Source organism: Ahaetulla prasina, chromosome 6, assembly GCF_028640845.1.
Source record: "Ahaetulla prasina isolate Xishuangbanna chromosome 6, ASM2864084v1, whole genome shotgun sequence".
NCBI classification, from domain to species: domain Eukaryota; kingdom Metazoa; phylum Chordata; class Lepidosauria; order Squamata; family Colubridae; genus Ahaetulla; species Ahaetulla prasina.
In genome coordinates, this window is record NC_080544.1 from 88,520,907 (window position 1) to 88,592,995 (window position 72,089).

Here is a 72,089-nt window from a genome sequence, read left to right on the forward strand (position 1 = left end):
AAGCATGGAATAATGGCAATAAATTTTACTGTGTAGGGATAATTGCCTGCTGTACAACAAAAATATTTCTGATAGTTTAAGGCTGCCCTCTGCTGGATAGCATTCATTATTTAATGTTGAATCTGTCTTCACAAGAAGAAAAAGAAAAGAAGTACATTTTAAGGTGATGATCTTTGTGTTGGGTTGAGAAATCACAGTCAGTTTCTTAAGCAGGAGAATAACTGTTAGAACTCTTGCCACTGAACTCTACAGGAGCTTCTAACCTAACAGCAATTCATCTGGATTTTGACTTCCCTTTGATAGTTTGAAAATGTGCTCATTTCCCTTCCCAGATGGACATCAATAAATTAATTAAATTATACCCTAGAATGCCTGCAACTTTTAAGTGTAATAATAAAGTAGCAAGAGCGGAAAATATCTGAAACTCAGGACTGAAATATTGCATTGCTGGTGTTTGCTGATGTGTGGTTTTCTTCTTGAAGATGTTTGCATCACTTTTGAAAAAAACCCTTGCCAGCTAAACTGCAGAGATCAGTCCAGACACTTGCTAGGAGTCAACACTGACTCGAAAACACATACACACTACTGCCAAATGATGCGGGGAAGGTTACAAGTTTAAATGATTTTAAAAGGCACCAATGACATTAATGGAAGATCAGGCACTCAGAGGCTACTAGTCTTGATCTCTGTGAACTACCTCCATAATTATGAGTGACGTGCCTGGAATATCAGTGAAAAGCAGTGATCATCCTGAGCCGTGGTGACACAGTGGTTAGAATGCAATATTGCAGGCTACTTCTGCTGACTGCTGATTGCGCTTTGACAATTCGAATATCACCGGTTCAAGGTTGACTCAGTCTTCCATACTGATAAAATGAGGACCCAGATTGTTGGGGTTAATATGTTGACTCTGTAAACTGCTTAGAGAGGGCTGTAAAGCACTGTGAAGTGGTATACAAGTCTAAGTGCTATTGCTATTCCTGTCTTTGAGGTTCTTGTATGTTTGGCAGCTAGTTGGGTAACGAAGAAAGCTGGTGCTCTTTTTATTTTTAAAATAAAATTAGCCAAGTCAGAGAAAAGTTGGGGGTTAAATGAGTCCTTTTAAGTATATCCTTAGTTGTTGTATTCATGAATTCCAGTGAGCTTCAGCACATTCCTTTTTAACATACTGTTCCCTGCAAATGGAGTATCACAAAGGGAGTTTAGAAGTTTCTTGTGTGTGAAACTAATTTGTCTTTTTTACAAATGCAGCAAATTATTTTAAGTAGGGAGTGAAACCGAAAATGAAAGCTTCACTCTGGTCCAAATTAAGTAGAAGAAATTAGCATGCCCGCCACTCATTGGTCTACATATATATTCCCTTCATATCTGTTCGAATCCTATCTACTCCTTTCTACTATTTCTTATAATATTTTATTTACCTCCCCCCACTTTTCACTTTATTTCTAATTCTCTATCCCTACATTCCTCCTTTTCTCTAGCCATTTATAAAACATATTCCAGGTTTCATAGAATTCCGATTCATCTTTATCTTTGAGCTCCATTGTTAACCTGTCCATTTCTGCACAGGTCAATATTTTATTGATTATTTCTGCCTCCTGTGGGTTCTCTCTGCATTTCCAATTTTGTGTGAATATCAATCTTGCTGCCGTTAATATGTGTACCATAAGGTATATATTATGTATTAATACATAACCTACATGATCAAAAACTTAAAGATGCAATAAAGTTATTACAGAATCAATTTAATATGATAATGGCTGATCAAGTGGCAACAAATATACAATATGCCAAACATAATACTTTTTGTAATGCAAATAGACCTGGTAGATGGTTAGCATACACCTTAAGGAAAAGACAAAAACAACGTACTATAGAAAAAATAGAATATAAAGGCAAAGAGAGATATCAACAGGATAAAATTAAAAAAGCTTTTTTAGAATATTATACAAATTTATATCTTAAAGATAATATATTGAATAGGGATATTGATAATTATTTGAAGGAATATAAGGTTAAAAATTTAACTTTAGAACAAACGGATGAACTGAATCGGCCTATAACCTCTGAAGAAATTATTTTGGTAATTAAACAATTAAAATGGGAAAACTCCTGGTACGGATGGGCTCACAGTTAGTTATTATAGGAATTTACAGGATGAGATGTTAGGTCCACTTAAGGAATTATTTAATCAGATACAACTAGGAGAATTCCCCTCATGGAGAACCTCTTTTATTTCATTGATACCAAAGAGGAACAGGATTGTTCTAAACCTGGGAATTATAGGCCAATCTCACTTTTAAATAATGATTATAAGATTTTGTTAAAATAATAGCTAATAGATTAATGTTGATTCTGCAGCGAAGAATTCATAATGATCAATCTGGATTTATAAAAGGGAGACAGATGAGGAATAATGTTAGGCAGATTGTTAATTTACTGGAGTACTTAGAAAAGAAAAATTTTATTCCAGCAGCATTTATTTTTCTCGATGCAGAGAAAGCTTTTGATCGATTGCATTGGGATTTTTTATTTAAATTAATAGAAAAGATGCAATTTGGAGATGGTTTTTTAAGAATAATTAGGGCAATTTATGGAGAGCAAACAGCACAGATTATAATCAATGGTAGCTTAACAGAACCTTTTAAGATTGCGAAAGGAACAAGACAGGGATGTCCTTTATCACCATTATTGTTTATTTTAACTCTAGAACCATTATTGGATAAAATACGAGAAGTAAAGGAGATAGAGGGAATTAGAGTTAGACAACATGAATATAAGCTAAGAGCTTTTGCAGATGATTTGGTGATTACTTTAACAAACCCTATAAATTCTAGTAAATCTTTGTTGGAAATAATTGATCAATATGGGAAGGTTTCAGGGTTTAAGGTAAATCAGAAAAAGACAAAAGTGATAATAAAAAATATGGCCAGACAACAGAAAGAAAAACTAGAGGAAATAACAGGATTTGAAATTGTAAAGAAGGTTAAGTACTTAGGGGTTTATATTACATCGTCAAATGTGAAATTGTATAAGAATAACTATGAGGTTTTATGGCAAAAAGTTCAGAAGGAGTTGATTGTTTGGAAAAAATTGCAATTATCTTTGCTGGGGAGAATTGCTGCTATTAAAATGAATGTTTTACCTAGATTTTTATTCCTCTTTCAAATGATACCAATAATTAAGAAAGATAAGAATCTTGAGGAATGGCAGAAGGGAATTAATAAATTTATATGGGAAGGTAAAAAAGCTAGGGTTAAAATGAAAATAATTCAAGATTCTCGGGAAAGGGGAGGTTTAAAAATGCCCAATTTTAAATTATACTATGAAGCAGCTGCTCTCTCTGCAATAAGTGATTGGTTTAATTTAACAGAGGAAAGAATTTTGAATATAGAAGGTTATGACTTGCTATATGGATGGCATGCATATTTAATTTATGACAAAAAAGTGGATAAGGCCTTTAAAAATCATGTGCTAAGAACTGCCCCTCTGTGTTTGGAAAAATACTCTTATAAACTAAATTATAAGGTTCCTATATGGGCAAGTCCTAGACATACAGTAGAAAATATAAACATAGAACAGAATCAGGAAATGATTACATATAAAGATCTTTTGTATACTGAAAGAGGTAATTTGCAGTTAAAATCTCTGCAAGTATTAAGAGAGGAAGGGAAAAATTATACTTGGTTTCAATATGAGCAACTACGTGCTAGATGGAAGGAGATCAGAAAATTGGTATAGAGCAGAACGAGGGAAATTTGGTAAAGCAAATTAGAAATCAGTCTCAGGAGCATATAAAGAGATTGTATAATGTGTTACTTGAAATAGATTCTGAAAGGGACTTGGTAAAGGACTGTATGATAAAGTGGGCACAAAATTTTCAGGAGCCAATATTATTGGAAACGTGGGAAAAATTTGGGTTAGAAATGTTAAATTCACGCAGGCACAGAATCTGAGGAAAATTTTTATAAAATGTTTTATAGATGGCATCTAGATCCTAAAAATTATCGTATGTATCCAGAAATGCAAGCAAAATGTTGGAGATGTAATTGTGATGACGCTACATATTTTCACATTTGGTGGACTTGTAAGGACATAAAGGCCTTTTGGATAAAAATTTGGTGGATTTTACAAAATGTTTTGAAAAGAAGATAAAGTTCCTGCCAATTTTTTTGTTGGGAAAAATACTCTTATAAACTAAATTATAAGGTTCCTATATGGGCAAGTCCTAGACATACAATAGAAAATATAAACATAGAACAGAATCAGGAAATGATTACATATAAAGATCTTTTGTATACTGAAAGAGGTAATTTGCAGTTAAAATCTCTGCAAGTATTAAGAGAGGAAGGGAAAAATTATACTTGGTTTCAATATGAGCAACTACGTGCTAGATGGAAGGAGATCAGAAAATTGGTATAGAGCAGAACGAGGGAAATTTGGTAAAGCAAATTAGAAATCAGTCTCAGGAGCATATAAAGAGATTGTATAATGTGTTACTTGAAATAGATTCTGAAAGGGACTTGGTAAAGGACTGTATGATAAAGTGGGCACAAAATTTTCAGGAGCCAATATTATTGGAAACTTGGGAAAAATTTGGGTTAGAAATGTTAAATTCACAGGCACAGAATCTGAGGAAAATTTTTATAAAATGTTTTATAGATGGCATCTAGATCCTAAAAATTATCGTATGTATCCAGAAATGCAAGCAAAATGTTGGAGATGTAATTGTGATGACGCTACATATTTTCACATTTGGTGGACTTGTAAGGACATAAAGGCCTTTTGGATAAAAATTTGGTGGATTTTACAAAATGTTTTGAAAAGAAGATAAAGTTCCTGCCAATTTTTTTGTTGGGAATTATTACGGATTGTACAGTAATTGAGACTAAATTGATTTTAAATCTAATAACTGCAGCAAGATTACTAATAGGACAATATTGGAAGAAAAAGAAGTACCTACAATAGAAGAATGGATATTGAAAGTTGCCAATTTGGCTGAGATGGCGAAGATATCAGCCTTTTGAAAGACAATACGCAAGAAAGATACTTAAAGGAATGGAAAAATGGATTGACTATATTCAACGTAGATATCAGACTAAGAGTTATCAGACTGTTTTGAATGATTATGATGTATTATTTTGATTGTTTTGGGGAAGTTAGGAATTGATGATTGTAGGGTATAATTAAGTTGGGATGAAATTTTTAGCATATGTTTGTTTTATTTTAACTATACCTTGTGCCCGTTCCGGGAAGTCGGGGGGGGGGTTGTGAAGGGAGGGGAGAGGAGGGGGGGAAAGGGGGGAAAATTTTTGAAAACTTTTTGAATTTAAAAAAAAAAAAGGTATATTTCTTCTTTTTTGTAATTAATCCTTACTATACCCAGAAGGAAGAGTTCTGGCGTCATATCTATTGTCTGGTTTAACATTTCTTCTAGCCACTGCTTTATTTGGAGCCAAAAGTCCTTGGTTTTCGGGCATCCCCACCACATATGGCAGTAGGTGCCTAGTGTTGCTGTGCATTTCCAACATTTCGGTGAGCAATTTTTGCATATCTTGGCCAGTCTTGTGGATGGGAGATGCCAACTATAAAACATCTTGTATTGATTTTCTTTGTATGCTGTGGCTAGGGTAAGCTTTCTATTTCTCTCCCATAGTTTTTGCCAGCTATCTAGATCGATGCCATATCCAAAAGTCTTGCTCCAGGTGACAAGCTCCATGTTCATCATCAGGAGCACAACTCCCTCTATATAATAATTACGGTCAAAGTTTCTGAATGCTGATTGATGAAAAGCAATTTGTTTTTGGAGCCAGTCTGAATCTACTTCACCACATCCAGATTTAACAGCTTCCAAGAACAAGTTTCAAGCTTTCCTTTATGTTATAGGTGCACATTTGGAAATTATAATTTAAATAAAATGTAATACTTTACACCTGAGTGGAGAACTTTGTGATGATATTATCTCTCTGTGTATGTGTGTGCACTAAATCAGGCATCCGGTTGCTCACTGTGATAGGCAATTTCAAAACTTTTATTCCATCTTTTTATGGTTCATTATTCTTAAACAAATGTTAAGTCTGTGCACTCTATCAAAAAGGATAAGGCCTCAAATGGAGACAGTCTTCAGAGTGCTCTCCTCTTCAAATTAGAATATATGGCTGCCCAATTTCCAGTTCATTCAAGGATATGTTATGTAAAGAAATAATATGTAAGAGGAAATGAGTTTGATTTAATGCTGACAAGTACTGTTTTGAATGTTGTGATAATCACAGTCCTGTCATTTGAATGTCATGATTGGGAAAAAATGATTACTGTGATTGACTTTGGTTCCAAGGATTAATGAATGGAAATACAGAGAAAATAATTTCATCCTAGTTCTCTAAAACTCCTTGTTATCTGAACTCGTATATCCTTCCTATTTGTTTTCTCTGACTGTAGCCTTGTAGAAGGATAACTCCTCTGAATGGTATATTATCAGGTGATGTGGGCCAAGGAGGTAAATGAAATGTGGACTGTGTGATCTTTCTTAGTATGGTTAATTACACCAGGATGGACTGGGTAGATGAAAAAGTCATCAATATGTCTACATTAAATAAAATAATTCTAACATGGGAGACGATAGTATAGTTGCTTTATAAAAAGTTCCTTAGAAACCTGTGGATTGATGTAATCTACTTTGACATTAAACATATGTTTGCCCTAATGGACTTTTTTTCTCTTTAAAGAAAGGAGGAATTTAATAACCACATTAATCCACCTCAATCACTTTGTGACCAGTGTGGTATTCATCGGAATCAAATTTATCAGTTTGGGGTATAGAGGTATATTGATGCTGTTTTATCTGTACACTCAATTTGAAAGGTAGGATTGAGGAATATTGATGTTATCTCAAACATACCTTTAAGGGATCTTCTTCCATCAGAACTAGCACTGATGATGTTATCTAGTTTGGGTAATGAAACATCTGCAAGCTCAGAAACATTTGCAAGCTCAGAGAGTACCAAGGACCCCTCATTTCAACCCTGAGTTACAAATATTCTCCTTTTTTGATATCTGTAATTTTGCAGCAGGAAGCTCAACTCATTGAGTTTCTGTGTTTATGTCCCTCTTTTTTATTCCCCTGGACTTAGAACATACTGTGGAACATAGAATAATAGAGTTGGAGGGACCTTGAAGGTCTTCTAGATGTCTTCTTGGATGACAGGTATGATGAGATGCCAATGTAGGCTCCAAATCACCTTTTCCTATTTTGAATCCAGATTGCTGACTAGCTTTGAAACATATACAATGGTGTATATTTTTAATAATATTACTCCATGAAGACACAATAGATGGACTTTATTAAATATAGTGAAGAGGTGAACTTACTAAATATTCTGTGCTCAGTTCTCTTCTACTTTTTATCAGCTGTTTTACTGATAAATGCCAGTTGTTTTCAAACATATCATTTAAAATTGTTTAATGATAGGGGCAATTTGGCTGCTTCACATTTTGGAACTTAACCCTTTAAAAATTAAGTGTTTTTTTTTTCTAATAATGCCCTCTTATTCCAAATGATAGATGTTTGGAATAATCACCAAGGTGGACAGATAACATATCATTTCATATATACCAACAGATTATTAAGAACAAGGTTTTTTTTAATGAAGATACAATAAAGAACAAACTGAATGTCCTCTTCAACCTTTCTAAGAAATGTTAATTTATACCAGACTGTCTAACTCCTCCTGCTCACGTTTCTGATTGTGCAAAATATGTGCTTTTGTTTTCATTTTTAGTATTTAAGACAACTCAGCTTGCTTTTTTAGTGTCATGGATGCACTGGAAAAGTCTTTCCTGTATTTGAAGACTTTTTTCAGGTAAATCTTATTTCTGTATTTACTACATATGTTTCTTTCCCATTTTCATTGGAACTCAGCATTATGTTTCCATGGAAGAGAATTGCAGAATTAATTCAGAGGTCCATCTGTCTATTGTCTTTCCATGTCTAACATAGTTTCGAGAAAGTAACCAAGAGGGCAGAATGCAATTTTGTTTCCTGATGGTTTATTGATAATATCATGCACAGATTTGTTCTTTATACACTTTATAAATATTAGTAAGACCACTTGGACCACATCCAGTTTTGGCTTCCACAAAAAATGGCAGAAGATGTTGAGATGCTAGAAAGAGTGCAGAGAAGAGCAATAAAGATGATTAGGGGACTAGAGGCTAAAATATATGAAGAACAGTATCTAGTTTAATGAAATGAAGAACTAGGGATGATATGATAGCTGTGTTCCAATATCTAAAGGGCTGCCACAAAGAAGAGGGGTGTCAACCTATCTTCCAAAGCACCTGAAGACAGGACAAGAAGCAATGGATGGAAACTAATCAAGGATAGAACCAACCTAGAACTAAGAATAAATTTCCTTAGTTAGAACAATTAGAACAATTCATTGGTGGAAAAACTTGCTTCCAGAAGTTGTGGGTGCTCCAACAGTGCAGGTGTTTAAGAAGAGATTGGAAAACTATTTGTTTGAAATGCTATAGGGTTTCCTGCTTGAGCAGGTGGGCTGAATTAGAAGATCTCCAAGGTCCCTTCCAACTCTGTTATTTTATCATCAAGTTATTTAGAGTTCTGGATGATACTCAGCTGTTTACCTTCTTTCTACTTACTACTAGGAGAAGCTGTACAACTGCTTGACAGTTTCCTGGAAGCTATAATGAAATGGATGGCAGTCAGTAAATTGAAACTAAATCCACATAAGATAAAAGTACTATGGTAGGCAGTTGTCTGATTGGAGAATTGGGAAAATAGATAATGGACAATGTAACATTCCCATCAAAGAAGCAGATGTATAACTGGTGGTTTATCCTTTAGTCAAGTCTATAACTTGAGGTACAAATGAGCTCAGTGATGAGAAGCCCTATATCCACATTTGCTGGTGTGTCAGTTATGCATCTGCATACTGATATCATCTCGTTTCAGTAATTCATGTCAAATAAACTCTCAATTGAGTTCTTACAATGTACTTTAAATGGAGTTGTATTTTGGTTTAAAGTTGTGGTTTTTGTTACTTTTTACAATAATTTTGCTGTATAAATTAAACGTGAGCAGAGGGGTTCCGGTGGTATAAATAGAACTCTCTTGGGCCCAAAGCAAACCTCTCAATTGCCTCCTTTCTAATATTAGTTATCAAAAGTTGATGGCTGTATTTGAGAGAGCATACTTGTTCTGGTTTTGACCTCATATATACAAGTGATTCTTGGGGGCAGAAGGAGAGCAGAAGAGCAGCCTAGGATGGTCTTGAGTGGTGAAGCAGTGCCACTATGAGAGCTACTAAATCTGGCTTGCAAAAACATAATGATCAATAGATGTCTAGAAAGAGGGCTTCTTTGTATACCTGAAGGTATACAAAGATCTTCTGCCTATGGTTCTGTCCTATTCCCATGCCGTTCTGGCAATTGCCTAGGTTTCTCTATGGAAGTGTGGTTTCTTTGCAGCAAACCATGGCCAGAGTTGAGTTGTGAAGGCTTGGCTGGAGCGCCTGGCTGCCATCCCTCTCTTGACTGTGTGTGACTCACTGATCTTCATGGCAGACGGTAGCAGTTTCAGCTCTAAGCTTGACACATAATATATTTTCTATCAGGACTTTTGTTAGCCTGAGGCGACTGTGTTTCATACACTTCTATGAATCAGCGTTGCTCAAAATCCCTGGTTTTGTTCCTTTTGCAACTTGGTAAATTCATACATACAAACAACCTTCACCGCAGCTTTTCTATTTTTGCAATTTCAGGCATGCTGTTCTTTCCTTCTAATTCAAATTTTGCTGTCTATTGTCTCTTGGGGTCCTGTGAATATGACAGCCATCCTTAGCTTTTCTCCGTACCAGCTGTTCACAATGAAGTCACTCAGCAGCATGATTGAAACCGAAGTCCTTAAACAAGCCTTCACTGTTCCCTCTGGTCAGGACCCAGAGAGAAATGAAATTGAGCCAGTCACAGATGGTGGGAGTCAAGCAAGTTCCCAGATTGTCATAACATCACTGGCAACCCCTTCCTTTAACAGAGCGGATGGAGTGGTAAATAAGAACCTTCCAGAACCCAGCAGCCATGACTGCTGGATCCAAACAACAGATGGCTTTCAAGCTGTTCACAGCTGCAAACACGGGACAGGCCTTTCCTGGAAAAGGTGATTCTGGAGATGAGAACAGTGGTAGCACATGTTTGCCATTTGCTGGAACTAACAAAGGCATTACATTTGACGGCTACTTAGCTCCTGCCGTCTCACATACACCAAAGGGAAATGGCAGTGACCCAGAGAAGCACTGCTTTTGTAAAATTCCAGGAGCAGAAGGACAAAAGAGAGATCAAGGTTAAAAAAAAAAGAAAAAAGAAAGCAGGTAATTTTATCACTTAATGCCTTCAGGTTTTTGAAAACTTCTTTATTTTTAACGAAGACCATTCATTTATTTCCCTAATTAAAAACAACCGGATCAGTATCGTATTGAAAATCCTCCAAATCCAAATTCTCTGGGCAATGAAGTAAAAAGATATTCAGGAATAGTAAATGAACAAATTGTGTTCCTTGCAGTAGGCAAATCACCAGGGTTCAAAACTCAGAATGTCTGCTAATGTCTACTAATCTGCGGGTTGCCTTTATCCTTTGTGCCCAGCTCTTCGATCACATGTCTGACCCATAGCACTGTGGGATAATTCTCATAATCCGCTAGAGCTTTGGTTATACTGTATATTGTTTGCAGCTATATAAAAAGTCCAAACATTCTGTTTACCCCAGGATCTATCTGCAAACACAGCTTGATTTGGTTTGAAGTAACTGTAGTCCGAGGCAATTGAAAGTAAATACATTTTGAATGTATCCTGGGAAGCCATGGGATTACTTAGAAGTTTAGCAGGAATAAACTGAAAAGATAAGAATTTCCCCCCTAAAATGTACAGCTGTAATAATGTTGGATATTGAGGACAATTATGAGATCTAACAAAACTGGTCAGTTCTTTGAGTGAATTATTTAGGTTCACAATCTCAAACAGTCCCATAAATTCTCAAGATGGCCACACGAAATCCTGGGTAGAAATGTTTTTTAAAAATTGACAGAAACAATATGATAAATGAAATGAAAGCGTATCTCTCTCCCCAGGTTAAATTAAATTTGATTTTGAGTGGTCGGATCATCTACTGCTTGCTGATGTACATATATTGCTCTTGAAATTCAAAGAGTGAACTTTGTATGGTATTTAAAACTTTGCAATGAAATAAGATGAGATGACTTAAGTAAACTAGCTGGGCTGCATGTTCTTCCCTAAATTGAGGCTTTTCAGATGTCATGGATTTTACATTCAAAATTTCCAGTGATTATGGCCAACAGCTGGTACAAATTATCACATTGAATGGATTCTAACAAAGCAGTATTTTGATGTTTCCATAGGTTCAAAGGTAAAAGCATTCAACAGGGATAAAGTGAAGGGTATAGAGCCAAATAATCAATGCAGTCCAAATGCACAGCTGACTTCACATTATCCTCTTTTGCCAATTTATGTTCCACATTGCTAGCTGCTGTTGGCAGGAGATGGAGAAATACTGGAACATCATTAGAAAAATCTGCTGGGTACTGTGGAGTAATATTCCATATTATCATAACCATTATTTTGTTTCCTTCTGGAGTAAGAAGCGTTATGTACAGTGCAGGAAGAATGTAAAGAAAGGAAAGAAGATAAGGAAAAGGAAAGGAAGTATAATTAGTCTACTTTTGAGCCACACTTTTCATTATTTATTTCTTTACTTTTCTGTCCATTTTTGTTTCTACCACATAATGATTTAGAGATTGCCTTTGTACTTTAGGCTTCTCACCTTTTCCTTTTAAAAATCTTATTTCATCAATTCCATCCAACCGTGACATTTTTAAAAAACTTTTTTTTATCCTGCCTTTATTATTTTTATAAATAATTCAAGGCAGGGAACTCCTGGCTCTATTTTCCCCACAATAACTATCTTGTGAGTTGAGGGGAGAGGGAGAGCGAGAGAGACAGAGCAAGAGAGAGACACAGAGAGAGAGACAGAGAGAGCGAGAGAGCGAGCGAGCGAGTGGCCCCAAATCATCCACCCTTCTTTAATGACTAAGGGAGGATTAGAAATCATCATTTCTTGCTTTCTAGTCTGGTGCTTTAACGACTAGTTAATTCTCTATTTTCCTTCTCTTTCATCTAAGCTTATTAATGTTTCCATCATGGAAGCATCAATTTTGCATCCCTTGCATACATCAAGCCAATCAAAACTCATAAGCTTGGAAAGATTTGACCAGAGAACTTGTTTGGTCTTCCTGATACAGAATTTAGTAGACTTTTGAATATAAGGAAACCAACATCAGCTTTCTTCTAGATTGTATTAGACCTTGCTGTTTCCTTATTGTTTGCCATTGAATCTGTTTTTATAAATTAATGTCTCCGCCAAAATATTTTAGGAACGTCACCATTTTCATTATGGTCAAAAGGTTGAAATCATATATTCTCATGATTTCTGTGAACAGCTTTGCTCTTTGGTGCCATTATGCATATGGTAGGATTGGCCCTATCAACAGTGACATTTCTAATTAATTACCTCTGAGAAATTATGTTATTCCTTTCTCTCCAAAGATGAAAGTGATATATGCCACCCAGTCTGTACTACATACTGTATGTTAAAATAACCTGATGTACTCTCTTTATTTGATTTTTCCATCCTTGATTAAGGCATTTCTTTCAATCTCTTTGATAATGGATGAATGTGTTCTTCTCTTTGGTTCTAGATATGGCAAGACTAGATAGAAGAAAAGAAAAACTGCGACATTTGACAGGCATTGGACAAGAGCTAATGGCAGAAAGGGGGGATTCCATTTCCAAATTACTTAGTGGTCAGACAGAAGAACATGATTGGTCTAATAATTCTACTTGTCAAAGAGGTGAGAAAAGTGAAGTTGGGAATCGTGGCCTCAGAGGCTTTCGAGGGGAGAAAGAAGACAAAGGACAAAATGGTGAATTAGGTTCAAAAGGGACTTTGGACTAAAAGGGAATCCCAGAGAGAAAGGACAAAGAGGTCTTATGGGTAGAAAAGGAGCAAAAAGCTTAGCAGGGTCACCGGGATCTCAAGGGGCTCTTGGTCTCAAAGGAGATCCAGGAAGACAAGGAAAAATGGGTTCTTCTGGAATCCAAGGAATGCCTGGTCTTCAAGGTCAAAAAGGAGAGAAAGGGGAAAAGGGGAACTGCAAAGCAGTTGAACCCATTGCATTTTCAGCTGGCCTTCAGAAAAGGAGAAGTTTCCCACTGCCAGGATCTCCCGTGAGATTTGATAAGGTTTTTCTGAATGAAAACGATGGGTTTCCTGCAGAATCTGGCAGATTTATAGCCACCACTGGAGGTACCTATTATTTCAGTTATCACCTCAGCATTTGTAGCAAATCACTGAAAGCTGCACTTTTTCATAATGGCCAACAAATTCAGCAAGTGTCTGGTGTAAGACAGTCCCCACATGTCATTAGTCAGGTCTCTGGGTCAATGTTGGTTCAACTTTCTGAAGATGATGAAATTTGTCTTCGAATTTTGAATGCCTCTCAAAATGGCCTAGTGGCTGATAAAAGTATTGATTCAGTATTTTCAGGGTTTTTGCTATACCCTGATTAATAAAAGAAATGAAACATTAACATTAATGGAAATACAATATTATCACTTAAAGTTGGACACAACGTCAGTTTATTTAAATCAATAGACTTTGTGTCTCCAATTGCATTTATTCCTATTTACCATACTAATGGTATTTTCTCATTTTTCTCTATTGCCCATTTTCAAATGCATTGCTAAAATTGATTCTGCTAGTAGCAAGTTCTTATAATTAACCTAATAATTTTTTTAAAAAAAATCAAGCCTGACTTTGTGGATACTAGGAATAATTTCCCATATACTTGTCTCCAAACAATACAAAACTAGTTTGTCATTACTTTCCTCTGGGATTTTTTAAAAAAATTCTTAGTTTAGCTTACATAGTTGGTAGTTCCATACAAGTGCTAATCAGGCCGTTAATGCTGCTTTCAAGTTCATATATGATTGGCCACTGGCTACCACTAGAAACTCTAAAATAAAGTTACTGATACTGTACAGTACTGTTTTAGATTTCTAGTTCTTGAATGTTAAGGATAAATCCCTTAGTTTTTAATTGACAATAGCTTTATCGACATTTTAATGGACAATAGTTTAATAGCCTATAGTTTTCTGATTAGCCTGTAATCTCTATGCTTTGCAGATCAAGAAAAGAATCAATTAGTGGTCAGTGATTTAGACCAGAGCAAAAAAACCAAGGTTCAAATATCCACTTTTTCATATTATTCACCAGGCATCCTCAGTCTTGTTTCCATCTCTTAGCCTACTGTTTCTCACAAAAATGTTGTCAAATTGAAAGAGAAGAGCTAGGTATACCAGAACTACTATGGGGAAATGGTTATAATGTGTAAATAAAAAATGAAGATATTGATTTGATTAAGAGTTGAATATGATTAGATGTGATTTTGTTGAATAATTCTAGGAAACAATTTTTTTCCTTTATTAAAAAATCAAGCCTGACTTTGTGGATACTAGGAATAATTTCCCATATACTTGTCTCCAAACAATACAAAACTAGTTTGTCATTACTTTCCTCTGGGATTTTTTAAAAAAATTCTTAGTTTAGCTTACATAGTTGGTAGTTCCATACAAGTGCTAATCAGGCCCTTAATGCTGCTTTCAAGTTCATATATGATTGGCCATTGGCTACCAATAGAAACTCTAAAATAAAGTTACTGATACTGTACAGTACTGTTTTAGATTTCTAGTTCTTGAATGTTAAGGATAAATCCCTTAGTTTTTAATTGACAATAGCTTTATTGACATTTTAATGGACAATAGTTTAATAGCCTGTAGTTTTCTGATTAGCCTGTAATCTCTATGCTTTGCAGATCAAGAAAAGAATCAATTAGTGGTCAGTGATTTAGACCAGAGCAAAAAAACCAAGGTTCAAATATCCACTTTTCCATATTATTCACCAGGCATCCTCAGTCTTGTTTCCATCTCTTAGCTACTGTTTCTCACAAAAATGTTGTCAAATTGAAAGAGAAGAGCTAGGTATATCAGAACTACTATGGGGAAATGGTTATAATGTGTAAATAAAAAATGAAGATATTGATTTGATTAAGAGTTGAATATGATTAGATGTGATTTTGTTGAATAATTCTAGGAAACAGTTTTTTTCCTTTATTAAAAAAATCTAAAATATGACTTTTGATTCTAATACCTTTTGAATTGTAAGGGATTATGTAATGTAAGTTATCAACTTCTTCTGCGCATGCGCGTTATGGCGGCGCTCTGAGACTCCGGCGGAGACGGCGGCTAAGAGTCCTCAGGCCGCAATGCTGTTCTATGGGCTGCCAGGCTGCCTGGTCCTCGGCTCCGGGTATGCGATCCTTCCGGCAGCCGAGAGCGAGGTCTTTGGACCTCATTGAGCTCTCGGCTGCTGAGTACGGAGCCGAGGTCCTCTATAGCAGCGGACGGCGGCGGCCATGTTGGGGGGGGGCGCGAGAAGACGCCCAGCCTGACTCAGCTGTTTGTCGGCCGTTTCGGCCGACGATGTAATCAATCGGCTGGGGAGCGGCCCAGCCATCGACGGCGGTATGCTGGTATGCGGTATGCTGAGTCTTGGGTGTTGGACCGCAGGTAACATCGGTGGCTGGAGTGGGGCCTGCACGGGCATGATTATTGCCCCTCCCCCTACCCTTCTCTTCTCACTTCATGGCCCGGAACATGGCCTGGAATATTCTTCCCCCCCACTGCTGACTTTTACCATGGCCTGCCTAGAATGCCGTAATTTTATCTACGGCTTACATCTTAGGTCGTGTTTTCCATCGGCGACTGAGAGGTGGCTTGGCCTGGTTAGGTACAACAGCGGCACTGTGTTGGACGGCAATGACGGCACTGACGGTACTGGTGACATAATTTCGTCCTGATTAGCATGCCTCACGGGTTTGTCCCATGATGGTACGCTGCCGGGAACCCAAGGGATACTAGCCCGGCTACTGACTTTTCCATCTTTGTAGCCGAGGAAACAACCAAGGGGAGGCTATTATGCCAAGCCTTGGTTGTCTCTGGACCCATTTGGACTTTCTACGGACTATGATTAATATCTCTGCCCGAGTGGCCAGTAATATGCCTAACATCGGGTTTGACGATCTACAGGTACGACCAGAACATCTTCGCCGGTCAGGAATGGACATCTTGTCGCTGTTAATGGACTATTTCCCATGAGATACTCATTCGCCGAACTACGACAACTGCGAGGTTCCCCGCCTGCAGGAATGGCCCTCAAACTATCAAGGGCCTCCCTTAACGAAGGGTCTTGGGACCCAGAAAGGTGGCATGCGGCCAAGAAGAAGGTGTGGGTTTTTTTAATTGTTTTTTTAAATAGGGGCTTTTAAGGGGGGGGGAGGGATTTGGCGGGTGGGGGTCAGAACCCGCCGGGGAGGGATCCAGCCCCTGTGCTAGTTCGCGACACTATTCCATCTTGTCTGAAGGCAGGGGGGGGGGACGTTCCAGGTTTAGAGGGTTACTCAATCTGTACGGTAAGTGGGAGAGGCAGATATGGCGGGGGGGAGGGGCCGTATCGTGTTGAGGGAGCACGCGTTCGATGTTTGAGAGCGATCGCGTGCTCCGGCCCTCAGTCCCGACCCGTTCCCCGGGTGGCCATGATCCTCAGAGCTTGGACCTTCGGCTGATGTTATGTAATGCTCGGTCCGTGGTTAATAAGGCCCCCCTGATTTGTGATCTTATTCAGGGGGAGTCCGCGGACCTTATGGGTATTACGGAAACCTGGTTGGGCCCAGAGGGGGGGGTCCCCCTTGTCGAGATGTGCCCGCCAGGTTTCCGAGCATTCCATCAGCCGAGGGTCCAAGGTAGGGGTGGGGGGGTGGCGGTTGTCATTAGGGAGGATCTAGAGCCGAGGGAGACCACTGTTCCTCAGATTGCCGGCTGTGAATCCCTCTATGTGCGATGGGGCTATAGGAATCAGTTGGGCTTGGTGATCGCGTACCTGGCTCCTTGCTACGTGACCACAGCCCTGCCTGAGCTGTTGGAGGTACTCGCTGCTGTGGCGGTCGAAACCCCCAGACTTATAGTCATGGGGGATTTTAACCTGCCATCAGTTGGCTTGTCATCGACGGCAGCTCGGGAGTTCAGGCTTCCATGACGGCCTTGGACCTGATTCGAGTAAATGATGGCCCCTCGCACTGGGAGGCACGCTGGATCTGATTTATATCTCTGGGCAGTGGCTTAATGATCTGGTGTTAGATGACTTAGTAACAGAACCAATGTCATGGTCGGATCATTTTCTCCTTCGCCTAGACTTCCGAACCGCCATTCACCACCGCAGGGAGACGGAACCTATACGGTGGTTCCGTCCCAGGCGCCTGATGGGCCCCGAGAGGTTCCTGGCGGGGCTTGGGCCATTCCCTGAGGAACTGGCCCATGGCACGACTGAGGAACTGGTCACGGCCTGGGAACAGGCGCGGCGGGCCTTGGACCGTGTCGTGCCTTTGCGGCCTCTGACCCGGCGGAGATCTCGTCCGGCCCCCTGGTACTCCGAGGGGCTGAGGGAGATGAAACGCCAGAGAAGACGCCTGGAGAGCACCTGGAGGTCCAGTCGCTCCGAAGCTGATCGGACACTAGTTAGGTCCTATTCTAGGACCTACCTAGTGGCAATGAGGGAAGCGAGGCGTTTCTACGCCTCCACCCTCATTGCGTCGGCAGATAACCGCCCGGCCGCCCTGTTTCGGGTGACCCGCTCTCTCCTACATCAGGAGGTGCGGGATGACCCGTTGCAGGGACGAGCCGAGGAGTTTAGCGGTTATCTATCGATAAAATCGCTCAGCTGAGGGCGGTCTGGACCGAAATTGGGATGATCAAGCGAGGAGAGGAGGCACGTCTTGTTGAGTCCATTTGGGATGAGTTTGACCCTGTGGCTCCGAGGGCGTCGACAGGTTGTTGGGGGCTGCGGCACGACATGTTTACTGGACCCGTGCCCTTCCTGGCTGGTACTGGCCACTCAGGCGGTGACACGAGGCTGGCTCAGAGGATTATCAACGCTTCTTTATTGGAAGGGTTTTCCTGCCGCCTTGAAAGAGGCGGTGGTGAGACCCTCCTTAAGAAGCCCTCCTGGACCCAGCTATTTTGGGTAATTATCGTCCAGTCTCCAACCTTCGCTTTGTTGAGAAGGTTGTAGAGAGTGCCGTGGCGCGACAGCTACCCCAATACCTGGATGAAGATGTCTATCTAGATCCGTTCCAGTCCGGCTTCCGGCGGATACAGCACGGAGACAGCTTTGGTCGCATTGGTGGATGATCTCTGGAGGGCCAGGGACAGGGGTTATTCCTCTGCCCTGGTCTTATTAGACCTCTCGGCGTTCGATACCATCGACCATGGTATCTTGCTGCGCCGGCTGGGGGATTGGGAGTGGGAGGCACCGTATATCGGTGGTTCTCCTCCTATCTCTCCGACGGACGCAGACGGTGTTGACGGGGGCAGAGGTCGACCGCGAGGGGCCTCACTTGTGGGGTCCCGCGTCGATTCTCTCGCCCCTGTTGTTCAACATCTACATGAAGCCGTTGGGTGAGATCATCAGTGGTTTCGGGGTGAGATACCAGCAGTACGCTGATGATACTCAGCTGTACTTTTCCACCCCGGACCACCCCAATGAAGTTGTTGAAGTGCTGTCCCGGTGTTTGGAAGCCGTATGGGTCTGGATGGGGAGAAACAGGCTCAAGCTTAATCCCTCCAAGACGGAGTGGCTGTGGATGCCGGCATCCCGATTCAGTCAGCTGCAGCCGCAGCTGGCTGTCGGAGGCGAGTTATTGGCCCCAAAGGATAGGGTGCGCAACTTAGGCGTCCTCCTGGATGATCGGCTGTCGTTTGAAGATCATTTGACGGCCGTCTCCAGGAGGGCCTTCTACCAGGTTCGCCTGGTCCGGCAGTTGCGGCCCCTTCCTTGATCGGGACGCCTTATGCACAGTCACTCATGCCTCGTTACCTCTCGCTTGGATTACTGTAATGCTCTCTACATGGGGCTCCCCTTGAAGTGCACTCGGAGGCTTCAGTTTGTGCAGAATGCAGCTGCGGGTGTTAGAGGCACCTACCCGTAGCTCCCATGTAACACCGCTCCTGCGCAGACTGCACTGGCTGCCTGTGGCCTTTCGAGTGCACTTTAAGGTGTTGGTTACGACCTTTAAAGCGCTCCATGGCTTAGGACCTGGGTACTTACGGGACCGCCTGCTGCTACCACATGCCTCCCACCGACCCGTACGCTCCCATAGAGAGGGACTTCTCAGGGTGCCGTCCGCCAAACAATGTCGGCTGGCGGCCCCCCGGGGAAGGGGCTTCTCTGGGGGGGGTCCCCCTCTCTGGAGCAGGCTTCCCCCTGGTTTACGTCAAATTCCTGACCTTCGGACATTTCGTCGCGAACTGAAGACCCATCTTTTTATTCGCGCGGGGCTGGCTTAATTGGATTTTAAAAGGGAATTTTACCAATTTTAAATGGGATTTTAATTGATGATTTTTAATATCAGGCTAATTTTGAATAAGTTTTTTAGGGGTATTTAAATTGTGTATATTTGTATTGTTGTTTTTATTTTGCCTGTACACCGCCCTGAGTCCTTCGGGAGAAGGGCGGTATAAAAATCAAATTAAATAAATAAATAAATAAATAAAATCAAAAGACTGATTAAAGATAGTTATTAAAGTGTAGACACCAAGCTGGCATGAATAGCCAATACTCCAGAAGATAGGCTCAATATACAGAAGGATCTTGACAGACTTGAACATTGGGCGCTATCTAACAAAATGAAATTCAGCAGTGAAAAAAGTAAGGTTCTAGGCAAGAAAAACATAATGCACTGGTACAGTATATGTGGTACCTTGCTCAATAGTAGTAACTGTGAGAGGGATCTTGGAGTCCTAGTGGACAACCATTTAGATATGAGCCAGCAGTGTGCAGCAGCTGCCAAAAAAGCCAACACAGTTCTGGCCTGCCTAAACAGAGGGATAGAATCAAGATCACGTGAAGTGTTAATACCACTTTATAATGCCTTGGTAAGGCCACGCTTGGAATACTGCATTCAGTTTTGGTTGCCACAATGTAAAAAAGATGTTGAGACTCTTGAAAGAGTGCAGAGAAGAGCAACAAAGATGATTAGGGGACTGGAGGCTAAAACATATGAAGAACAGTTGCAGGAACTGGGTATGTCTAGTTTAATGAAAAGAAGGACTAGGGGAGGCATGATAGCAGTGTTCCAATATCTCAGTGATTGCCACAAAGAAGAGGGAGTCAAACTATTCTCCAAAGCACCTGAGGGTAGGACAAGAAGCAATGGGTGGAAACTAATCAAGCAGAGAAGCACTAAGGAGAAATTTCCTGACAGAACAATTAATCAGTGGAACAACTTGCCTTCAGAAGTTGTGAATGCTCCAACACTGAAAATTTTTAAGAAGATGTTGGATAACCATTTGTCTGAAGTGATGTTGGGTTTCCTGCCTAAGCAGGGGGTTGGACTAGAAGACCTCCAAGGTCTCTTCCAACTCTGTTATTCTATTTTAACACATATATAATGGATATAATAATAAATGCAAACAAACGTAACTATGTAAATGTGTTCCAATCAATTAAATTTGCTGAATTTAAGATATTGTGCTATCATTTTTACTTGATAGTACTTACTAAATAATTCTAGTAGACCAGATTAAGCATTAACTAATGGTGTGTATGAAGAGAGATAGAGTGACTAGACCACAGGAAATCACTGTCAGTTTATGGTGTATTAATCAGGCCCACTTTTCCTTGCTACAATACATGAAGAATGATGAGGAACTGGGAAGAGTACAGAGAAGAACAAAACAAATAATAATGAGGGGCTTGAAGGCTTAATCCTAAAAAGATCAGTTAACTGTTAAAAGAACTATACATATTTAGCTTAAAGAAGAGAAGGTGAAGAGGATGATAGTCTTTGAATACCTGAACAGCAGTCATAGAGGTATAGATTATTCTCCACAGTTCCTAAAGGTAGGACAAGCACCCATACTGGGTAGAAGTTTTACACATAGAGCAGGGGTCTCCAACTTTGGCAACTTGAAGACTTGTGGACTTCAACTCTCAGAATCCCTCAGCCAGCAAAGCTGGCTGAGGAATTCTGGGAGTTGAAGTCCACAAGTCTTCAAGTTGCCAAGGTTGGAGACCCCTGACATAGAGAAACTATTTGTCTGGGATGGTCTGAAGATTCATTTCCTAGGCGCGGGATTGGACTAGAAGTCTCTTCAAACCCCATGGTTCTGCAAAAGGTCATTAAACAAACAAATAAACCCCACCCTACGGTCTTATCCCTTTCTGCCTTCAAAACAAAAGCTTCCTTTTTTTTATTATTGAAAGAGTTTTAAAAAACAAAAACATTTTCCCCCCTTTTTTCCCCCCTCCCTCCCAAAAAACCCCCTTCCATCTTCCCGGGTCAATCACAAGGTATTGTTATACATAAACCAAACATAGAATAAAATTTTCCCTTCCAATCCAAATAATCACATCCAAAGCTTTTAATCTCCCAACCCCCTCCCCATTACATAAAATAACTTTCTAATTATTCAAAGGCAATCTGATATTTCTTAATCTGATATCTATTTTGTAGATAATCAATCCATTTTTTCCATTCAATTAAATATCTTTCCTGCGTATTGTCTTTTAAAAAAGCTGAGATTTTAGCCATCTCAGCCAAATTAATAACTTTCAGTATCCATTCTTCTATTGTAGGTATCTCTTCTTTCTTCCAGTATTGTCCAATCAACAGTCTTGCTGCTGTTATTAAATTCAGAATCAATTTAGTCTCAATCCCTGTACAATCCGTTTGTTCTGTTTCCCTTCTGAGCTGCTGATCCAATTCTACAGAGGAATTACTGAGTCTGTCATTTGCACCTCTATAACTGTCTGGTTCGGTTCTGCAACCCAACAAGAAAAACACAGACTTCAGAGGATAATTAGAACTGCAGAAAAAATAATTGCTACCAACTTGCCTTCCATTGAGGACCTGTATACTGCACGAATCAAGAAGAGGGCCGTGAAAATATTTGCAGATCCCTCGCATCCTGGACATAAACTGTTTCAACTCCTACCCTCAAAACGACGCTATAGAGCACTGCACACCAGAACAACTAGACACAAGAACAGTTTTTTCCCGAAGGCCATCACTCTGCTAAACAAATAATTCCCTCAACACTGTCAGACTATTTACTGAATCTGCACTACTATTAATCGTTTCATAGTTCCCATCACCAATCTCTTTCCACTTATGACTGTATGACTATAACTTGTTGCTGGCAATCCTTATGATTTATATTGATATATTGATCATCAATTGTGTTGTAAATGTTGTACCTTGATGAACGTATCTTTTCTTTTATCTACACTGAGAGCATATGCACCAAGACAAATTCCTTGTGTGTCCAATCACACTTGGCCAATAAAATTCTATTCTATTCTATTCTATTCCCCCAATACTCCCAGCAAAGAGTCAGTCAGAGGCCTCCTTTTCTGATTTATTTACATATATATAAATGTCCTGGCTACGTCTACCCACGGGCCTGCCAAGTTTCTGGAGATAACAAGGAAATTACAGATAAGGCCAGAATTACTCACGAATATATTCTTCTCTCCGTTGATACAGATTGCCCGCCCAAATTCATTACTTTGTCCAAGACAAAAAACCAGGAAGTCCCGCCTCCTATTTATAGTCTCTGCAGATGTCACTGCATGACAATTATGACTTGGCTTTGTCCCAACTCTTCCGCTGCTGCACGCGATCACGCCTACGTAACCTTGCATCACTCCAAAACTGTTCTTGGGGCGTTGCCAAATCAGAAGGAGGCTCCATGGAATCAGGCTTTGCCGGCCCCTCCTCCTCCCTTTGAGTGGGTGCCAGGGAGGGAAAGGGCTCAAGAGAAGCAGGGCTGGCCAGGTCTTCTCCCTCACTTTCTGAATCATCCGAGTCCAGGAGTCCGGGTCCAGGAACCTGGGTCACAACATAACATAACATAACATAACATCAGAGTTGGAAGGGACCTTGGAGGCCTTCTAGTCCAACCCCCTGCCCAGGCAGGAAACCCTATACCATCTCAGTCAGATGGTTATCCAACATTTTCTTAAAAATTTCCAGTGTTGGAGCATTCACAACTTCTGAAGGCAAGTCGTTCCACTTATTAATTGTTCTAACTGTCAGGAAATTTCTCCTTAGTTCTAAGTTGCTTCTTTCTTTGACCAGTTTCCACCCATTGCTTCTTGTTCTACCCTCAGGTGCTTTGGTGAACAGCCTGACTCCCTCTTCTTTGTGGCAGCCCCAAGATATTGGAACACAGCTATCATGTCTCCCCTAGTCCTTCTTTTGTTAAACTAGACATACCCAGTTCCTGCAACCGTTCTTCATATGTTTTATCCTCCAGTCCCTAATCATCTTTGTTGCTCTTCTCTGCACTCTTTCTAGAGTCTCAACATCTTTTTACATCGTGACCAAAACTGGATGCAATATTCCAAGTGTGGCCTTACCAAGGCATTATAAAGTGGCACTAACACTTCACGTGATCTTGATTCTATCCCTCTGTTTATGCAGCCCAGAACTGTGTTGGCTTTTTAACAGCTGCTGCACTGCTGGCTCATATCTAAATGGTTATCCACTAGGACTCCAAGATCCCTCTCACAGGTACTACTATTGAGCAAGGTACCACATATACGGTACTGGTGCATTTTGTTTTTGGCCTAAATGTAGAACCTTACTTTTTCACTGTTGAATTTCAGACATGATAGCCGTGTTCCAATATCTCAGTGATTGCCACAAAGAAGAGGGAGTCAAACTATTCTCCAAAGCACCTGAGGGTAGGACAAGAAGCAATGGGTGGAAACTAATCAAGCAGAGAAGCACTAAGGATAAATTTCCTGTCAGTTAGAACAATTAATCAGTGGAACAACTTGCCTTCAGAAGTTGTGAATGCTCCAACACTGGAAATTTTTAAGAAGATGTTGGATGACCATTTGTCTGAAGTGGTGTTGGTTTCCTGCCTAAACAGGGGGTTGGACTAGAAGACCTCCAAGGTCTCTTCCAACTCTGTTATTCTATTTTAACACATATATAATGGATATAATAATAAATCCAAATAAACGTAACTATGTAAATTTGTTCCAATCAATTAAATTTGCTGAATTTAAGATATTGTGCTATCATTTTTACTTGAAAATTCTTATTAAATAATTCTAGTAGACCAGATTAAGCATGAACTAATGGTGTGTATGAAGAGAGATAGAGTGACTAGACCACAGGAAATCACTGTCAGTTTATGGTGTATTAATCAGGCCCACTTTTCCTTGCTACAATACATGAAGAATGATGAGGAACTGGGAAGAGTGCAGAGAAGAACAAAACAAATAATAATGAGGGGCTTGAAGGCTTAATCCTAAGAAGATCAGTTAACTGTTAAAAGAACTATACATATTTGGCTTAAAGAAGAGAAGGTGAAGAGGTCTTTGAATACCTGAACAGCAGTCATAGAGGTATAGATTATTCTCCACAGTTCCTAAAGGTAGGACAAGCACCCATACTGGGTAGAAGTTTTACACATGGAGCAGGGGTCTCCAACCTTGGCAACTTGAAGACTTATGGACTTCAACTCCCAGAATCCCTCAGCCAGCAAAGCTGGCTGAGGTCTGGAGTTGAGTCCACAAGCTCTCAAGTTGCCAAACTGAGACCCCTGACATAGAGAAACTATTTGTCTGGGATGGTCTGAAGATTCATTTCCTAGGCGCGGGATTGGGCTAGAAGTCTCTTCAAACCCCATTGTGCTTTGATTTATTGTGATTTTTCTTTGAATGATAAAAGTCGCACAAAGGATTTCTACAGATTGGGCGAAACAGTACTGACTCAAAAACAGTAACCTTGGAGGCCTAATGTACAATCATTTAAATATGAGCCAGCAGTTTTGCAGCAGCAGCCAAAAAAGCTAATACAATCCTTGGTTGTATAAACAGAGGCATAGAATAAAAATCACGTAAAGTATTAGTACCGCTTTATAAAGTCTTAGTAGGACCACACCTGAAATACTGCATACAGTTTTGGTAACCACATTACCAAAGAGATGTTGAGACTTTGGAAAAAGTATAAAGAGCAACTAAGATGATTAAGGGCCTAGAGACAAAAACATATCAAGAATGCTTGCAGGAACTGTATATGGCCAGTCTAGAGTAAAGAAGGACTAAGGATGACAAGATAGCAGTATTCTAGTATTTGAGAGATTTCCACAAAGAGAAGGGGGTCAACTTATTTTCCAAAGCACCAGAAGGCAGGACAAGAAACAGTGGATGGAAACTAATCAAGGAGAGAAGCATCATGGAAGTAAGGAGAAACTTCCTAACAGTGAGAACAATTAACCAATGGGAATAGCTTGCCTTCAGAAGTTGTGGGTGCTTTATCACTGGAGGTTTTTAAGAGGAGACTGGACAGTCACTTGTCTGAAATGGTACAGGGTCTTCTGCTGAGCAAGAGGTTGGACTAGAAGACATCTGTCCCTTCCAGTTCTATTCTGATTGAACCATAATCTCCTACTCCCATTAAAAAAATATTTTCTTTTAGTCAAGCATCACAACCAGTTTCATTTTTTTAAGGGAAACTGTATCTATTATACTTCTATGCCAAGCTTTTATCATGGTTAATATGGTACTTTTCTGTAGTTCCAGTTCCATTGGAAGAATGGGCGCTAATAACTGTGGTTGTCAGGTGTGCCTCCTTTCAGTACTCAAGAAAGAAAAACCCAGCTCCATTGTTTGTAGAGATAGATACTTTTACTGAGTATGAACTGAAAGCAAACAAAACGAAAGCAAGTTCTGAGGTATTTGGCGTGGAAATTACATATAAGAAATATCCCCGAAGCCCTCCTCCCTTTGGTCTGGTCAGCCTTGTCCAATCCCCATTCCCTTAGAGGGACACGTGGTGTGCATCTTCAGATGGTATGTTCTCTCTGGTACGTTCGGGCCGTTAACCTTGACTGTTATTAGCCCACCTTCCAACTGCCGAGCAAGTTTGAAGAAAGCCCTCTAATTCACTCCTTTACACAGTCTCTCTTCCAGTCTCTCTCTCCTCCCCGCCCCCCCTCCAGTACCATGACAGCCGTAGCAAGCAGAGCAGTAAATGCATAAATCAGAAGACAGACTACCCAGCGTAATAAAGGAATAAAGTTGTAGGGAGCGGCTACAGTAGTCTTGGTATAGAGTGGGTGGTAGGGCTGGAAAAGGGTTGTGTGCCCACTGCTTATATAAACCAAGGAAGATTTTAATGCAACGGATGTCAAAACTGGTTTGAAACGGACTAAATGGATTAAATTCAGTTTCCTGATTATGCTTTCTCTAGTATAGTTACTGTAGGTCACAGCAGATTTTGAATGAGGATTTGCTTCTGCCCAGGAGCTAGAAGACACAGTGAAGGAAAATCAAAGTCTCACAATGGCAAATCAGCCTCCTTATTGCTTTGATTTGAAATAAATTGCAAAAATGGCAATTCAGCCCTCAAAACAATTCAGTGTCATAGTGATGGGTAAACCTGGAACTGATTCAGGAAAAGAGCAAAGAGTTTGTACTAAAGGACTATATATGAATAAATATGTGTTTGCTGATGAGAGAGAATAAATAAAGTATATTTCTAATTATATTATTCTAATTCTTCTTATTCATTATTCATTCCTACTCATTATTAAGAATTCTATTCTTATTCTTATTCTATTTTTATCAAGTGTAAGTGAAGAAAAATAATGAACATTCTTTAACCTGAATAGTGGTTCTAGCAAATATGCTGAAGTAGGTGACCTTTAAAATTGCACACAGGCCAAAACACAAATTCAGAGAACTAGGGCAGCAAAAATTAGAATAAGATAAAGATGATATCAAAACAGTTGGGTTATATCATGTAGGGATGAACTTTTTGATTGTTTTCCATCCAATAGTGTGAAAACAGATGGCCATAAAGCTATGAGAGACAGTATGGTATAGTGATTGGAGAACTGGGTTATGATAATATAGGCGTAGGTTTGACAGCCAACAATTCCTGCCTTTCAGATTAATTGAAACTAATATATCTCTAAAAAGATTATATAATGAGAACAAAGGGATCACATACCTATCCCTAAAATCTGCTGAGGAATCGTAAAATAAATATATTAAAATGAATTGTAGCAATGTATGGCAATGTATATAAAATGTTTAGAATTTCCCAAAATTATACCCTTTCAGGCTCTAGGTGAGTAATGGATAATTTATTTGAATGTTATCCACTCAGTAAAATAAAACTAGGAAAATCTAAATAATAGTCCAAAATAATAGTTCCACTTCAACTTTTTTCCTGTAGATTTCTCTGTAGATTGACTATTTATGCATAACCCAAATAAGGATGAAATGCATATCTGCAAAAAAATTGCACACCTAATTTATAACTATACAGATAAATTTATGTCCTACACTTCATGTAAAATAGTGGCATTCCAACTGCCTGCAGAGAGTAGTGTTTATTAAAAATACAATATAATATAAATATAAGATTTAAAAACACAAAATAGCATTAATTGTATACTTACATTTTGTGTCTATGAAAGATTTTTTAAAAACAGTAATTAGCATTTAAAATAGGTGTTGGAAGAAATATCCATCTAGTTCAGAAAGACACTGGAAACATGAAAGGTGATTGGAAAAATGGTTTAATGGTGAAGCAGAACCACCAAGCACGTGTGATTCTGGGTAGCTGACCACATGGAGTGGAGAGTGAGGGTTATTTATACCCTCTCTTGGGCCTTGCCCTTGAGCTTCCTGTTCCTGTGCAAGACATGTATTCTATTGGCTGTAGTCAGATTCCCGTGGGGCCATGCCGAGGTCATAGCTGACCTTGTAGGTTTTCTGAGTCAAGCTTGGTTGAAGCTTGCTGGGTGATGCAATGTCCCCAAGTGATTTTGTAATGCAGTGAGCCTAGCTGCTAGATAATCCTATAATGTCCTGAAGGGTCATGTCTTAATTTCATCACCCTGGAGCTAAAGATCTTTTGTTTTGTAGATAGGCTGGCCCAGTCTTTCTCAATGGGCACCAAATATCTGCTGGGGGCAGTGAGCTGAAGCCTGAGTTTCTGTCTCCCTTAAGATTTCTATTTTTTCTAGGGGAAATATAATATCCTGTCTTTTTAAAATAGTTCCTAAAACATTTCATTTTTCTAGGAGAGGGGTGGGTGCTTTCTGCAGAGGGAACCATTTTAATTTTCCTAACTGAATAATAATTGAGGTAGACTGTCTACTACCTAGCAATGGATATTTACAGTAAGTTGTCTTGACTGTGATTGGGGAGGAAGTACTGCTATTTGAAATAGTTATCACTCTGGTAACTTTTTTCCCCATGAATTTCCTCCAGTTCTTCTTAAAACTGCCAAAGTTAGTGGCCATCACCACATTTGATGGCAATAAATGCAATTTGATGTATCTTTGCCGGTTGTTTTGGTAACATTTTTTCAGCTTTAAAACGATTATTGCATTTTATTTGAAAAAACCTAAAGTGAATGCATGCATGAATAAATGAAATTGAGATGACCCAATTCCTATGGATTACTTATCTGCATTATGTCCTTAAACTGAAGAAATAGAACTGTGCATGTCTTCTCTAAGGTAAACAGGAAACACCTGGATTCATCAACTGTAGTATTTAAGGCAGAGGTGTCCAAACCTGGAAACTTTACGATATGTGGACTTCAACTCCCAGAATTTCTCAGCCAGTTTTTCTGGCTGAGGAATTCTGGGAGTTGAAGTCCACAAGTCTTAAAGTCTTAAATACCTGGCTGGCATTGCTTGGGATCCGAAGTTAAGCAAAGCCAAGCCTAGCTAGTACTCATATGAGAAAATCCAAGGGGCTACATAAAAATATCCCAGAATAAGGCAATGGAAATTCACTATTGTTGTTAGATTCGGGCAATAACGAGGCAGGAGACCAGGATAGTGACAACAGCTTTTTACTATATGGTGAACCCAGCAGCCAGTGCTGGGAAAAACCTCTCTTTATATACAGTTGGCAGGCTTCAACCCAATCAACAACGTGCTATTTTCCCACCAAACTTTTAAAGATACATTACACTCCTTCCTCCCAGAAAACACTTTACCAATATTTGCATAAAATTAGCATCTTATTTTCTCGTAATCACGAGTAGACTGGGCGTCTCCTGACTCTTTCGGACCTCGCAATTCACTTCTGGGAGTGAGTCGAGCTGACCGGAGGGGCTGTTTGTCCCTCTCAGCTCCTCCTCTAAACCATCCGGCCCTGGATTATTGTAGAGTCGTCCCTGCTGTCTTCAGGATGGGCGGTTGGTGTCGCTGGACCTTCTGGAACTCAGATAAGTCTTGCGTTTGCCACGGTTTGAGTCAGTTGTGGATTCATTCGTTGGGTAGTCAGGGCCTGTTTCGTCTGTTTCTGATTTACCGGTTATGCGTTTCCTTATCTGGTCTATGTGGCGCATCCATACCCGGCCATCCTCTATCTCTACTAGATATGATTTTGGTGCTGTTATCTCTAGGATTTTCCTGTTACCAGGTCGGACCCTCGCTGTAGTTGTGTGCCCACACTAGGTCGCCTACTGCCATCCCTCTTGTTTTACCCTGTACCCCTTTGTAACCGTCTGGTGTGTAGTTTGGGTTTAAACGGTCTAGTGGGCACCTGAGCTTCCGACCCATTAATAGCTCTGCCGGGCTTCTGCCAGTTGTCCATTAAGGGCCACCACACATAGCTTCTCGCTAAACCCTTCATTCTGACGATCCCTGGGTGGCCTTCGTGAAGGAGTTCCAATACCTTTTCCCTCAATTTCTCCGGGATCACCACTCGATCCCCCCATAGCAGGCAGGCTGGAGAGTTCCCACGTTTTTACAAATTCTTTGAAACTTCGCCGGTAGCGGCCAACCTCGTGTACCCAACCATTTACAGTCCTTATTGTAATGTCCTTGTACGAAGCCCGAGCCACCTCCTTGGATGTGACCGGGCCAGAGTCCAAAGAGTCAATTAGCAGAACTGGTATCCCCGGAGTGGGGTCTTCGATAGTCTCTGGTAACGGGCGTCTGCATGCCCTAATTCCTTTCCCGGCCGGTGTAGTAATTTGTAGGAATATGCCGCTAGGAAGATAGTCCATCGGGTCAGTCTGGGCGAGAGTGCCACGGGTGTTGGGCGGTTGCCTGCCAACAACCCTAGCAAGGGTCTGTGGTCCGTGATGATTTCGAATTCACGACCAAATACATATTCATGGAATTTCTTTACTCCGGAGACTATAGCCAAGGCTTCCCTATCAAGCTGGCTATAATTCCTTTCAGCTGATGACATGGTTCGGGAGTAGTATGCAATAGGGGCTTCTGTGCCATTTGGCAACCGGTGGCTGAGCACAGCCCCCACCCCATAGGGAGATGCATTGCAGCTTAATACTAATGGCAACGTGCCATTGTACTGAATAAGGAGGCTATCGCTAGATAGGAGATTCTTTACCCCTTCGAATGCCCTAGCTTCCGCCTTTCCCCAAGACCACGCAGCTGTCTTTGCTAGTAGTTTGTGCAGTGGTTCGGCAATTGTTGCCTTATTTTTTAAAAATACCGCGTAGAAATTGACCAGACCTAAGAATGCCTGTAACTCCGGTTTGTTCTTTGGGGCTGGGGCTTTCCTGATGGCCCGTACCTTGCTCTCAGTGGGGTGAATCCCTTCCCTGTCTATTCGGTAGCCCAGGAATTCCACAGATTCAACCCCGATATGGCATTTGTTCAGTTTAACTTTTAAACCGGCAGACCGGAAAATGCCCAAAACTTTTCGCAGCCTTACCCCTAATTCCTCTAGGTTCTCAGCGGATACCAATACATCGTCGAAGTATGGTATCACCCCTGGTAGTCCTTGCAATAGCCGCTCCATGAGGTTCTGAAATAACCCTGGAGCCACACTAACCCCAAACTGTAACCGGGTGCACTTAAAAGCCCCTCTGTGAGTCACAATTGTCTGTGCTTCGGCTGTGCTGCTATCTACGGGTAGCTGTTGATAGGCTTGGGCCAAGTCTAGCTTGGCAAAAACTTGCCCTTGCCCCAATGAGTGCAGTAAGTGCTGTACCACCGGGCAGGTAAGCACTCTTTGCAATGCTTTGTTGGCGTTGCCTTGTAGTCAGCGCAAATCCGGACCGACCCGTCCGGTTTGACTGGGGTGACTATAGGGTCTCCCATTTAGCATGGTCAACTGGCACTAAAATTCCCTGGTTTACTAGTTTGTCCAGTTCGGTCAATCCTGGGCTTTAGGGCGACGGGACCCTCCTAGCCTTTAAGCGGATAGGGGCAACTTGTGGGTCTAAGTTAAATGAGATAGGGGTCCCCTTGTACTTGCCCAGGCAGTCTCTGCGTCCCCAAATTCTTTCATGAGTGCGTCTTTGAGGTCGACTTCATTTCTGAAGATTCCAGTCACTCCCATGCCCAATGCTCGGAACCAGGCCAGTCCCAACAAGCTTGGCAGGGTCCCATCGGCGATGGTGATGGGCAGAGTTTTCTTGGATTGTCCATACTCGGCGGGGGCGGGCGTTACCCCTCGAACAGGGATGCGATTCCCTTGGTAGTCTTGTATCTTTAATTTCTGTGGTTGCAGCTTGCGCTTTGCGATGGCGGGTAAGGCTCTCACGAGAGTGTCCCAGGACATGATCATGATCGATGAGCCGGTGTCCACCTCCAATCGGCACGGCACCCCCTCAATCTTTGCTTTCGTAAAGATTTTTTTCTCTAGGCGTGTTGATGCGTGACCCACTCTCACGACAGTCTGATTCAACTTCGCGCCTTTTTTGAACTGACCACTCACGGGCCGCTTCGTCGTTCCCGCGCTCTGATTGGTCGGTTTGAATTTTTGGCGGGAAGGTTGGGGTGCTCGACAGGCCTGTGCTATGTGCCCCTTCCTTTCGCACCGCCGACAAGTCGCATCCTTAAATTTGCATTGTTGTCGTTGGTGTTGCCCTCCACAACTCGCGCATTCACCCCGGTCTTCTTTCTCCGGCCTCCCGGTGTGGAAGACTCCTTCCTCTTCCTCACCCTCCGACTCGGCCTGGACCTCTTCGTTGTGGACGGGGTTGATTTCGCACCAACCGTTGGTGCGACCTGCTTTTGTAGGGTTTCCGCCGCTTGGGTAGACATCTCGTGAGCCCTGGCTTCGTCCAAGGCGTTTGCCAGCGTTAGGTTGCTTTTAGACAGCAGCCGCCTCCATAAGCGGATGTCCCTGACCCCAGCGGATGAGTTGCTCCAGCAATGCCTCATCAAGTCTCGGTACTCGCAATGTTTTGAGGCTTTCCTCAGGGCGGCCATGTATGCGCTGATGGACTCGCCTCTTGCTGTCTCGCTCCCGAATTCGAACCGTTGCACATACTTGGACGGCGTTGGTGCATAATGGGCTTTCAATAAAGTCTGCAGAGTTTGCCACGGTACCGACTGTACGGCGTTGGCTCAGCCAGGATTCTGCGGTGTCGAAAACTTCTGGACCGCAGTGGCTCAGGAAATCGCTCGTTTCCTGTTGTCTGAAACTCCTTGAAGTTCGTTCGCCTCGAGGAAACACTCGAAGCGAGCCATGTATGACCCCATTTTCCTTAGCTGGGTCGAATGGCGCTGGCGGTGTGTAGCCGGACATCGCTGCTTTCCGCCCCTTGTTTGCTGGGTTCGCGTCTTCCTGGTGAGTTCAGCTCTTTTCCTGGCGCTCTTAGCCTCGAGATCCCATCCTCGTCGCCAGTGTTAGATTCGGGCAATAACGAGGCAGGAGACCAGGATAGTGACAACAGCTCTTTACTATATGGTGAACCCAGCAGCCAGTGCTGGGAAAAACCTCTCTTTATATACAGTTTAGCCGGAGGCTTCAACCAATCAGCAACGTGCTATTTTCCCGCCAAAACTTTTAAAGATACATTACAATTGTATTTGCCAAGAAAACAGTAAGGATGTATGTACTCATGAATTAACCAGGAACTGAATTCAGATTGAAGGGTATTTTACTTTGTATTTTACTAGGATTACAGACATCCATATTCATGCAGTCACTCATTCTTGGAAGTTTATTTAGTCATTTCTTTCTCATCAAACTTATGTCATAGTGTTGTCATACAGATAAGCTTGTGAAGAAGGATACTGTAGAACAGGGGTCTCCAACCTTGGCAACTTTAAGACTTGTGGACTTCAACTCCCAGAATTCCTCAGCCAGCTGGCTGAGGAATTCTGGGAGTTGAAGTCCACAAGTCTTAAAGTTGCCAAGGTTGGAGACCCCTGCTGTAGAACACATGAAGGTTCTTTCGGAAAAGTCATATAAATCTAACATTTTTTTAAAGAATCACATCGCAGTTGCTTAATTGAAATCCACTCATCTCTCAAGTACCTGACTGAAGAAACCTATCACATAACTCAGATCTGTGAAAGGCATTGAATTTACATTTTCTCCAATTTCAGTGTCACACTGTTGACTTTCTGAAAAAGTCACCAATCCGAGTTCTTCTTTGATTTCTTCATTCTCTCATTGGCCATTATTAAAGTAATAAAAGAAACAAAATAATCCACTACCCACTGAAGATTAAGACTGGGTACTGCAATGTGCTCTACAGAGTGACTACTCTTGATAAGAATATTCTTAAGGTAGGAGATAATGAGCTTTCTTTTTTTTAAAATGATGTCTGTATTTCAAAAAATATTGGGTCTTCTGATGTTGCTGTTATTTGAAGCCAATTCACCAAAGCAATTATACAAAAAACTTTTGAATGACTGCAAAAGATAATCCACTTTTTCTGGAAAAATTCAAGATGGAAGTTGTCAGAGCGAAGTTAAAAATAAACGAACAACAACTCTGATAATTTTCTGTTGAAGACAAATGCAACAATGGAGTCATCCAATCCACTTTAATATCCATATTAAACCAGAACAAAAAAGAAGACACTGAAGCTAAATAAATATATATATTGGGAATATAATAACAATAAGGCATTTTAACAAAATGTGTTTATAAAGTATAGATGCTTAATATTTTATTTAGAATATTTAGGTCATTTTGTTCACTAAGCACTTCAAGTGCAATGCAGTAAAAGTAATATGGTATTTTATACAGAGTATATCAAGGGCTGAGGAAAATAAATATGGGATGAAGAAATAGAAAACGGATCACTCCAGATCTCAATGAATTAGGAAGTTAGGAAACCGTTTTTATCACCACCAGACATCTAAAAAAAATTTTTTTTTAACATTTATATCCCGCCCTTCTCCGAAGACTCAGGGCGGCTTACAGTGTATAAGGCAATAGTCTCATTCTATTTGTATATTTACAAAGTCAACTTATTGCCCCCACAATAATCTGGGTCCTCATTTTACCTACCTTATAAAGGATGGAAGGCTGAGTCAACCTTGGGCCGGGCTTGAACCTTAAATCACTATTCTTTGCATTAATTTGTAGCAGTTAAATATCAAATGAGAGACCTTCCAAGTCCTATATGGACATGCAGAGGAGATGTCACTAAGGAAAGAAAGCAAAGGGAATAAGAAGAAAGCAAGAATAATTTGTTCAATCTGAATGGGATGCATTCATTACAATTATATCATTAATTTGAGCAGCTCTTCAATATGAAATCTAAGATTGAAATCCAGAATTTAGTTCCAGATTTATAGATTCAGTCACACTTTTCTTTAAGATATGTTCACTCCCTTGAATTATTTGTAAAAATAATAAGGGAGGGATATAAACAAACAAATAAATAGTCTGACTACTTGGTTTTAAATTAAAATGTGGTCAGAATCTCATATGATTTTGAAATGTGCCAATACCTATTTTTAGATGGTAAAATAGTCATTTCTGTTTGTTATGGAGTTCCCATGTTTAAAAAGAGATGTACATGCTAATTATCTGTAGATATTCATCTGGACAGATCTATTGCCATAAATATTCATCTCTCAGCTTATGATATTATCCCATTCATATCAGAAAGTGCATGTGGTGGGCCACCTTTGATAAAGGACATTCCAATATCTCTGGCTTGAAAGAGCTCACATGGACTAGTATTTGGACTCAGCATAAGGTAATATTTACAAAATTTTGGATGGAAGCATTAAGGATTAAAATGTATTAAAGACCACAAAATGCTGGAAGCTCAGGTACATTCTGTAATTCTACAAAATCCAGGTAGAATCTATAATTCTTGGAGTTTTAAAGTAAAAGAATGTTGGTTTGAAAGTAATAGAGAAATTGTCCTGGTATTGACACTCCCAAAATTCTAATTGGCCAGTTTTTTGACAGAGATTGTGGGAGTTGTTGCCCAATGCATCAGGAAGAGTGCAGAGAAGAGCAACAAATGATTAGGGGACTGGAGGCTAAAACATATGAAGAACAGTTGCAGGAAGTCGGTATGCCTAGCTTAATGAAAAGAAGGACTAGGGGAGAAATGATAGCACTGTTCCAATATCTCAGAGGTTGCCATAAAGAAGAGGGAGTCAAACTATTCTCCAAAGCACCTGAAGGTAGGACAAGAAGCAATGGGTGGAAACTAATCAAGGAGAGAAGCAACTTAAAACTAAGGAGAAATTCCCTGACAGAACAATTAATGAGTCAACAACTTGCCTTCAAAAGTTGTGAATGCTCCAACACTGGAAATTTTTAAGAAGCTGTTGGATAACCATTTGTCTGAGATGGTGTAGGGTTTCCTGCCTGGGCAGTGGATTGGACTAGAAGATATCCAAGGTCCCTTCCAACTCTGTTATTATTATTATTATTATCTTGTCTAGGACTGGTACCATTGAATAGAGGATTAAATATAAATATAAAGTATACATATTGGTATATAAAACAATCTATTTCATAAAGAAAATCAATGAAACAAATTGTAGGTCTTCTCTGGAAAAATTGTTCATTATGAATAAAAGAAGGTATACTGTACCCCATCAGGCTGCTGATTATCTAATTACAAATTCTAACTTTGACTGACAATGGCTTTCCAAGCAAATTCCTGTTTGTTGAACGAGCATTATTACTGAAAGTCTATGGATGTGTGCGAGCTGTGGGAATTGCATCAATGCCCTCATTCAGCTAATAGTATAGAGGTGTGCATGATTAAGAGCAATTTGTGTTTTTAATCATAGACACATACTGATCTTATATGAATGGGATAAATCATGCATAACCATCATGTAATAAATAAGCTATAAAATTAAATACTGATGGATAAAACAACAGCCAGTTAAGGATGCAGAGATGCTCTTTCCCAAAAATATTACTTCATTTAGAGCAAGGTTTCCCAAACTACGAGGCATATGTTTCTTGAGAGGGTGAAGCGCAAGGCCAGGGGAGGTGTGAAAAAATTTAATTTTTATATGTCTTTATTATAAACTTCTTTTCAGAAAGTACTGCTGGTGCTTTAAACTTCTCCCTTCCCACTGTTAATCATGTATTGCTCAGTTCTGTTTACTAGAGGTTAGACTTTGATAGACACAAGTCTATCTGAAGGTTCCTTCCTGAGTGTTTCTGTTGGCGTTCTGCTTCAGTAAAACCCACAGGCCATCATTACCTTGCTAATTGTTTGAGTTATGGAACTCTTACAATGCAACAGATTGTCTACAGTTGTTTGGAACAGAACATACCAGAGCAGACCTGAATAGGAGACTGACCACATAACCCTTCACATCTTGTTTGAACCCACCGTCAGCGTCTTTGAAACAACCTCTCTCTTGTTTGTCTCTTGGCTGGCCTTAAAGCTGGGGATCCTGAGGTTGGTGTCTTATTATCAAGTTTTTTTTGGCAACACCATGTTGGGGACAAAGTACTCTCTGAAGTGAACTAGTCATACTGTAATGATAGCGAAGTAAACATTACTGTTTTGCTCCTAAATTCAAATGCATTAAAAATACATGCACACAAAGACATTTCCCCCCCCAAAGACAGCAGCAAAAGAAGAGAACGGAATTAGTGCTATGCTATTTAGGCAAAACCATGTAGCACTGGACAAATATAGTCGGGCTACTATTGTCCTGCAGTAAAGGCTTCCTATTGCATTCAATCATACTATATTTGAATCAAATGGTAATTCACTAGTGTTATTCTGCAGTTTTATAAATGTGAAGAGATGGTCACTATTACTTGGGACACTGAGCTTTACATAATGTGTGAGTACCCAAGCAGAACTTTTATCTTTTTTCCCCTTCTCTTTGCTTTTGCTCTCTTCTCCCTTTCCCCTTGGCTAATCTGTGTCCTGTTTTGTCCCTCCCCACCCCCCATTCCTCTTTCTTTTCAGTTCTTCTAATTTTTGTTTCCTTCTTCTTCTTTCTGTGGTTATGTGAGAAAGATAACCATTTGTCTATGGGAGAAGCTGAGTATTATATAGGATTTTTGTATGTGCTTCTAGTTTTTTTTTCTAATTTTCATGTTTGGGAAGATTGTCTTTACAACTTTAATTTCCCTCCTTCCTTCCTTCCTTCCTTCCTTCCTTCCTTCCTTCCTTCCTTCCTTCCTTCCTTCCTTCCTTCCTTCCTTCCTTCCTTCCTTCTTTCCTTCCCTCCCTCCCTCCCTCTCTTCTTCCTTCCTGAGTCCCAAGGTCATGTGTTCACTTTTCCAAACTTTTGACAAGCAAAATCAGTGGGGAAGACAGATTCACTTAACAACTCTGACTAGGTGGCTCAGTAGCTAAGATACTGAGCTTGTTGATCAGACAGGTTGGCAGTTTGGCAGTTCGAATCCCTAGTACAAGTCTCCTGCATGAGAAGTGGATTGTACTAGATGACCTCCAAGGTCCCTTCCAACTCTGTTACTGTTAACTATGTTACTAACTTATCAACTGCAATGATTCACTTAACTACTGTGGCAAGAAAGGTTGCAAAATGGGGCAGAACCAGAGGTGGGTTTCAGCAGTTTCTGACCAGTTCTGGAGAACCGGTAGCGGAAATTTTGAGTAGTTCGGAGAACCGGTAGTAAAAATTCTGATTGGCCCCACCACCATCTAGTCTCTGCCTCCCAAGTCCCAGCTGATCGGGAGGAAATGGGGATTTTGCAGTAACCTTCCCTTGGATTGGGGTGGGAATGGAGATTTTACAGTATCCTTCCCCTGCCATGCCCACCATGCCACGCCCACCAAACCATGCCACACCCACCAAGCCACACCCACAGAACTGGTAGTAAAAAAAATTGAAACCCACCACTGGGCAGAACTCACTTAACAAATGTTTCACAACAGACATTTGAGGCTTAATTGTGGTCGTAAGTCAAGGACTACCTGTAGTTTGAAGACATCACCTGCACATGGGACACTATAGCTATATGGGTCCCTCTTTCTGACAAGAGGAGGAGGGGACAGCATCGAGTCCCGTACAGTTCACATTTATATTTTCACTGATAATGTGAGTGGCTTCAAATGGACATTTTGGCTCCACTCGGAGCATATAGCTAGGCTGCTCAAGGCAGAATGAATCTGGAAGCCTCAGAAAGAAAGATTTAAAACAACACATAAATTTCTTTTCCAGATCGTTCGAGATGGAAGTATGCACTGCATTTCATTTGAATGAGGAGGCCCCAGTCATAGGTGCATTTAAGCCAAATGAGTTTTACTAAATCTTTAAGCCGGAGATGATTTTGAAAGAAACAATTCCCCAATGATATGTTACCATATAAATGGGTAACACAGTCTATTGGCTGTGTGAAACTACTTTTTGAGATTTTGTTTTAGTTAACCAAGGGGAGTCTCTGGAAAGCTCATGAAGCAATATGCTAGTTATTTGGTTTGGTCTCACAACACCCATCTTGTAATAAGCAAATCTATATGAAATCTTATGAACATGCAGAATAAGTCATAGCCCAAAGAAAGGTCTTCCTATTGCATTGAGTTACAAGCATCTAAATTTGCTTCGTATTAAAACCTTTTAATGTGTGTAATTGAGCTTGACTTGATAGTCATTATGAAATCATCTCACAGTTATTTAGCTCTGTAGAGCTCTGAATGAGCTACTTTGAAATATTTTTTTTTGGCTCTCAGAATGTTCCTGCTCACTCAGGCTTATATAGCAGAAGAACAAGCTCCCACTCATCCGTAAAGTTTTTAAAAATTGTTATTGGTAATATTAATATTTCATCACCAGTAGATAACGGTTGGATTTTTGCATTTGATCTTGCATAGGAGAAACATTTCTACTCTACTTCTGAGAAAGAACATTTGGACAGATTATGCATGCCTTTTCCAGAAAGATATGAAATGGTTTCCTTGTGAAAACCTGTGGATTTCTTCATTCAGTTTTAATCTTAAAGCAAAGATATGGAAAGTCTGTGTTTGACACAGAAGAATGTTATTTTGATAAAAGTGTCCATTTAGCTATTTCTGTGACTGTGTTGTGTATGGGGACTCGGTGTCTCAGTGGCTAAGACACTGAGCTTGTCAATTAGAAAGGTTGGAAGTTTAGCGGTTTGAATCCCTAACACCGTGTAACGGAGTGAGTTCCCATTACTTGCCCCAGCTTCTGCCAACCTGCAGTTCGAACCTAGCATATAAACATGCAAGTAGAAAAATTGGTGGGAAGGTAACAGTGTTCCGTGTGTCTTTGGCGTTTAGTCATGCCGGCCAAATGACCATGGAATTGTCATCAGACACAGCTGGCTCTTTGGCTGAGAAACGGAGATGAGCAGCACCCCCTAGAATTGGGAGCACATATGTCTTTATCTTTATCTTTATGACTGTGTTGGTATAGGAATTGCTATAGGAATTCTTGTCACCAAAGAGGATCATCTGAGAGGATCCATTTTGAAGGGTAGTGAGTATTATTGCATCCATATCCCCAAATAGAATGGGATTTGAAGTCTTCCAGCCTGCTCAAGCCTGCCTTCCTTGCTTTTGCTTAGAGATTCTATGTTATCTTTTAGTGCTGGGGTCTCCAAGCCTGACAACTTTAAGACTTGTGGATTTCAACTCCCAGAATTCCCCAGCCAGGACATGGGGAAGTCCATAAGACTTAAAGTTGTCAAGTTTGGAGACCCTTTAAAGTTTGGTTTAATGTAAGACTATATGGTCTTGTTACTCAAGACTACAACTAGTCTTTTCTGAGGCATGGACAACTCACTGAAAGTTAGGACAGGTTTGCCTTGGGCATATTCTATACTAGTGTGATACAGATACAGACAAGTCTATTAATGTCTACCACCAAACCAATTTTCTCTTCTGATCATTTTGCACTTATTCTCAGCCTGATTATGCTTCCTTACAATAATGATTTTCTATGCGGTTAGGGAGCTTGTGAAATAGAAGTTTTGATTACACGGAGAGTTCAAGCATATCTCAATATATGGACATCACCACTCCATTGAACAGGTAAAGGCCAGAGGTAAGAGTTGGTGACTGTTGATTGAAACCCAAAAATACAAGATAATAACAAACCTTCAAAAATAATCTCAGCTTTATTCATTTCACCATTTGCTGTACAGTATTGGTTCCATATTTTCTTTCCATAAACAAGTGGTTCTCAACTTAAAACAGTTTGTTTAGTGACTGTTTGAAGTTACAACACACTGAAAAAAGTGACCTATGACCATTTTTCACACTTATGATGGTTGCAGCATGGTCACATGATCAGAATTTGGATGCTTGGCAACTGGCATGTATTTATGACAGTTGTATTGTCCCGGGGTCATGTGATCATTTATGACAGTTCTAGTGTCCTGGGGTCATGTGATCATCTTGTGCAATCTTCTGACCAGCAAAGTCAATGGGAAAGCCAGATTCACTTAACAATCGTGTTGCTAACTTAACAATTGTGGTGATTCACTTAACAACTGTGGTAAGAAAGGTCATAAAATGGGGTAAAACTTAACAACTATTGCATTTAGCAACAGAAACAGCCACATAAATTTTGGGTCTCAAGGATTAACACTTTTCTATTTCTCTCTGTTCAATAGTGAACATAAACTTGACGTGTAATATGGCAGTCCTGGATTTATTGCTCTGAATGTGTCGAATTTTGATTCTTTGCTTTGAGGAAAACATGCCCAATTGACCAAATGCCGCAGTAACAGCTGAAATGAGGGTGGCACGTAGACTGGAATTCTTATGGGAGGGAAAATGGACCAGGTTAAAAATAATGCTGAAAAGGAAGTCAACATATGTGGTAGTTAGTGATTATGCCATTCATCACCTTATGGAAGAGTAATTCCATAAGAGCATGAAAAAGAAAGATGAGTAATCAAGTGAGATGTCACTGTATTACTTTAACTGTTCCCAGCCACCTGCTTAGGTATGGGACATTATTAGAGATGTAGGAAGCATGTACATAAAGAAGAGAACAGGTACTGTTTTAATTAGCTGGAATTGCTTGGCATACATCATTGGTGTAATATTACTGCATTTTCTTTTAAGAAGAAAATTGGATACACAGCATGTATATCTTAGCTGGTTATTTCATTGAAAGATGTAAAAAAATAAAGAATTTGAAAGACTGTACACTAAAAAACAAATTAAATAAAAGAAAATGGGGGAATTGTACTCATGCACCCAATTGCACACATTATTTTTATTGGAAATACACTTTCAGATTTAAATGAGATATTTTACCGTAGCTTAGCTCAATTTTGCATAACAAGGATTCTGACCTGTGTATTTAACAAAAAGAATCACCCTTATTACCCTTATTGCCATTTCTTTTAATAGTTTTCTTAAGAAATATATATATATATAAATATATATAAAAATATATATAAAAACTATAAATATTAGGTGTTAAATTTGTACCCTATGACTATCATTAAATGTTGTAAATGTTGTACCTTGATGAAGGTATCTTTTCTTTTATGTATACTGAGAGCATATGCACCAAGACAAATTCCTTGTGTGTCCAATCATACTTGGCCAATAAAAATTCTATTCTATTCTATTCTATTCTATTCTATTCTATTCTATTCTATTCTATTCTATTCTATTCTATTCTATTCTATTCTATTCTAAATATTTACATTATGATATACTGTTGCATTAATTGTTCCTACAGCTGCAAAATGTGGTGTCTGATTTGGTCCTGCATCTTCCTACTAACGAGAATTGCTGATCTTACTGTTGAGGGAAAAAGCACTCCATTTCCAAAGTTCACTAAAATAAAAGCTATTGAGATGGAAACCACCAAGAACCCAGATGCTTCTGATGCGGCCCCTATGGAAGACAGCCTCCTCACCCAAATACCTGAAAAGAATGACATCACAACAGAATTGTCTACGCCACACTATACCTTCAGAACATCCACCACACTCTTCCCATTTGATAACTTCACTTTGGACTCTTCAGACTTCTTTTTTAACTGCTGTGATTGTTGTACTTTATCTCCAGGGGAGAAAGGGGAACCTGGAGAAAGAGGATTGCCAGGTAGAGAAAAGTAACTGGAATCAAATCAAATCAAATCAAATCAAATCAAATCAAATCAAATCTTTGCTACAGTCCTAAACCAGCATAAAAAGCAATTGTTTACTTGTGGAATTTCTCACTTTCAAGTTTAATGATGTCCTTTTCAAATTTAGCAATGACTTACTAATTTAGATATGCTAAATTGGACAGGAGAAACAGATTGTCAGCAGCTGCTAGCCTTAACGAGCGCACTAAAAGCAAATTGACTTCAATATCAGCTGATAGGAAGCAATGGTAGAAGTGGATGCTCAATTTGATTCATTTAGGAACTTTCTTTCTGAATGCATCCTGATGGATTACGATATCATCTAGAATGCTGGATTAGATAGGCCACTGGCCTGATATAAAAATATGCTATATTCAGGTCAAGCAAAGGCGTTTCATATCCAGCACAGCAGTTGGATTTGACTGCTTCTTAAAGGGGCTGTGACTTTTCCTGAGCTTGCACATAAATCATGCATGCTCTGGACAATAGCCATAGCACTTAAACTTATATACTGCTTCACAGTGCTTTTGCAGCTTCTCTAAGCATCAGGATATTGCCCCCAACAATATGGGTCCTCATTTTCCCCACCTCAGAAGGATGGAAGGCTGTGTCAACTCTGAGGCTGGTGAGATTCGATCTCCCAAATTGCAGGCAGCCAGCAGTCAGCAGAAGTAGCCTGCAGTACTGCAATCTTACCACTGCGCCACCCCGGCTATTTTCAATACTAGTTTGAGTTAAGGAGGAGTTGTAGAAGAGGGACAAGATGCAGCCCCCTGCTCTGTTATCACTCCTTAACTCAAACATATATTTCTTGAGCTACCAAGTAAAAGAATTTATTCTTTTGGGAAGCTGCCAGGGAGACAGCCAGGATGCCAATGCTGAATCAGAAGGCCCTAAACTACTATAAAATCAATCTTGATTTAGATTGGAAAAGCAATCTGTTCTTAGATTCTTTTCAAGGAAAATCTAAATCAACATGAATATGAAATACTGTAATGCATCTACAGTATTAGTAAGATATGAACCAACTGTCTTCCCCCACACGTCTTTGGCATCAGGTGGAGGCATGAATATGTTTTAGAACTCTGTGTAGGTCCTAGAATGGGTGGAGGGAAGAAGCACCATAACAGCAGGTAAAGTGGGTGACTATTCAAAAACAAAACAAAGCTCACTTGATCCTCTTTAATTTGAGCAGTTTTTCATGGTAAAAAGCCTATCAGTAGCTTTGAAAGTTTGTTGTTGATTTTCAACAACAGTAGCACATTATAATTACTTTCATAGGCAGTCTTCCTATTCTATAGGTAGCAAATAACAGTAGTGTCAGGCCTGGAAGCCATCTTTTTCATTGGGCCTTCAGGCCTGCCACATTTCCTACTGTGGGAAACTGGAAAGGAGGAATTGTGTGGAGCCAGTCATATATATAGTCATAATAACATTCCTTTCTCAGAGAGTCAAGGACATCTTGTCCTGCACCTGGTCAGCTGGAAATGGGAGGCATCTCCAGTTGGGAGGGTGCTTGGATTGGACCATGTAATGGATATGTGGGTGTTGGGCAGGGACCTTAACTTTCCTTTGAGTGGGGAAAATCTGGAAGATGTGCCAATATGATATTTCTAATAAAATGGAACTTTGAGGGAATTCAAAGACTTAGGATAGAAAAACTAAATAACAATACTAAAGAGATTGTGACATATGAATCTTTTCAAATAATGTATTTTCCTTGTTTTTTAAAAATAGGACTTAAAGGAGAAGTAGGAGAAAAAGGCCGTCCCGGACTACCAGGAACTCCTGGATTACAAGGATCAAAAGGATTCAAAGGAAACAAAGGTAAGAACTATGTTATAATTCTTAAAAACAACCATCACCACCACCATGGACTGGATTGATTTAGCAATATTTTCCAAATATAAAAAATGAACGTTCATGTATTTAGTTGACCTATGGAAGGGATAAAGAAAGCAGAGCTCAGATATGGGATGAGGAGCCCTAATTAGAATTAGTCTCCCAACAATTTAGGGTGAAAATCTTCCAAGGAAACAATAAAAACAATCTTTGATTTCTGACTTTGGTCATCTTCTCCCATTTATTTATTTATCAATCTTATATGCTGCCCATCTTGGCAAAGGCAACTTTAGGTGGCATACAGACAAGGAAAAAACTACAGTATAAACCATTGAAACAATAAATAGAGATCTTAAATTTAAAAATTCAATTAAAATAAATCTAATTAAAATAAAGCTAAGGAGGATGGAGATGGAGGGAACAAACTGTCCCTCCTCTCTCTTTCTCCCCCCTCCCCCCTCCCCTTTTTCTCTCTCATTCTCTCAGTCTCTCTCTCCTCCTCTTTCTGTCTCTCCCACTCATTTGCTCTCATTCTTTCATCTCTCTTTCTCTCTCCCCCCTCTTTCTCTCTCATTCTTTCTCTCTTTCTCTCTCCCATCATTCTCCTCTCTCCCCCACTCTTTCTCTCTCCCACTTTCTCTCCCACTCATTCTCTCTCATTCTTTCTCTCTCCTCTCTCTCTCCCATCATTCTCTCTCTCTCTCCCACTCTTTCTCTCTCCCACTTTCTCTCCCACTCATTCTCTCTCATTCTTTCTCTCTCTCATCTCTCTTTCTCTCTCCCCCTCTCTCTTTCTGTCTCTCTCCCACTCTTTCTCACTCATTCTCTCTTTCTCTCTCCCACTCTTTCTCTCTCTGTCTCTTTCTTTGTCTCTCATTCTCTCTCATTCTGATTCTCTCTCATTCTCTCTCTCTCACTCTCTGATTCTCTCACTGATTCTCTCTCATTCTCCATGAGTCCCTTTCAGAGCCAGGTGGCTTTGAGCAAGAGCTGCGAAGACAGCGGCCCCCAGGGTGACATCCCTGGGGAGGCGGGCAAGCTGGGCGACAGAGCACCTTTTGAGTTTTCCCTCTAGCTGAGTAAGCAGCCCAGAGACTCTGGGAGGAGGAGGAGGCAGGCAGAAGTGGGAGGGGTGCAGCGGAGTGCTCCAGAGAAACAAGGCGCACTGGGAAGGACCACTGCCTGCTGTGCCAACCTCGCAAAATTGAGATGGGGGGGTGTCGATACTTAATGCAAGACATCCCCCTTCAGCCCCCCCCGCACTTCTTCCAAGAAGGCGGTGCACTGTCTCTCTCTTATTCTCTCTTATTCTCTTTCTCTGTCTCTCATTCTTTCTCATTCTGATTCTCTCTCATTCTCTCTCTCTCAGTCTCTGATTCTTTCTCTGATTCTCTCTGTCTCTTTCTTTGTCTCTCATTCTCTCTCATTCTGATTCTCTCTCATTCTCTCTCTCTCACTCTCTGATTCTCTCACTGATTCTCTCTCATTCTCCATGAGTCCCTTTAAGAGCCAGGTGGCTTTGAGCAAGAGCTGCGAAGACAGCGGCCCCCAGGGCGACATCCTTGGGGAGGCGGGCAAGCTGGGCGACAGAGCACCTTTTGAGTTTTCCCTCTAGCTGAGTAAGCAGCCCAGAGACTCTGGGAGGAGGAGGAGGCAGGCAGAAGTGGGAGGGGTGCAGCGGAGTGCTCCAGAGAAACAAGGCGCACTGGGAAGGACCACTGCCTGCTGTGCCAACCTCGCAAAATTGAGATGGGGGGGTGTCGATACTTAATGCAAGACATCCCCCTTCAGCCCCCCCCCCGCACTTCTTCCAAGAAGGCGGTGCACTGTCTCTCTCTCTCATTGTCTCTTATTCTCTTTCTCTGTCTCTCATTCTTTCTCATTCTGATTCTCTCTCATTCTCTCTCTCTCAGTCTCTGATTCTTTCTCTGATTCTCTCTCTGTCTCTGTCTCTCTCTCTCTCTCATTCTCTCTCTTTCATTCTGTCTCTTTTTCTCTATTTCATTTTGCGTGGCATCAGCATTCCACCTTGGTATATTTGCGCCAGCCAGTGGAGCAAAGCAGCCCTTGTCTCTTGCCGCTTGGGACTTGGGCATCTGATCAGGGGAGCAGCCGGATTTTGCTCTCCATTACCAGACTGGCCCCCTGCAAGGTCTCATCTCTCGAGGAGCCTGGCCGAAGTTTCCCACGCCGGTTCAGCGAGCGCTCCTCGAGAGACGAGAGGCCGATCTGGCATCTGCAATAGAAAGCAAAATCCAGCTGCTCCCCGGACCAGTCGCCATTTACAGCTGCAAGTCACAAGCGGCAGGAGACAAGGGCTGCTTTGCGCCACCCACTGGGCAAATATACACAGGCGGAATGCTGATGCTGCACAAGTGCAAGTATTGCTTTGCTCCCACAGCTTTCAGCCATCACAATCGCTGCTTCAGCCTGCTTGCGCCGCAGCTCCTCCACCAAGGTAGACTGGCAAAAATATGAAGATTTCTCCATGGACCACCAAAATTTCTTGCGGACCACCAGTTGGTGACTGCTGGTCTAGAGGGCAGGAACCATGGCAGAAAATGTTCTATTTCTAGACCTTACCAGCTGAAATTCCTTGACTCATGGGTTCTGTAGCATGCCCCTTAGGGCCTGTGCAAGTAGAGCAGGCCAATCCTTTTGGGATGACTCAGTTTATCAATTAACTTGGACCCAAGCCATGAAAGGCTTTCAAGGTGATAACCAACACCTTGAATTGGATTCAGAAGCAAATTGGCAGCCATTATTTCTTGATTATTTTTCAAAGAGTGGGAAGTTAAAAGAAACTTATATTTCCAAAATGTCCTATCCCTGCAAAACAAAGAGCTATAAGCTTTTTTGTAGTATCTCCTAGGTGAGGATGGTGATGATAAGGAGGAGGAAGAGGTAGCATTGAGAGGGCCCATTCAGAACAACTCAACTTTTGCTTCGGGTTTGACTTTGAGAAATTATTAAAAAAAATGTCAACACTGAGTTGGTAAATGTGCATTAACAGTTATATATTGTGTTTCCCCGAAAATAAGACCCCGTCTTATATTTTTTTGAACCCCGAAATAGGCACTTGGCCTTATTTTCGGGGAACTCTTATTATTTTGGGGTGCATGAAGCAAGATGGGGCTCCGCTTGATGTCTTACCTGATTTCCAGCTCTGCGTTTAAATATTTTTGGGGAGGTTTTATTTTTTTGGGGGGGAGGCTTATTTTAGCGCATGCTCTCAAAAGCCCTATTGGGCTTATTATCAGGGGATGTCTTATTTTTGGGAAAACATGGTATATATAATATTTTGGAACAATGTCATAGGAGATAAAGGAGAACATGGTGATCAAGGAGCAAATGGACTCCCAGGATACCCAGGCAAACCCGGAGACCCAGGTATGTTGCATAAAATCTGAGAAAAAACAAGGAAGTAAAGTACCTATGAAGTATGAGGTTCTCTTTCTTTGTGATTATAATTATATTTCAGCATAATGATGGTTGGCTGAGAGCCACTGCAAGGAAACCTACTTTTATTATCTTCAACTCTAAATGCCTTGGAAGTACCATTATTATGAGATTATCTTTTATCACTATTATTATTATTATTGTTGTTGTTACTATTATTATCATCAACACAATGGGTGGATAGTTTTTTTCTCATATAGTTGGGTATGTATTAGTTACTTTGAAAAGGCTTTTTCTGTATTCAGGTGCTTGTCTGACATATACATTTTAAAATTGCACAGAAATATGTCATATTTAAATGTAGTCCATGCAATTATTAAGACATTGGACTCCTTCCCATAGTGGAGGACTACCTGGCTCCAGCACACACTGATTCCAACCAATAATTTCTTCACAGATATACTTGTATATTTGCATGCCTCCTACCCATATCTACATAGTATTCTTCTTCTACATACTTTGTGAAAGGGATGGACTCTTAAAAACCCAAGTCATTATGGTGACGGGAAGGAGCAAATTCCATTTCTATAAGAATATTAGAGCTAATGCATGAACTGGAGCATGATTTTGCTTGACGTTTTTCCTTCTAACCTTTTCCTTCTGTCTTTAATATTTCTAGGGGAAGTTGGATTTAAAGGAGATAAAGGAAACCATGGTCTTCCTGGGGTCAAAGGACAAAAGGGCTCTAAGGGGGAAAATTGTGAGAATGGCACCAAAGGAGAGAAAGGAGACATGGGGGAACTGGGGTTACCAGGTGTTGATGGGGAAAATGGGGAAAAAGGAGAAAAGGGGGACCTTGGCGAAAAGGGCTATTTGGGGGATCCAGGGGAAAAAGGAGAAAGAGGAGATAAGGGTGACATTGGACCAAAAGGAGAAAAGGGCGTTAAAGGAGACATCGGAGTAGGAGGTGGACATGGGGAGGATGGGCAAAAGGGAGAAAAAGGACAACCTGGAATTAGGGGTGACAAAGGTGACCAAGGTCCAATTGGTTTGATGGGACCTCCAGGGGTGAAAGGAAGTCTTGGTTTCAAAGGAATCAGAGGAACTCCTGGTAAAAAAGGTGCAAGAGGCCCAAAAGGTCCAAAAGGGGAAACTCCAACCCTCCCCAGATCAGCATTTAGCGTTGGTCTATCCAAACCTTTCCCACCCCCAAACATGCCCATTAAGTTTGATAAGGTACTGTACAACGACCAGGAACATTATAATCCATTGACAGGGAAATTTAATTGCAGCATTGCTGGGGCTTATATCTTCTCCTATCACATGACAATACGAGGGCGTCCTGCCCGCATCAGTATTGTTTGTCAGAACAAGAAGATGATCAGAAGTCGGGAGACGCTCTATGGCCAAGAGATAGACCAGGCTTCCTTCCTTACCATTCTGAAGCTAAATGTAGGGGACCAAGTATGGCTAGAAGTCACAAGGGATTGGAATGGGGTTTATGTCAGTGCTGAAGATGACAGCATATTTTCAGGCTTCCTCTTGTATCCTGATGAAATATTTGAGACTCTGCTATAAGAAAAGCATGTAGGTATGAACCCAATGCCAAGAAAGATCTCCCTTCTGCCTTATTTATCATAAAGAAACATATTTCACTATCCAACTCATGGTCTTAACTAAGCTAATTAGTTAAGACATTAACTAACGGAAGTAAATTAAAACAAGGAGCATTTAATCCGTGATAATCTGAACTTCTTTGTGGGAAACTGTTACAGAATTGCACTTGGGCAATGGACAGGAAAATATCTCCAGAAAGATTTCATATTTTATTTCTATGGTCATTAGCTGATTAAAATTGCACCATGGTATGCATATAGTTTTGATAAAGATGATATTATTTTAAAATAACCATAATACCCTTTTACAGTGGTGGGATTCAAGTAATTAAACAACTGGTTCTCTGCCATAATGATTTCTTCCAACAACCAGTTTGCCAAACTGCTCAGAAAGTTAACAACTGGTTCTCCCGAAATGATGAGAACTGGCTGAATCCCACCACTGTCTTTTATCCAGAAGCACCTGTAATTAATAGCTAAAATGTTAATAAAATATTTATTTCTATCAGTCACTTCAGTGAAATTAAGATTGTCAATACAAGATTAAATGGTAGCTTAATGGAATGAACATTTGCTGTAGAAATTGAATCAGTTTATTAAAGAAAGAATATATCTACTTTTCAAACTCTGCATTTAAATAAATTGTATCCTGTGGGGTGGTATATAATAAAGTAAAATGACTGCTTGTACTTTTTCATGTGTAGCAATAAATGTGAATCAAATCAATTGGAAAACGGTGATTTGAAATATAAATGTGTGGACAAGTCTGTATAGATTTGGGAGGCCTGAATTACTTTATTTTATATAAAATACATTGTAATAAGTGTTGATAAAGTTTTATGCACACTTGTTATGTATAGTTTTGTCAAATTTACTTTCTGGTTCATGTGAAATGTTTGTTTCCATGCCTATAAACTTTGAGTTGAACTAATAACCAACATTTTTTTGTTATTCTGATTTTTCCAAAGTTTACAACTTCTTCTGAAACATCAGTGGTTTAATAAATATTGCTGCCTTATGTAGCTGTGTATGTGTATGTGTACCCTATGTATTGTAGCTATGTACTGTACCCTATGTACTGTAGGACATGGTGGCTCAGTGGCTAAGATGCTGAGCTTGCTGATTGAAAAGTTGGCAGTTCGAATTCCTAGTGCCATGTAATGGGATGAGCTCATGTTACTTGTTCCAGCTTCTGCCAACCTAGCAGTTCGAAAGCACATAAAAAATGCAAGTAGAAAAATAGGGACCACCTTACCTGCTACCTTTGGTGGGAAGGTAACAGCGTTCCGTGCGCCTTTGGCGTTTAGTCATGCCAGCCACATGACCACAGAGACGTCTTCGGACAGCACATATGTGCGAGGGGAACCTTTACCTTTATGTAGCTGTGTATTTTGCCCCAAAGACAAAGGAAGTAAGATGAAAACTTACACATGATAGCTTGCTTACATATGATTGATTATCATACCAACAGCTTTCTCCAAAGCTTTCTGTGTCACTTAAATTTGTTTGACAATAAATCCCATCATTCTCAGAAAGCAGATGTCCGGCTCTTAACCTCTCCGATAAACTAAAATTGTTCCTTTTCCAAGCACAGTTCTCACTAAGTATCTTTAGCAAGAGGCACTAAAATGAAAAAGGATGGAATTCCAAGAAGCCCAGCAATTGAATAATTTCTTGGGTACAGCAATATATCACCAACATATTGGAAGAAGTTGTCCTCATTTTCTTTTTTTTTTATTGTCTTTGTGTAAACTAGCAGGTAATTCTGGTGGGTCTGTTCACTGATAAGGATGAACCTTTCAGGTGGCTGCATATAAAACTGTCCCCTGAATCCTTATCAATGTGGGAACTGAGATTACATCAGCAATAAATGGACAAAGAAAGTCTGCTCCATTTAAATCCCTGATAAGAGCAAAATGCTCTTGGTGGTCAGCAGACCTGGGCTTTTTATTTTTTTAAAGATAGAAGGATTTTATATAGTAAGCTAAGGGCACCCTTTAAATATTGCATCCAGTTTTGGTCACCATGACATAAAAAAGATGTTGAGACTCTAGAACAGGAGTGTCAAACTCAAGACCTTTGGGCTGGATGTGGCCCGTGGGGTGCCTAGACCTTGCCCATGGAGCCGCCCTGGAAACAGTGAAGAACCAGCCTGCAGTGCCTCTACCAATAAAAACGGCCCTCGGGAAGGTCGTTATGGCTGGCAGAGGGTTGCAGGAGGCCATTGCAGCCAAAAATGGAGCTCATGAGGGCCGTGCGCAGCCCTGCCAAACTCTGTTTTTGCTGGCAGAGCGCTCAGGCCACCACAGGCACTCCCGACATGAGTGATGTCAAGCTGGCCATGCTCACCTTGGCCATGCTCACGTCGGCTCCCCAGAGGCCAAAGATAATCCTCAATGAAATCGAATTTGACACCCCTGCTCTAGAAAGAGAGCAGAGAAGTGCAACGAAGTTATTTAGAGGACCAGAACTTTTCTTATTGGGACTTATGGATAGGAAATACTTATGAAAGGCAGATGTTATATATGGTAAGTGCATTTTTCTACAATTATAATACGTGAAAAAATGGGAAAAAATTGAAATACCTACAATGGAAGGACAGGTTGTGAAGATGGCAGAGTTGGCAAAATTGGCAAAACTGACTTGCTTTATAGATGTTTTGCTGAAAATGGAAAAAGGTGAAATAGTAATTTCTAATTTTGATGATGGAATTAAATAAGAGGCTGAAGGAATTATTATCATGCTAAGGATGGAGAAAGGTGATTACTTTATTTGCTTTAAAGAAGGGCAGAAGTCATTTCTTTAATTATTAACAAGTGGATTGTTTTCTGCATTTTTTATTTTTTCTTATTATTCTCTTTCTTCTTTTTTTATATATATATTTTGGTTTTTGTCTTTTGTGTATATAAATATTATGTAAACATTATTTGACACCTCCCTTTCATAAAGTTCTCATTTGACATCTTGTTTCTCATTATTTAAGGCAGGGGTCCTTCAGCACTGTGACATCTCCCACTGAAGTGACAAATGGATTTGTTTATCTCCATGAACAAAATTAATAATTTAATTGAGCCTACGTTTTGCCTAGAGTTTTTATTTTAATAATTAAGAACAAATTTTAAATATTTAAAATAAATATTTAAATAATTAAAATGGTATATAAATTAAAATTCAAGTATTTGAATTTTAATTCAAGTACAGGGTAATGTTTAATTATGACAAATTTAAAGAAAACTAATAATTATAATTCAATCGGTACTTCACAGGGATTCTCAAAGTCATCAGTATCCTCAACTGTGCAATACAATACAGGTTTCTACAAGCAAAGAAGTGTGGAGATAAACTTGAAACTGGTTTTGAACATAAGCCCATTTTGCCTGTGCAAGTTAGATCCATTTTTTAAAAAATGTAATCTCCATCACTTATGGATGATTTTAATTCCCAGACTGAGGATATTTCCTTTGAGGATCTCCCCTCCTTTCATCAAAACCTTTCCACTGAGAAGTCCTTTCGGTTGAGATGCAAACCATGAATAATGGTTGACTTTAATAAGTCTATTTTGGCAACTCTACGGGCAGGTGGGAAAACAGAATTTTGTCTCAGTGAGTGTAAAAGTATAAAAGGACTATTTTTATTTTGGTTAGGAGGTGAAATAAACAAATGATACTCTTTTTTTTAATGGAATCCTTTGTGTATTGGTGTGACATGTTGGGAGGTCTATATAAACTTCCATGGTTCAATAATAGTTTATTGAGTTTCAGAGTCTCCATAAATGTGGAATATCTGATCAATCAATCTACAGCAGGTGTGTCAAACTTGTGGCCCGTGGGCCGAATGCATCACACGGCCATGCCCATGCCTGGTTTAGCAAGGGGTGGGGGAAGCCGCGATACATCACATGACGCCGCTGTGACGACGTGAGATTTACATCCGTGATCTACAGCCATGACTCTAAGAAAATTCTAAGAACAATGTGAGATGGCCTTCTAAGGACTTCCTCTGGGCAATCAAGAGACAGCAACTAGGTTGGAAAAGAAACCTCTCTGAGAACTAAATGCCCAATGAAATGGGTGCACCAAGCAGTGATTTGGAAAGGGTTTTCTCTCTAGTTCATGTTTTCCATGGTCCACCCCTGAAACAGCTGTGCTACACTGCTACACTGTACCTGAAAATGTTGGCTTTACAAAATGGCTGACTTTACATACCATCCTAAGTAAATGAAATCAAATATGAGATAGCCCAAACTGGTTAGCCTCTCATAGATTGTTTTATAAATACATGTTTTGTCACAGCATTTACAAATTTCTCATTAAGTGTTCATCTTGGCACTACAAACTATACTTGAAAACAACAACAACACAATAGAGTTAAACTTTGAATGGAAGTGACCCACCATTAGCTGCAGACATGGGCAAGCAATGTTTGTGACCCTTCCCCATCGAAAGGCTTCATTCCCTTCCCAACCAAAAGGCCATTCCTTTTTTTTAAAAAAGAACTATTTATATGAGAACCTGTAAGTACTAAATAAGAAAGAAAGAAGCTGACTGTTCTGAAAAGCAACATTAGTTAGATATCATCTAGCTGGGTCTGACTCTTGGTAACTGAATGGGCAGATGTCCTCTAACTTTATCTATACCTGTGACAATCTGCAGTTCTTCCAAGGACATTCAAGGGATGTGTCTAATATGTCCATCCATCTCATCTGTTGCTTCTCTCCTCTTTTTTTACAGCTCTCAGGTTTGCCAAGCAGAACTGACTTTTTCCACCCCTAATCCATCACCTTCTAATAGCCCATGTCTGAAGTTTATGAATTTCTGCTTGCTGAACATTGTCTCAACTGTCTTTTATTTTTTTCTCAAGGTCTATTTATTGGTTCTTCTTGCAGGCCATGGTACAACATTATCAGTAACAACTCCAGATTTGTAACTCAAAGGTGTTTTTTTCAATCCTTCTCAATAGCCAGCATTCACAATCATAAATTTCTTCTGGGGAAAAATTGCTTTTAGAATTCTGATCTTTGTTGTAAGTAGAAATTTCTTTATCCTTTATCATCTTATCTGTTAAGATAAGATGCTTATTGCTTTTCTCCCCTAAATTTAACCTGTTTCTTATTTTTCCAGGGAATTATTGTTATTGTAAGAGCATGGTGGTAAAGTGGTAGAATGTAGTACTGCAGGTGACTTCTGTTAACTGTGGGCTGCCACGCTGGCTCAAGGTTGACTCAGCCTTCCATCCTTCAAAGGTTGGTAAAATGAGGACCCAGATTGTTTGGGGCAATACAGTGGTGGGTTGCTACTGATTTGCCCCAGATTGGATGAACCGATAGCGGGGGTAGCGGGAGGCTCTGCCTGAATGTCTCTGCGCGTGCCCACAAGTGAACTGGTAGTAGCTGAATTTGAAACCCGCTACTGGGGCAATATTCTGACTCTGTAAACCGCTTAGAGAGGGCTGTAAAGCACTATAAAGCTGTATATTAATCTAAATGCTATTGCAATTGCAAATTGTTCTTGAGTCCTATAAAAACAAAACTATATACCATCTGAACGCTTTCATCATCAGTTGTTAATTTACTGAATGCCATCATCTAACTCCATTATTATTTACAGATATATCTGTTCTTAGTCATAGGAACTCTGTGATATATCTCTTATGCTTATACTTAGAGATATTAGATTGATGAAACTCAGGCTCTAACAGTACCCTGTGTCAATGTTCCGACTGACAAGCACGTTCGAGACCTACCAATCTCTGAATGCAAAACTTTATTGAGTACATTCATTTTGGCACTGATGAAGGCAAAACCAGCTCTACCAAATTCCCATGACAACCCACATAATGACAGTATAGATTTCTCCTGCCCCCTTATTATTGCATGTCACATTGTCCAATTGAGTGTCATTGTATTGTTATGAGAAAAAGTCTCATGGTCTTGGCAAACACCTGCCGGAGTGTCCTTGGCTCTCACGGGTCATCTTCTTGACGTTGGGAGCCTGCATTCCATCTCATCCTTCCCTCCCCGCTGGTTCTTTGGCAATTGAGAAGCGATAATGGTTGCAACAGCAGAAGTGCCCTTTGAGCTTGACATCCTGATAATGAAATTCTATATAATTTCTTGATAATCCGTTCTTTATAATTCCTTCTTTACAATCTTTTAAGTGTTTTTATTGTTCTGCTTTACTTTTTATAGTTTTTAAAGTTTCTTTTTAATTGTTCGTTAATAACAATTCAGCTACAAATTTCACTAGTATTATTTTGTGTTACTTATTTCCCCTGAATTTTGTATATATTTAATGCATTCACTCAAGAGAGAAATGATGGAGAAATATCCTCCCCCTGACTAAAAATTGATGGTTAAAGAAGGAGATAAAAGTTAGTCCCAATTTATTTGCTACATTAATTTTTCTGAATATAGTCTAAACATAATTGAGCCTAAAAAGTCTGATTCCAACTAATTTATTTCTATCTGAATGAGTTTAAAAATATTTAGCTTTGTATTGAATTCTGCCTTTGATGTGTAGTCCTTCGCATCGATAGACAGAGTCTTCAACAGTTTTAATAGTCTTAATTTATTCTTTAGCACACAGATAAAAGTTTTGTTTACTGAGTCTAGCCATGCTTAAATCTTCATCCCAATGTTTTATTGATCACAAGGTAATTTACTCTTAAGAAATCTAGTTTGATTGAAAACCATTATATCAATTTCAATTAAAGCAAACATAAATTACAGATGAAATATAACAATAGCACTTAGCAATAGCACTTAGACTTATATACCACTTTACAGTGCTTTACAGCCCTCTCTAAGAAGTTTCCAGAGTCAGCCTATTGCCCCCAACAATCCTCATTTTACTGACCTCAGAAGGATAGAAGGCTGGGTCAACCTTGAGCCTGGTGAGATTTGAAGTGCCAAACTGCTGGCAGCAAGTGATCAGCAGAAGTAGCCTGCAGTACTGCACTCTAACCACTATGCCACTGCATTATTTAATTATAATTTATTTAAAATAAATGCAAGAACACTGTACTTAATTTATTTCATTTAAACTTCCAGAGGAAAAAAAAAAGGAATACATATTTCCTGGATATTATGAAGACTTAATAGTCTAACTTCAATGATGTCATCTAGAATTTTATTCTGGAATGTTGTGGAAATATATCATTTTAAAGTGGGTCGAAGCAACTGAATTAAATACATATTTTTAGAAAGGGTATGTTGATTTTGCTTTTCAACAAGGAAAAATGCAAATGCCATCGTGGATAAATGCATCACTAAATAAAGATTTATTAGTGAATTGATATTCTGCTGTTTAATTGGTTAATTAATTAATGTAAATAAATTCCTATTTTATCTGAAAATAACTGCATTGCAGGAAAGCTATAAGTCACATTTCATTTAAATTGCTTCTGAGTGTTTTGATAGCATTTTATTTAAAATATGAATTTATCTCCCTTTTGATTTTCATAAAGAAGAATAGTTGTATATGTTCTATTGTGTTGATCTTAAGCTTTAAGAAATAGCCAGTCCTTCAAAAACACAAACAAACAAACAGAAAAAAACCAGCTCTTTTCTGGAGAACTCTGGTACAAGATATGACACTGCAAATGACTGTTGGTAGTCAAATTGTTTTGGCTTGTATACCATGATTTCATGTGAATGTATTATGGTATCATTCTATTTGCTGATATATGACATACCGTAGTTTTGCAATCGTAGTTGTGTCGATCGGAAGGTCAGCAGTTCAGCGATTTGAATCCTTAGTGTCACATAACGGGGTGAGCTCCGGTTGCTTGTCACAGCTTCTGCCAACCTAGCAGTTCAAAAGCACGTAAAAAATGCAAGTAGAAAAATAGGGACCACCATTGGTGGGAAGGTAACAGTGTTCCGTGCACCTTTGGCATTTAGTCATGCTGGCCACATGACCACAGAGACATCTTCGGACAGTGCTGGCTCTTCAGCTTTGAAACGGAGATGAGCACCACCCCCTAGAGTCGGGAATGACTAGCACATATGTGCAAGAGGAACCTTTACCTTTATCTAGTTTTGCAGTGGAGTTGATATAAAGTCATACAAATAAACACGCAAATAAATAAATGGGAGTAGGCAAGGAGAAGGAAAGGAAGTAGAATTTGCTATTTTCAAAAAAAGAGAAAACTTCTAAGGACAAGATAAGCTTTTGTTTGTTTTAAGTGCAAATCCTTTTTGGGATATGTCAATCCACTGTGTCATTGGAGCCTTAATCAGTGGCTTGGTAGGTTATTATTTTCCTGACAATGCTGCAATTTGAATGTCACTGGTTCATGAAAGGTTAAGGAGGGTATTATCTCAACTTTTCTTTCTAAAGGATGCCTCTGGAATGCTGCATTATGAGCCAATATCAATTCAAACAGAGGAACTATAGACAGTGACAGTAACCTGCTAAGATATTGATTGCAATTCTACCAATCACAGCAGCAGCAGTGGAATTCCATTTCAGTTAAAAACATTCCTTTAAAATCCATCACCATGGCCCCCTTCTCCTTTCAGGGAAGAAAGAAAGAAATATTTATCACCTTCCCCTCCAAATCCCACTCAATGGTTTCTTACTTCCACTATCTATGAAATAGTTTAAAGGTAGGAAACTGTTTTAGCCCACCTCTTCTAAAACAGAAAGAAGAACCTGAACAAATGAGAAACAGAATGAGTACACATCATGAAACAGATTCCTCTCTAAAAGCATTTTCAACTCTTTTAAGAGTGATTTTCTATCTCTGTGAATAATAAACAAGAGGTACTAGGTATTATTGGATGGAAACTTATTTGTAATCTTTGCTTTTCTAATCAAAATTACAATAACATGCTTCTGTGATTCCTCCACCCTCCCCGCTAAGATTTAAATAAATGGGCCATGCCTGACTATTTCAATTGTGGCACCTTCATTTAAGATGAAAATTAAAACTTTTTCAAAATATAAATTGATTAATCTACCAATTAAATATTTCCAAGCTGGTAGTCCCAGTGGAATAGAATCTACTGTATCCTGAAGAAATTAGGAAAGTATTTTGCTAAGCAGAAAGGACGGAGGAAGGAGACCATAGCAGAAAAATGCACAACCAAATTTGGAAAGTTCCTGTTCTCTAGAAGAGGAAAATTATGGAATTAATATCTAGAACAGGGTGTCAAACTCATGTGGTCACGGCAGTGTCACGTGACGTATTGGGACTCTTCCCCCTTTGCTAAACCGGGAGTGGGTGTGGCCAGTGTGTGACACATCCCGCCCGTGGGCTGGGAGTTTGATAGCCCTGATCTAGAATAATCAGCAAAGTAGATCTGATTTGATATTCAGAATGGATTTAGTAAGTATCCTAACAATTTTTGCAAAACGTCTGCATAAACCAATCCAAGGCAACTAAGGATTGATTTACTAAAGTGGAAGAATGCTCATCATCTACTAGTTTAATATGAGCATGAAGGCTATGCTTGTAAGGTTCTATGCCCAACCAGCTGGAAAAAAAATGCAGGTAGTATATGCCTTTAAGCAGAGATTTTCCTCTGCTGGAAAGAAATAAGCATTTCTTTCTGTTGGTTTGTAAATTGGCTTCTGAGAGCTGCAAAGGCCATGGACATTACTGAGCACAGTGGTTGAATGTAGCCCAGGCATTCAGTTTTTTTTAAGGGCCAGGTTGAGGGGTTGTCAAAGAGCAAAAGTGAATGCATTAAGCCTTATCAATTTTGCACCAATTTTCTTCTTTGACATCCCAAATGAGAAACTTTTTTGAAAAGGCACTTATTCAAAACTTTGATAACTTGAAAAAAGGGGCCTATTAAACTTTGATTGCATCCAATTACTTTGGAATCCTGCCATTGTTTTGAGGAAACAGACCTTTGAAAAAGAGAAGTTTAATAAAAACGTAATACATAATTAATTCCAAATTATGGTGAGGTTTATAAGCCAACATGTATTTCCAAATCTGGAATGTATGACGATTATGGTTTTATAGGGTTAGTTGATTTAAAAAAAATGCTAGAACTTGTCTGAAGTCAACCTTTTTTCCAATTTGCAGGCTCGTTTTTGTTCCCTTTTTACTGTATTTACTTGCAACTAGAGAAGAATGGAGAATCTTTCCTTATTTGACTGCAATTGAGACTATTTTCCTATTTTTAGGGAAAAGATACAAGATTGATTTAAATGAGCACCATACACTTGCCTTGATTGCTCCTCCTTCTGACAAATGCTTCTGTCGAAGTAAGAATAGACCATTGTTCACACATATGGCTGGTTATTTAAGTGGGGGGAGGTGTTTCCACAAAAACATTCATCACTAGACTTTCTGAGCAAGATATATGGCTTTGAGGACATCTACTTTACTTGTTGAGGATGTTAACTCTTCACCCATCTGTCTTTGCATTACTTAGCACATATAGTCAACCTGTGGTAGAAATGAAACAGAAAATGAACTGGTCAAGTACAGACTCCAAAATGGAAGTCAATGGCCATCACTATTACAAGATGTTTTGTATAATGCCATATGATAAAGCAACGCCACAACAACCAGTCTGAGGAAAGAATGTGTTCTTCCTCTTTGTTTTTCATGGCTTCCCCATGAAAATCATGGGAACTGTTATCCATTAAGCAGTTTTAAACTGAAACCATGGGTATGTGAGGGAGGCTTTAGAACCATATCTGGCTCGTGGGGTGCTTAGATCTGGTCTATCGGCCACCCTGGAAACAGCAAAGGATTGGCCTGTGATACCTCTGCTAGCGAAAATGGAGCTTGGGGGGCCAGGCACGCATGCCCCTAGGGTCTATATATAACAGCTCACTCTGTTTTCACTGGCAGAGGGCTGCAGGAGGCCATTGCAGCTGAAAATGGGACCCTGGGGGCATGTGTGCCCCTCCCCGAGACTCCATTTTAGCTGGCAGAAGGCTAGCAAAATAAACTAAAAGCAAAACAAAACAAAAGGATAAATGTTTCCCCTTTTGCATTTGAGCAGCCAAGAAGGGACAGGAAACGAGAAAGGGAAAGAGGAAAGAAGAAGAAAAAGAAAGAAAGATGGGAAGAGAGTAAGGAAGGAAAAATAAGGAAAGAGGGGAAGGCAGAAGAAAGGAGAATGAAGCGGGAAGGAAAAAGAAGGAAAAAGAAGAAAAGGAAGGAAGGAAGGAAGGAGATTATAATGAGAGGGAAGGATGGTCTGAGGGAAGTCCTGCCTTAGCACTTGGCCACCACAGGTGCCCCTGACATAAGTGATGTTGAGCTGGCCACGCCCACTCTGGCCACGCCCCCCAAGATCAAACACAACCCTGATGTGGTCCTCAATGAATGAAATTGAGTTTAACACCCCTGCTTTAGAATAATGGAAAGTTGTGTTGCAGAAAACATCACAGCAGCACTATCTTTTCTACCTTCATCAATAAAATAAGTTCAAAACTCCATCATAAGAAACCGGAAATAAAGCAGAAAATGGAAGCTGAGAAGAAGAAAAGAAGAAGAAGAAGAAGAAGAAGAAGAAGAAAACTTATGAGAAAGTCCAGGCCATGATTATGGAAGACGTTCTGTTGCTGCTTCTGTTATGCCAGCCTTTCCTGTGAGCTCCAACCGAGCCAGAATATGCTAGATTTAAATTCCTCTTTCTAAATAAGGGGTCTCCAACCTTGGCAACTTGAAGACTTGTGGACTTCAACTCCCAGAATTCCTCAGCTAGCAAAGCAAACCCTTGCCAAGGTTGGAGACCCCTGTTCTAAATAGTTCCAAGTCGAACGGCAAGTCATATGCGGTGCATTCTGGGACTGAACTGGAGATAGTTGTCTCTACTCTTGAAATCCAGATGGAGAGTTGAAGGTATGAAGATATTTCTTATTGCTTGATACCTCAAACTCCTCTGCTGAAATTTAAAGGTATGCAAAGCAGAGTCCTTTATTTGTAGCTTCTCCGGAATCCTTTCTGAGACTGTGCTGACAAAATGATACAATGGATTTTTTCCCCTGAAAAATTAGAAGTAAAATATAAAATTGGACAGGCTTGTTATATTTATTTAACCACCTTAAAAAAAAAAGAATGAAGGGCCAATTTCACTTCTCCAGTGAAATTACACCATTGCCGTAGTTGGGAACCACTGAACCTTATCAAAAAAATGTCAGCTTTCATTAGCTATTAAAAATAGATTTTCCTAGGACTAAGACAATTATCTGTCTATAAGATTTCCCTGGAGGAGTTTTTCTCCTCTAACAACTACTGTGTTACTTGCATGCTACTACTTTAAGTTGTATTTAAGGAAAGTTGCCAAAAGAAAACCTGAAGTAGCATTTTTTTAAAATTTACATTTATATCCCGCCCTTCTCCGAAGACATTGTGTAAGGCAATAACCTCATCCTATTTGTATATTTATATACAAAGTCAACTTATTGCCCCCCCCAACAATCTGGGTCCTCATTTTATCTACCTTATAAAGGATGGAAGGCTGAGTCAACCCATTCTCTATTATGAGGATTGAATTCAAAGTCATGCCAATAGAATTAGAAGGAATTGAAATTTTTGGAATCCGAGCTATTCATTAATGAGTTTAGTAATCTACACAGAGCTATGTTGATATAGTTTTACCACTATTTTCTCTGATGTAGGGCCCAATGGGCCTTACTTCTACATTAGGTCTGTTCTTGTAGGAATGGTGGAATGATATATTATTGCTGAATTAATAACGGTCTGATCAATAAAAAATGGAGGTCTAGATTAAAGTTTGACCAGCCATACTTTCCAAATTAAGTGATAATTCCTTGGCACCTGACAGATTACCTGCTCTACCCGGTATTTAAAGAATAAAGATTGTTTGTCTTTCTGTCCGTCCGTCTGTCTGACTCTTATCTCTATTTTATCAGCTTTATTCCCTCTCTCTCTCATCTGTCTGTCTGTCTGTCTGTCTGTCTGTCTGTCTGTCTGTCTGTCTGTCTGTCTATCTATCTATCTATCTATCTATCTATCTATCTATCTATCTATCTATCAATCATCTACCTACCTACTTCTATTGAAAATAAAGGGAATGATGGCATACTGTTAGCAGCAGCTGGTACCTGATTCTTTTCCAAAATAGCAGGAATTAAGTAGGACATTTTAGTTGCATTTTTTTTCTTATGCAATATGAAATGATAAGAAATTGCCAGCAGAGGGCAATGTTGGTCTACAGCATACTGAAAGGTAACTAAATAAAATGAAAAAATTAGATGCTTAGACATCTCTGAAAATAACTGGAAAAATGGGGATTCCACTCCTAACTCTGAAATGTCCTTTGCCTTAACTTGGAGCTTATTTTATATATATAAAACACAGGGAGTTAAGAGCAAAATCTAGAGACAGAAAGGACTAGAGATCCTTCAGGGTAACTCATATTCTTCAGTTACAGAAGAGCTGTAAAGTGTTTTTATGTGGTCCTACTTCCTGGCCTTTATTAGACGGAGAAGGAAAGAAATGGGCTTTATTTGGTACCATATCCTTACTTGACAGGCAATCAATACTGAAAGTATTACAAGGGATGATCCTACCATTTAGCAATCATTCAAATAAATCAAGCATTTTGAAACAGATTTTGATGTTATAAAATGGAAAATGGCCAATGTTTTAAGGCCAGTAACAGTGGCACAATTATCATTTTTTTTAAACATGCCAAAATAATTTGTCCTTGGATATTGTACGCAATAAGGGGATGAAGGGATGTGGTGGCTCAGTGACTAAGACGCTGAACTTGTCGATCAAAAGGTCGGCAGTACAGCGGTTCAAATCCCTAGTGCTGAGTAACGGGGTGTTCCAGCTTCTGCCAACCTAGCAGTTCGAAAGCACATAAAAAATGCAAGTAGAAAAATAGGGACCACCTTTGGTGGGAAGGTAACAGCGTTCCCTGCACCTTTGCTGTTTAGTCATGCCAGCCACATGACTAGGGAGACATCTTTGGTCAGCACTGGCTCTTCGGCTTTGAAACGGAGATGAGACCGCCTCCCTCCTAGAGTTGGGAACGACTAGCACATATATGCAAGGGGGAACCTTTACCTTTACCTAAGGGAATGAAAAGAAAGTTGAGATGCGATAATATATGAAGAGAAGAAAAGAAGAGGAAACAAGACAGATAGTGTGAAAAAAAATAATGAGATGAATCAGAGAAGAGTGGTTTGAGAAGAAGGGAAATGAAAGTCAGAAGAAGTGAACCAAAGAGAAATAAGATAAAGGAAACTAGAAAATAAGGTAGCAAGAATCAGAGAAAGAAATATAACAAATGATGTGAGCCAGCTGTTGTAGAAACAATAAAAATCCAATAAGCATGTCAGCTGAAAGAGCAGGATGGCGGAAGAGCCTGGAAACAACTTGATTGACGCATGTGAATATTGTAGGTGAAGTGAAGTGTTATTCAAGGGGCCACTTATATAATTTGAATGGGATGGATATGGGGTAGATGTTCAGCGTGATTTGTCTGATGTTCATTCAAACTCAGTTGTAAAATGCTGGAGATCGATAGAAGGGTCTGTTATTTCAATTATTGTAAATTAAAAAGAGGAAAATTAGTAGTAGATCAGTTTCTGTTCACAACCACGAGGTGCTTTTTTCAAATTATTAAATGAAGCTTTTCAGAGACCAATGCAAGTTTCTTCCTCCCATTTAGTAAAATTGGATGGTGCTATTTGTATCTATCTCAGTAGGGTTCCTCAAGAGAGACCAGTTCCCAAATCCAGTTTCTGCATAACTTGCTATATGTTACTGTGACAGAATATGCACTTGGAGGAGCAGTGGGGGGCGGGGGGAATTTTGTCAATACAGAGCTTCTCAATACAGAGAGAGGCCCAGATTAAGAGACTGCATAGTCCCAAGAAGGATATGGGAGGGGAAAGACGTTTGGGTAACACTCCAGAATCCTTCAACATATCGCACTGCATATTGGACATTAATTCAATTGAGCAAGTCCAGAGATATTTCACCAGAAGAGTCCTCCATTCCTCTGTTCACAACAGAATACCTTATGCCACCAGGCTTGAAATTTTGGGCTTAGACAATTTAGAACTATTCCACCTTCGGCTTGACCTAAGTAGAGCACACAAAATTATCTGCTACAGTACCTGTCAATGAGTACTTCAGCTTCAACTGCAACAATACATGAGCACACAATAGATACAAACTTAAGGTAAACCTCTCCAAACTCGATTGCAGAAAATACGACTTCAGCAACAGAGTGGTCAATGCCTGGAATGCACTACCTGGTTTCATCCCCAAACCCCCACAACTTTAACTGTGACTGTTGACCTCACCCCATTTCTAAGAGGTCTGTAAGGGGCATGCATAAGCGCACCAATGTGCCTGCCGTCACTGTCCCCATTTATTAGTATCTATTTCCTATATTCATAATCATGTTTATACTTATATCTGTTATCTTATACATGCTTGACAAATAAAATCAATCAATTAATCTACCAATCAATCAAGTGGAATAGAAGGTTGGGCCGGTTTAGCTCTGCCTGGTAAGGCCTGTTATTAAGAACACAAAGCCTGCAATTACTGCAGGTTCGAGCCCGGCCCAAGGTTGACTCAGCCTTCCATCCTTTATAAGGTAGGTAAAATGAGGACCCAGATTGTTGGGGGGGCAATAAGTTGACTTTGTAAATATATACAAATAGAATGAGACTATTGCCCTATACATTGTAAGCCGCCCTGAGTCTTCGGAGAAGGGCGGGGTATAAATGTAAAACAAAAAAAAAAAAAAAAAAAAAAAGGTTATAGCTTTACTTTGGCTAGATTCCAACTATTAGGTTTAAGAAAATAAAAAATTGGATTCAATTTAGTTTTGCTGCCATATCTTTGGGCTAAGACCTCACAGTTACAATTAGGATTCCTAACCTGGACAACAACAAGCAACATAATTCCAATCCAACTCATCAGCAGAAGAATCAGTAAAGGTTCCAACAAAGCGCACCAGCCAAACTGGAGTAGAACACAGTGGCTAACTGACTGGAAGAGATCAATCAACATTCCAATACACACACAAAAAAGGGAAGACTTAGCGGAGTGTGCAAACCATTATACTTATGTTACACACTAGCAAGATAATAGTTAGGATCACCCAATGTAGTTTTACATTGATAAAAAAGGTGTCAGATCTTCAAGCTGGCTTTAAAAAGGACTGAAAATGCAGGCCATTATTGCTGATAACTGAAAAAGCTAAGTCAGTATGTACTTTATTAATTATAGAAAGGCCTTCGATTGCATTTCAAGCTGTGTAAAGTGCTTGGAAAAATAGGAATTCCAGAACATCCAATTGTCTTCACATTACAGCAATTATAGTTTAAGAAGCTACACTATGAATACCATATGATGAAACAGATTGGCTCCAAATTTATCCAGGCTGTACACTCTCCCCTTCTTTATTCAACCTATATGCTGAATATTTATTAAAGGAAGCTGATGCGGAAGAAGTTGAGCATGAGGAAAAAATATAAATAACTGCACTATACTGAGAGCCAAAAATGCAAAGGATCTGCATTAATTGAATGAATAACTGAAGGAAGCAAGCAATTTATTATTTAGGTTTGGATCAAATTTTCAAGAATTCTTCTTAGCAACATTACCTCGTACTCATAGCATTTACTTCCACTAGTGTTGCAGTGTTACAAGAAAAAGAGATAAGATTGTTATTAATCATACCTTCAACACATTTTAGTGTGGAAAGCTAGTACTTCACAATTGTTATTTTGGTTTCCTTGATAACTCTGTTCATGTGTGGACTGAACGTGTTCCCTGACCGATGATTCCTTTCTAATCCCTGAATAATTTAAGACTTCTTTGCCTGTGCTTAAAAGATAGGATGCGATAGGACCAGTCACTTTCTTTCAGCTCATCTTAATATGTAGCATTGTTTTTATAAAGAGAAAACCAGGAGAAACCTCAAGTTCACTACCTCTAATTTGTCAGAGAAAAGATAGGACATAACCAGTATAAAAACACCCAAGCAAATAAAAACAGTGTGTCAAATATGAAAAAGTTTTTGGCTTTTTTAAATATAAATCAGGCAGTGGTGATATTTGAACTAGCATCTAAGTGGAACATCTTAATATTCAGTCAAATTGAGATACTCCTGTTCAAAATGGCATTTCGGCGGAGAATATGGAATTAATCTAGATGGGCTGATAATCACATTAATAAATTCCTGCCCATTTTCTACATGTAATAATAGACAGGGCTTCAAGGTTAAAACTAGCACACTGTAAACTTTAAAAAGCTAATATCAGATTAAGGCTATGTATGCATCACTTTTGTCCTCCTTTGGAAGACATAGAACCGTGATGGCGAAACTATGGCATGTGTCCCAAAGTGGTATGTGGAGCCATGTAGCCTGGCACATGCGGTGTCGGCCGTTCCTCTTCCGGGTTTCTGGCGCGCATGCGCAGGTGACAATCAGCTTGCCTTTGTCACAGCTGTTCTGTGATCATGCGCACTGGCCAGCTGATCAGTGTGTGCACGTGCACGGCAGTAACCGGAAGACTTGCGGGCTGAAGATTTTCTGCCAGTCAATTACAGATGCAGTTTTGCAGTTATTCCATGCTGTGTGGAGAGCTAAGATGCTATTGTGAATCCTTAGCACTGGGCATTTTAGAGTTAAGGATAGAAGAACAGATATGCAAATTCAAGTCTCATTTTACCTTCCCCACCAAGAACTTTGAAAAGAATCCTTGCTCTTTTTGCTTCTATCAATCCCACTTTTAATTGGCTTCCCTTTCTCATGGACAGGATGAAGGAATGTGAACTGCTCACCTTTGAATTATAGTGTAGGGCATTATTTGTCAACCTTGGTGACTTTAAGATATGTGGACTTCAACTCTTCAATTTCAACTATTCCAGCTTATCCAGGAATTCTGAGAGTTGAAGTCCACATATCTTAAAATAGCTTAAATTGAGAAATACTGGCTTAGGACATCTGGTATCTTAGAATTGTTTTCTGTCTTCTTTCAGAATTGCTCTAGACTTGTGATGGCAAACTTATGGTACATATGCCACAGGTGGCATGCAGAACCCTCTCTGCGGGAACGCAAGCTTTTGCCCAGGTTAGCTCCGCCGCGCATGTGCCTCCTGCCGGACAACTTGCTTTTGGGTCTCTGCCGCACATGTGCGGGGGCGGGGCAGGAGACACATGTGCATGTGCAGAAGTGCACACACAGGGGTTGCATGCGCACACATGGGGGTGTACATGGGGGGGTTACTTGCACGTTGCATTATGGGTGTGTGCATGCATGCATACGCATTCATGAACGCACACGCACTTTGGACATTCAGTGCCAAAAAGGTTAGCTATCACTGCTCTAGACTAAATGGAACCCTGTTTGTCTCAGCAGGCTTACGATTTTGCTATGGAATATTTCAACATAACCATTACAAAAGGGGTTAAAATCAGTATACCATATATCGTTAATGTCAGAGTAAGAAACCATAACATCTTTTTCGTCCATGTGTTTCCATTCGAAGGTGGTAGTGGTGATAGTTTTGAAACCACCAGTGAATAGGTTTAGAAACTACAGTGAACCAAATTAGTTTTTCACCACAGTTCACTGAATAAGCTACCATTGTTTGTGTAAAATATAAAATGGATTTAGGTATAAGACTTGGGTATAACTATGGTTTGTAAATGAGAAGGCCTGGGATCATGCAAAATAGCATAATATATAAATTTTGCTAATATGGAGAACGCCTAAAAATAGGTATGGTATAAAAAAAAATCTCGATTTGGAATTTAGATGAAAATCTCTACTGGGAACTGAGTTTGGGAATGTATGATTGCATTCACTTCCTGGTTGTCTGAATGAGGTTAAAGCAGGGTGGGCAATTCATTTTCCTAAGGGGCCACATGAAAAACCAGTTCTGTTTTGGAGGATTTTCCTGCCCTGTCCTGCCCTGCCATGGGCTGGACAGAGATAGCTGAAGGGCTCGGAGTGACCATAAAATGTCCAGGTCTAAGTTAATGGGATATCTGATCACAGAGACACTTTCACTCAGCAGAAGTTTAAAATATCTCTGGCTATGTTTAAAGTGACCTTTAGCTGAAGACCTAAATATCTCTGGCCTAAGAATTATATTCATCTCTAGGGTTATGATTTTACCACACTTAATCACTGAATTTCAAATGTCAGCCAACTTAAAAAAAGAGGGGGTTAACGGAGAGGAAGTGAACATGAAATCAAAATGCTTGAAAATTGAAACTTTCTCCATTTTCTAAGGCAGCCTTCTTTGGCCTGTAACCTCTAGATCAGGGGTCTCCAACATTGACAACGTTAAGACTTGTGGACTTCAGCTCCCAGAATCCCTCAGCCAGCAAAGCTGGCTGAGAAATTCTGGGAGCTGAAGTCCACAAGTCTTAACGTTGCCAAGGTTGGAGACCCCTGATCTAGATGGATGTGGTGCCATAAGTCAATTGCAGTTTATTGCTCCTCTAGCTTCCTCTAGTTTATTTCCAGAACAAAATACTATAGAAACACCAAGCGAATATCTCCAGGTGCTATTCAACATAATGCAAGCTCCCTAAATCTTCTGTATGGTGAGCTGGGACATTTGGACATTTTCCTGTCACATCTTGTAAGGTATGGAATATATTGGGAAAAACTGGGATGTACTGAATTAATTTTCAACACTAGCATGATAAGGGCTAATACACCCAGTATAAAATCTATGTAACTGTAGAGCTTGATCATGTATTAACACAAAGCAGCTTTTGGAAGTTGTAATTTCAGGTGGAGGAATTATAGTGGAAGAGAAGAGAGAAAAAGATGAAAGCTTAACTTTTCTCTACTAGTTCAAAATTGTATTCTAAGCTGTTATTTCCCCCTGTGGGGCTCTATGTCAGCTCTACAAAGATTTTCCAGGAGAAGAACTGGAATTGAAATTCCCCTCAAGGTGCAATTGTGATAATCTTGAATAAAAATATGAGCAATGCTTTTTGTCTGACTTACTGTCATAATACTTGGCAAGAAACAGATAGGGATTGCATCTTCTTTTTGCACCTGTGAGTCAATTTGACAGTAAAACAAATGGCAAACATAGATTAATGGAAGGGTCTTCATGCATGATCTCTGTGTCTGTCTTTCACTTGGCCTATAATTAATTCCATTAGTCTCTGTACTTAAGAAACAAATGGAACTTCTTCTCCCTCACTTCCTCTTTTTAGTGTTCCAAAGGTGCTTTTCAAAGATCGAAAGGGGACTTTCTTGAGTTTTTTTTCTTGAAAACATTTTACTTCTCAGAAGCTTCTTGGATGAGGAGTGAAATGTTTCCAAAAGGGAAAAAAACCCAGGTAAATCCAGTTGCCTTTTGGAAAACCTTTTTGGGACAACCATGATGTGGATGATTGAGAATCTCTGTAGACATTCTTTCTTGTCCTTTTCTAAAATATGGTTAAGATAGAAGTGAGATTTTTCACTTCTTTTTTTTATGTACCTGCAAGATCTGGATAACCACCATGCTGAGGATTGCTCTTCCAATAAGATCTGTTCAATGGGCTCACTCCAGCTTCCTTAACTCAGGGAATGCCATCCTTATGAACCATAGAAATCTTCTCAGTTGCTGTTCCTTTTCTTGACACAGCATCTCCCAGGTAGCCAAAGGGCTCCTTTCTTCCTGGTCTTTAGGAAGGCCATTAATATTTAATTTATTCCTTCAGGTCTCGAGGGTTGGAATGCTGTGATTTTGATAGGTTTGAAAGTAGATTTTTTTTTGAATTTTGGTTATATTTTTGAATGTTCTCAATGCTATAAATAAATTCTGTAAAATTGTTTTTCCCCCCTTTGATTAATTGTCTTAATCTGGATTATGGAGATTGGAATATATGCTCTTCAGCACTGTTTGGAGCAAGTTTTTAAGATCAATAAAATAAAAAACAATAAATAAGCTTCTTAATAAATCTAACTTTTCCTTCTGATATAATGAATATCTGTTAGCATTCACTAATTGCTGGGCTAAGCCCCTACTGTACTCTGCAGCCAAGACAATGTATTATAGATATTTTAATGGGATGTTCCTCTACTTAATTATTGTTCAGTATTTGTTCAGATTCTGCTTATGTGCAGGAGCATATGCTCTCAAAAAGGCTGTTGCTGAATCCAAATTTCCAACAGGAGATTGGCGTTGATTGGGATTTCTTCCTACCTACTTCCCTCCACCCAATTATTTTAGAATTTCATGGTGAACACCTGTTCGGATACCTGCTTCTTTGAACAAACTTTTCAAAGCAATAATTATTAGCCTCATGATACAGTCCCTTTCATAAATACACTTATTCAGTAGATATGGAAAAGTCCATGTAGGTCAGTGGTTCTAACTCCCATTTTGCTGCTGGAGCCCAAACAAAAATACTGCAGTATAAATAATTGGTTAGTCTTCATTAGAATTAATCCAGTGATGGGTAGCTCACTATCAATGTATTTTATATATTAATATTAATAGCACTGAAAATGCAGCTTTCATTTCTGCTTTGACAAAGAATATTTGTGTGCGTATTTGTTCCTAGGTAAGCTTACCGATCATGCAATGTAGTAATTTGCAATGTATAGGTAATCTTTGCTTAATAGGTACAACTGAGAGTGGAAATTCCTTTGCTAAGTAATGCAGTTGTTAAGAGAAACACAACATGACCACAACTCACAATTTGATTGCAGTCCTCTCCATTGATTGTGCTTGTGATTCTGGTTGTCTGTGTTCAAGTGTTCAAATGGTGATCATGACCATTTATGATCATAGGACATTAAGCCCAGTAAGCTCAAACTGCCCAAGGAGCTGCTGATTCACTTCTATAGAGGAATTATTGAGTCTGTCATTTGCATCTCTATAACTGTCTGGTTCGGTTCTGCAACCCAACAAGAAAAACACAGACTTCAGAGGATAATTAGAACTGCAGAAAAAATAATTGCTACCAACCTGCCTTCCACTGAGGACCTGTATACTGCACGAATCAAGAAGAGGGCCGTGAAAATATTTACAGACCCCTCGCATCCTGGACATAAACTGTTTCAACTACTACCCTCAAAATGACACTATAGAGCGCTGCACACCAGAACAACTAGACACAAGAACAGTTTTTTCCCAAAGGCCATCACTCTGCTAAACAAATAATTCCATCAACACTGTCAAACTATTTACTGAATCTGCACTACTATTAATCTTCTCATAGTTCCCATCATTAATCTCTTTCCATTTATGACTGTATGACTATAACTTGTTGCTGGCAATCCTTATGATTTATATTGATATATTGACCATCAATTGTGTTGTAAATGTTGTACCTTGATGAACGTATCTTTTCTTTTATGTACGCTGAGAGCATATGTACCAAGACAAATTCCTTGTGTGTCCAATCACACTTGGCCAATAAAAATTCTATTCTATTCTATTCTATTCTTGTGATGGTTACAAAATCCCTGAAGTTCAATCACATGAAAGTGGGGACACTATGATGGTTGTAAAATTACATTTTTTAGCACTGTCAAAACTTTAAACAGTCACTAAAGAGGAACAGGATGGTTGTTAAGCAAGGACCTCTAAACAAGTCTGAAGCAGAATATATGACTTAATTCTACAAGGGCCAAATCACTATTTGAGAACAAACAAGGAAGGTAAAAAGATGTTGCACTTCTGCTGAGAAGTTGATTTTAGAGAGACAAATAATAGTTGATGGTATAATGTTTAGGGTGTCAGATCTAGATAAATAAATCTTCGCCTCTGGTTACATAGTTTACCAGAAGACTTAGCATTGGTCAT

The 72,089-nt window shown here is 39.7% G+C and overlaps 1 protein-coding gene across 1 annotated transcript; it reads left to right on the forward strand.

The window, feature by feature from the left end:
- The first annotated feature begins 7,128 nt into the window (after positions 1-7,128).
- OTOL1 (otolin 1) lies at positions 7,129-49,585 on the forward strand. Its single transcript, XM_058188340.1, has 6 exons — positions 7,129-7,204; positions 7,779-7,859; positions 42,100-42,467; positions 44,230-44,319; positions 47,653-47,724; positions 48,413-49,585. Exons 2-6 carry the CDS (start codon positions 7,813-7,815, stop codon positions 49,309-49,311), a joined length of 1,476 nt encoding a protein of 491 aa, XP_058044323.1. The 5' UTR covers positions 7,129-7,204; positions 7,779-7,812; the 3' UTR covers positions 49,312-49,585.
- The last annotated feature ends 22,504 nt before the right edge of the window (positions 49,586-72,089 follow it).

Excerpts from the sequence above, each read along its gene's own strand:
- OTOL1 (XM_058188340.1), top strand. The coding sequence starts at position 7,813 with ATGGATGCACTGGAAAAGTCTTTCCTGTATTTGAAGACTTTTTTCAG. Across the intron at positions 7,860-42,099 it reads TATTTGAAGACTTTTTTCAG|CTGCAAAATGTGGTGTCTGA; the intron begins GTAAATCTTATT and ends TTGTTCCTACAG. Across the intron at positions 47,725-48,412 it reads AGGCAAACCCGGAGACCCAG|GGGAAGTTGGATTTAAAGGA; the intron begins GTATGTTGCATA and ends TAATATTTCTAG.